Here is a 72,089-nt window from a genome sequence, read left to right as displayed (position 1 = left end):
TCCTCGACGCTGCCCTCAAAGGGCAACTTGCAAACCGCACAAAAATCATAAGTGACATCTTCTTATACTCATCATACAAATAAAAATCCACAGAAGGTGGTGATCTCCTAGCATGGAAATTGGCGACCTCCTAACATGGAAATGAAAATTTTGCACAAAAATATTAGTGAGTAGGAGATACTGTTCGAGCTGGTCATGGAGGAAGTCGGTGAGGCCCGCATTCTCAGCCAAATAATAAAAGTCTTCATAAATCCCGGCTGCTCTCAAGAACTCAGCACAAGGCCATTCGCACGGCCGAACCTCTGTAGTGCGAGGGAGATTATATTTGGGTTTCTTATTCTCTTCACTTTGCTTATCCTTTGAGCTTCGGCTCGAAGAGCCCCTCAACAATCTCTTCATCATTTCCTCTGAAAAAATTCTGATATTTTTAGTAACTCAAAATAAAAGTGAACCAAACTCAACAAGATTGATAGCAACTACTCCCACAAGTGCCTAAAAGCCATATAATGCATTAAAACTACTTTTGACCACATAAATTTAACATGCAAGCTGAAGAACAGGGTCACCTAAGCAGCAAAAAATTGCAATAAATAAAGCACTAAAACAAAAACTAATTGGACCATTGGAGGAGTCACATACAGAAGAACAATCCCCCAAAGCAGTTTTGTGAATGGAGTTTTGAGCAAGGAGATCGAAAATGGTAGCAAGATGAGCTAGAACTCAGGTTTGAGCTGGTGGAGGATTTTTTTTCTGGAGGAAGACGAAGTGAGTGGGTGCAAGAATAAGTGGAGGGGGCCCACGTGGGGTCCACGAGGCAGGGGGCGCCCCAGGGGGGTGGGCGCGCCCTCCACCCTCGTGGGCACATGGTGGGTCCCCGTGGTGTGTTCTCCGTGCCAATAATTCTTAAATATTATAGAAAAAATCATATTAAATTTTTAGGGCATTTGGAGAACTTTTATTTTCGGGGTATTTTTTATTGCAAGGATAATATAGAAAACAGACAGAAAAATACTATTTTTGCTTTATTTAATCTAAATAACAAAAAGTAAAAGGAGGGTACAGAGAGTTGTGCTTTCTAACTTCATCCATCTCATGCTCATCAAAAGGAATCCACTAACAAGGTTGATCAAGTCTTGTTAACAAACTCTTTCCGAATTGCATGAAACCGAAGAATTTTCGAATAACACTAGGTTACCTCAACGGGGATATGCACATCCCCAACAATAAGAATATCATATTTCTTCTTGACAGTAAGAAGAGGAAATTCAAAACCTCCAATAGTAATCGTGGAAGTTTTTCCAATAGAATTAATACTGTGGACTTGAGGTTGTTTCCTCGGAAAATGTACCATATGCTCATTACCATTAACATGAAAAGTGACATTGCCTTTGTGGCAATCAATAACAGCCCCTGCAGTATTCAAAAAGGATCTACCAAGAATAATAAACATACTATCGTCCTCGGGAATATCAAGAATAACAAAGTCCGTTAAAATAATAACGTTTGCAACCACAACAGGCACATCCTCACAAATACCGATAGGTATAGCAGTTGATTTATCAGCCATTTGCAAAGATATTTCAGTACGTGTCAACTTATTCAAATCAAGTCTACGATATAAAGAAACAAGCATAACACTAACGCCGGCTCCAAGATCACATAAAGCAGTTTTAACATAGTTTCTTTTAATGGAGCATGGTATAGTTGGTACTCCTGGATCTCCAAGTTTCTTTGGTATTCCACCTTTAGAAGTATAATTGGCAAGCATGGTGGAAATTTGAGCTTCCGGTATCTTTCTTTTATTTGTAACAATATCTTTCATATACTTAGCATAAGGATTCATTTTAAGCATATTAGTCAAACGCATACGCAAAAAGGTAGGTCTAATCATTTCAGCAAAGCGCTCAAAATCCTCATCATCCTTTTTCTTGAATGGTTTAGGAGGAAAAGGCATGGGTTTCTGAACCCATGGTTCTCTTTCTTTACCGTGCTTCCTAGCAACAAAGTCTCTCTTATCATAACACTTTGATTGTGGGTTATCAAGATTACAACAGGTTCAATTTCTACATCATTGTTATTGCTAGGTAGAGTATCAACATGAACATCATCATTAACATTATCACTAGGTTCATGTTCATTACTAGATTGTGTTTCAGCATCAGAAATAGAAATATCATTGGGATTCTCAGGTGTGTCAACAACAGGTTCACTAGAAGCATGCAAAGTTCTATCATTTTTCTTTTTCTTCCTCTTAGAATAACTAGGTGCATCAACATTAGTTCTCTGAGAATCTTGCTCAATTCTCTTAAGGTGGCCCTCAGGATACAAAGATTCCTGAGTCATTTTACCCCCTCTAGTCACAACTCTAACAACATTATCATTTTTCTTATTATCTAATTCATTGAGCAAATCATTCTGAGCTTTAAGTACTTGTTCTACTTGAGTGGTAACCATAGAAGCATGTTTACTAATAAGTTTAAGTTCACCTTTAACTCTAGGCATATAATCACTCAAGTGTTCAATCATATAAGCATTACGTTTCAATTGTCTACCAACATAAGCATTGAAGTCTTCTTGTTTAACCATAAAATTATCAAACTTATCCAAGCATTGGCTAGCAAACTTAGTAGATGGGATTTCACCCTTATCAAATCTATAGAGAGAATTTACCTTTACTACCTATGTCGGGTTATCAAGACCATGTATTTCTTCAATAGGTGGTAAATTATTAACATCTTCAGCTTTAATACCCTTTTCTTTCATAGATTTCTTCGCCTCTTGCATATCTTCGGGACTGAGAAATAGAATACCCCTTTTCTTCAGAATTGGCTTAGGAGTTGGTTCAGGAAGTGTACAATCATTTTCATTACTCAACATATTATTCAATAGCAATTCAGCTTGATCAACAGTTCTTTCCCTGAAAACACAACCAGCACAACTATCCAGGTGGTCTCTGGAAGTATCGGTTAGTCCATTATAAAAGATATCAAGTATTTCATTTTTCTTGACAGGATGATCAAGCAAAGCATCAAGTAATCGTAGAAGCCTCCCCCAAGCTTGTGGGAGACTCTCTTCTTCAATTTGCACAAAATTATATATTTCCCTTAAGGCAGCTTGTTTCTTATGAGCAGGGAAATATTTAGCAGAGAAGTAATAAATCATATCCTGTGGACTACGCACACAACCAAGATCAAGAGAATTAAACCATGTTTTAGCATCACCCTTTAATAAGAACGGAAACAACTTAAGGATAAAGTAATAGCGAGTTTTCTCATCATTAGTGAACAGGGTGGCTATATCATTTAATTTAGTAAGATGTCCCACAACAGTTTCAGATTCATAGCCATAAACAGGATCAGATTCAGCCAAAGTAATTAACGCAGGATCGACAGAGAAATCATAATCCTTATCAGAAATACAGATAGGTGAAGTAGCAAAAGCAAGGTCATGTTTCACTCTAGCATTCAAGGATTTTTCTTTCAGCTTAGCTACCAATTTCTTAAGATCATATCTATCATTGCAAGCTAAAAAGTCTCTAGCAGTTTCTTCATCCATAACATAACCCTCAGGCACAACAGGCAATTCATATCTAGGGGGAGAATCTTCATCATCACTTTCATCAATATTATCAGTTTCAATAATTTCATTCTCTCTAACCCTAGAAAGTTGTTCATTAAGAAATTCACCTAGTGGCACAGTATCATCAAGCATAGAAGTAGTTTCATCATAAGTATCATGCAAAGCAGAAGTGGCATCATCAATAACATGCGACATATCAGAATAAATAGCAGGAGTAGGTGTCGCAAGTTTACTCAAAACAGAAGGTGAATCAAGTGCAGAGCTAGATGGCAGTTCCTTACCTCCCCTCATAGTTGAGGGGAAAATCTTGGTTCTTTCATGTTTCAAGTTCTTCATAGTGATCAACAGATATAAATCCCAAGTGACTCAAAGAATAGAGCTATGCTCCCCGGCAACGGCGCAAGAAAATAGTCTTGATAACCCACAAGTATAGGGGATCACAACAGTTTTCGAGGGCAGAGTGTTCAACCCAAATTTATTGATTCGACACATGGGGAGCCAAAAAATATTCTCAAGTATTAAGAGTTGAGTTGTCAATTCAACCGCACCTGAAAGACTTAATATTTGTAGCAAAGTATTTAGTAGCAAAGTAATATGGAAGTAACTGTAGCAGTGGCAACGGTAAAGTAACTAAGCAGAGATCAATATGTGAAAAGCTCGTAGGCAATGGATCAGTGATGGATAGTTATGTCGGATGCGGTTCCTCATCAACAGTTATAACATAGGGTGACATAGAACTAGCTCCAGATCGTCAATGTAATGTAGGCATGTATTCTGAATATAGTCATACGTGCTTATGGAAAAGAACTTGCATGACATCTTTTGTCCTACCCTCCCATGGCAGTGGGGTCTTATTGGAAACTAAGGGATATTAAGGCCTCCTTTTAATAGAGTACCGGACCAAAGCATTAACACTTAGTGAATACATGAACTCCTCAAAGTACGGTCATCACCGGTAAGTATCCCGATTATTGTCACTTCAGGGTTAACGGATCATAACACATAATAGGTGACTATTGACTTGCAAGATAGGATTAAGTACTCACATATATTCATGAAAATATAATAGGTTTAGATCTGAAATCATGGCACTCGGGCCCTAGTGACAAGTATTAAGCATAGCAAAGTCATAGCAACATCAATCTCAGAACATAATGGATACTAGGGATCAAACCCTAACAAAACTAACTCGATTACATGATAAATCTCATCCAACCCATCATCGTCCAGCCAGCCTACGATGGAATTACTCACGCATGGCGGTGAGCATCATGAAATTGGTGATGGAGGAAGGTTGATGATGACGATGGCGACGAATTCCCCTCTCCAGAGCCTCGAACGGACTCCAGATCAGCCCTCCTGAGAGAGATTAGGGCTTGGCGGCGGCTCCGTATCGTAAAACGTGATGAATCCTTCTCACTGATTCTTTTCTCCCCGAACGTGAATATATAGAGTTGGAGTTGAGGTCGATGGAGCATCAGGGGGTCCACGAGGCAGGGGGGCGTGCCCCCCACCCTCGTGGACAGGGTGTGGGCCCCCTGACGTAGATTCTTTCACTAGTATTTTATATATATTCCAAAAATATTCTTCATGAAGTTTCAGGTCATTATGAGAACTTTTATTTCTGCACAAAAATAACACCATGGCAATTCTGCTGAAAACAGCGTCAGTCCAGGTTAGTTCCATTCAAATCATGTAAGTTAGAGTCCAAAACAAGGTCAAAAGTGTTTGGAAAAGTAGATACGATGGAGACGTATCAACTCCTTCCCAAGCAAGCTGTCTACAGAGGTTGGTGGCAACCGAAGGTGGGTCTGGCATGAGCCCCCTATTCGAATAAGCTTGTCCTCTCCCCTAATCTGGAGGATGCGCTTCCATCAACGATCTCTTATTCAGGCTGCCATGGTGGTGGATGAAGGTAGACGGTGATGCAGGTTGCTGAAGATTGCAGATTGTCTTCGAGCTCATTTGCAAAGGCTTCTTCGGTAAGCGACGTGACCGACATGTTGCCAGTCTTCATCATCCTATAGTTTTTTTCTGCCCGAAGGGCGGCCATCCCTTTTCCTCCTGGCACGCGTGCCAAAAGGGAGGAAGACCCAACTTTTTCTTAGATGTTATGGCTAGCGGACGATGTGGCCATGGTGACTTCGCCACCCCAATTGGTTCATCTCGGGTGCCGGCGACATTCAATCTAAGGGGAAGTTGCAGAGGACCTGATCGTGTTTCTATTTTCAGTTTGAGGTCCTCCTTGCATAAGTCAGGGGGCTTAGTTGTGTCTGATATCTTACTCTTGGGTCCCTATGTAAAATGTACTACCCCATCGGTTTATTAATGCAGTATTAGGCCTTTTCTGTTCAAAAAAAAGATTATCCTTTCATCATATAAGATGAGAGTATCTATTTACCATTCAACCCAGCAACACATTATTATTGCTACTACTTTGTATTGATTTTTGACTCAGTTATCACAGAATGATTACAAACGTTCTTCGGTATTTTCTCGCTTGTAAAAAGTAAAAGTATATACAAAGTAAGGAGACAAGAAAAAATATATCTAGACAATGGAAAAAACAACTTACTTCTGCTATTAACTCTATCATGCAACATTAACCAGGCATCCCATGGCATAGATTCACCCCGACACTATTTGAAACTAAACAACCTGCAACTGTAAAGCCTTAGACGGGTCATACAATATCTAGCCAATTGCCAGTGTAGACGTATGGAGGCCGAGCTCTATGGAGGTCGGTATTTAAAAGAAAATCATAAACCGTATTTAGAAGTTTCAAAAAGATTAAACAAATTTCATGGAAACTTATATGTGCTCAGTATATAATGTGTGAAATTTCATTTGAAAATATTGTCATTTGTAGTCTGTACAGGAAAAAGGAAATTCCGGTGCGACAACCAAAAAAATCAACAGGTTTAAAATATAAATTTGCCTTTTTATGTGCACCACCTGTTGAAGTATAATGGTGTAAATTTTTGCACATGCGTTATATACATGTGTATGTGTATTGACAAAATAATCAAGTTTTTTCACGCTTTGTAAAATGGTATTTTAATACCGAGCTATATGGTGCTAGGTTTCCATTGGCATTTTTTGGCCAATTGCCCCTCTAATTGTGGGATAAGGATTTGGGGCACGCCGCAGTACGGAAAAAAAATTATATAAGACCAGGTCTCATAGTTAGCACGTGAGATCCGCCCTGATGGATGATACGTGTCATTCACAAATCCCAAAGCATCTAATCTCCCCCCCCCCCCTGATTTCAAGTGGGGGGTGGGGTAGATGCTTTGTGATTTGTGAATGCCACGTATCATCCATCAGGATGGGTCTCGCGTGAGACCTGGTCTCATAGAATTCTTTTCCCCGCAGTACCCATGTTCCTAGTGCCCGCTTTTTATTTTGGCTTTCGATTTTCAAAGTTTATTATCTTTTAAATAAAAATAAATAAATTAAGTTATGTTTTCATATTCGTGTTTCTCGTGGCCAGCGCTTTCAAATAAAATTCATTTTTAATTCATTTTGACAACTTTGAAAAAATATGTTAAGTTTCAATGTTGAACTTAGTACGAATGACCGATAAAAAATAATTATTTTGTGTCTATGACCGCCAGAAACAATTACTTAAAATTATATTTCTGAAACTGGTTGAAACCTAGCAGTTTTAGATGAAAAACCGTATGTGTCAACGTTGAAACTTAAAATTTATTATGCTCTCGTGCGGGATTGAACTACTGCGCGAATTGTGAGGCAAAACGAGCAGGTGACAGGACTGGTGCGAATTTCTGCTAGTTATGAAGAAGAAGAAAAGGATGTAACTTAAGCTTACGCATGTTAGAAAAGTGCACACATGGGTTGGAAATTCGTTGGTGCTCCCGGGAGCGCGCGCCTCTGCGCATGAAAAACAATTCAAAATGTGAAAAAAAATCAAACAAATATTTCGCGCATACATCTTGACATTATATGTGTGCACATCAAGTATTGAAGAAAACCGACATTCTTTGCGGCTTGTGTAAAAATGACAAAAGATGTCTTGTGAAAAGCATTTTTTAACATCGAATTTTGTCTTTTTCACACGCGACACATAAATTGTCGGTTTTTCGCGAAACGACTTTGTGAGCATGTACAATATCAAGATGTATGCGCCAAGTTTTTGTTTGAATTTTTTTGACATTTTAAAATATGTTTAAAACACATTTTAAAAACCAGGAGCACGCACTCCCATGTGTCAAGACGCCACTCTCTGACATGGGTAAGCTATTACAGTGCTCAATCTATCCATCTACTCGTGGAATGGAGAGTATATGCTTGACTTGATGATGTGAGCAACCTCGTGGAGCTCCCGGTAGCTACGTGCTAACATACTAACGTTACGGGTAAAATCAGAAGGGAGAGTGGGAGAATCCAAGGTTCTTTACGGTGGAATCAACTCATGAGGATTCAAGTCCTTAAACATCACAATGATGATTCTATTTTTCTAGATTTATTTTAGATTTTTCGGTGATGTTCGTTTAGTGGAAGCAGTTGTTTCCGTTGACTAGACAATTGCCCGTGCGTTGCAACGGAAGTATAAACATTCTAGTAGATTAGTCCCTGACTGCACGACTATTATTGTACTATATTATTGTTTTTGAGAATCCATGTATATTATTATATTGATACGCTAAAATCTTACCAAATGTTTGTATGCAATCGCCATGATTTCTCTGCCATTTTATTGTTAAGCACTTATTTGGTAAGAATTTAATGACTTGCCAACAAAATATGTGTTTATTTTGGTAAGTTAATAAACATGAGACAATTAAATGGATGGGAGAACAATCAAATATGGGAGGAAAAAATCAAAGAGGATAAGGAAAGAGTGCGACGTATATATGGAAGGTTGGATGAAAAAGAGGTGAAATGGGAACCTTACGTTGTTTTTAAGTAGTAGAGACTATGGAGGCACGTGTTGTGATTTCGTCAATCTCAAGATTATATGCCAACTCAGTTTCTCAGAAATGCTCGTAGAGATAGAATATGTATACGCGTGTTTATAGCAGTGAATATATATACATATATATGAGTGTCTGCATATGTAATGTGTTATAAAGATCATCGTGAAATCGAATGGTATTGGAAAATAGAAATATGACAATTAGAGTGAATTCCGCGTATTTAACCCCCCCCCCCCCCTCTTTTGATATTCTTGGCAATAATTTACGTACCCTATTTAATATATTTTTATAGACTCTCTTATATAATGAACGTCAGCTCTAAAGTGGTGACAATTACGAAGGTTTGGTTGGCAGTTTACGATGTGCAAGGATGACAATTTCTTCGGAAACACATGTCAACTTTTGGAAAGTAGAAAAAAATTGCTACAAAAATTAGAGGATTCTGCCATCTCCCCACATAATCTTGCCATAAAAAGTTCGTTTAGCACCCCCCCCCCCCTTCCCAGCTGACTTTTGCCAGATAACATTTTTGTATTTTATTCATTTTATCCTAATTAACAAAACTTGTGGCCCATTTTATTATTTTTTAGCATGTTTTATCAACTGAGTTCCATTTGTCAGGGGATACAGACGAGATATGCCATGTCGAAGGATTTTATCCATGGTCGGTTTCTCCAGCCGATCATTCGCTCGCCTGACTACTTCAATTCCATGTCTGGTCGGACACGTCGCGCGCCGCTCCTGCAATACATGGTTGAGAGATACCACCCCCTCTTCGGCACTACATGGATGAACAAGGCCCCATCTCCTTCCACTTCAACGAAACTTGTGTCACACTTTACCTTTTTCTATTTTTCTCTACAACAAGATAAGTCATGTGGAGATTGAATCTGATGGCTCGTTTACGGTGGAGGCAATTCAGCAAATAGACATTGCGGGTCTTTGTCGTGCAGTCCAAGTGCCTCGTGAAGGAGAAAGTGGCGGCCACAGCCAAAACCGGCCACCTAGCCAAGGAGCAGGCCTGCACCGCCTCATGTCTGGTCGGGCTCCCCTCCTGGTTTGAATCCTCCACCACCTCGAGTGACTTCGATCACCCTTTGAACACCGACGCATACACCGACTTCAACGCGTACTACTGCCGCTTTGGAGACGATAAAGGGAAGGGCAAGGGTAAGAAGTGGTGAATCTTATCTTTACATACTTGTATCTAATCATAAATCATATCAATGCTACCGTCGTCATGAGGTATCTAGATTTTTAAACTTGCTATCTCCGATCATATGAGTACTACGTGTTTAATTTATCTACATGGTGTTGTGTTGTGTTGATCTACGCTACATAGAATGAAATTAATTTAGAGATTTAGATATGATGTTGACGGCTACGAACGCAGCCAAATGAGACACAAGCCGGTGTTGTCCGTGGACGCATCTGAACGCATCGTGAACATACAAGGGGCCGAATTGGCTACGTCGGATTGGAGATGCTCTAATCATGCACATGTTTAGAAAATTGCACACGGAGATGAGCTATTAGAGTACTCAATCAATCGATCTCTCATAAACAATTCACCAATGCGAGTCTATCTATCTAGCTACTCGTGGAATGGGGGGACTAGTATGCTTGACGTGATGATGTGAGCAAACTCGTGGGGCTTCTAGTAGCTATATGCTGGTTTCAAATCGGTGTGGCTATATTTCAGTCGACTAAGATTTAATCAAGTCTCGATCGAGTGAGATTTATCAACACCGTCCCATATTATTGTTTGCGGAAAATTAGGAGAGAGGGGAAAATCCAACCAGCAACGATCGTCGTGAAGTACTACACCCGATGACTGGCACAGGCACGGCACGGTGAGCACACGGAACAGCGAGAGAAACGGTGGTTCTCTTGGTCCTGTATGTACGAATGCAGACGGACAGAGGGATGATTGGGACGCCGCACTTGCTAATTGGAGGAGCCGAGGTTGGCCCTAGCGCGAAAAGAGTAACGACATGATTAGCCTAACATGGCGGCCAGAATCCATCCGCTGTCATGCACGCGGGGCCCCTGAGAGAATCGTGGTCCTGGCGCTTCCAGTGCATGGCAGCTGTGGCTATGTACGTACGGAGTACAATCGTAGAGCGCTCGTGTTTGGCCAGGGATAAAACTGGATAAGATACACAGACGAGCGAAGAATGCCACCCGCCCGCCCGTGATGTAGAGGTGATTCGTTTCGTGAAGAGAAAATACCAAAGATAGGGAAATGTCAATTATAGTTGCCGCTGTCATAACTTTATATGACATGACAACTTGTAAAGGTAGTATTCCGTAAATGGGGCCTACAAAACGCTCGAGCGGAGATACTTCTGTTTGTTCTGTCCTGCCTCCGAACAATACGCCTACACTATAACAAAAATGCTCCTACACTTAGTTCCAAATGACCAGAGTGATTATTACTCCATTTTCTTTCTTTTTCGATAAAATTTCTATTGTATTCATCTTCAATCATGACAATACAACGAATATATAAAAAAAGAATATCAAAAATAATAAAATTACATCCGGATCCGTACACCACCTAACAACGACTACAAGCACTGAAGCGAGCTAAACGAATGTAAACGAACTACGACCATATCCAAGCAAATTCACCAAGAACAGATGAGCCAGAGACACACCTCCGCACGCCCATCGATGATGGTAGACACACCATCAGAACGGGGGGCTAGGCAGGGATAACATTATTCCATCTTCAGAAAGCCACCGCCATCTCTTCTTCCTAAGCAGGATATAAATATCTCAAAATAGAGCCCTCCCACCGACAAGGCACAGGATCTACCGCGCCGCCATGGTCCTATAGTCACCGGAGACTAGGCGGATCGGCGGCCCTCCTACACTAGATCCAAATGACCGGAGTCCATAACAAGCATTATTACTAACTCCACTTTCTTGCAAAGAGCGTGGTTCCTTCGTGTGCTATGCCTGTGCTGCCTGCCTGCCTGCCGTCCTTGCGCCATGACCATATGAACAGGGAGACACGTAAACTCCTCACGGGCATGGATTCACACCGCAGTGCGGCGGCGGTGCGCTTCTGTACCCGTGCATGCATATATGGCTCGATTCCAAACGGCGGCAGCTAATAGCTCCAAGCAGGCGTGGGCACGCGCATTGCGGTCATCGTACGTCGCGCCTCCCATGCACAGGCCTCACGGGTCACACGACACAGTGCGCGGCCGTGTACGTACGCATGTGCGCGGTGCACGGGAGCGCTTGATTCTGGGGGAGTTTTGGATCCAAACCTGGTTATGAGGATAGGGTGCATGGACCAAAATATCACATCGCTCTCGACTCATCAATCATCTTCCTGATTTTCGACTTGCACACCCATGTTCGTTTCTTGGGGTTGCCTGCCAAGTTGGATATTATGCGCGTCCGTCTCCAGCCAGCCCCTGTGCAGCCAGTCAAACGCATGTCTGTGTCCGACTGTACCGTCTCTACTTCTGTACGTAGACATGGCATGGGCACGGAAATGATAACCCGTCTGCGGTAGACATCGCCACAAACGAGTTTCCATGAAATATGAATTGACGTTTGTAAACGTAACCATGAAAATATGTAAACTACCCACTCCGTTCCGAAATATAAGTCTTTTTAAACATTTCAAATGAACTACAACATACGGAGATATATAGACATATTTTAAAGTGTAGATTTACTCATTTTGTTCCGTATGTAGTTATCTATTGAAATATCTAAAAAGACTTATATTTTGGAACGGAGAGAGTAGTACCATGACACACCACTGATCATTTTCAGTTATGAATGATCATCGGTAGATAATGTCAAATCGCAAAGTGATGCTTCTCATGTACTTCCTCCGTTCCAAAATAAGTGACTCGACTTTGTACTAGCTTTAGTATATAGTTAATATATATTTGAGTCATTTATTTTGAGACGGAGGGAGTACTACGGAGATAACCTCATTGGCTTCTCCTTCGCCTGTGATTCTCCAGAATCCTACGGTAATCTTCTGGAAACCCTACAAGTCAAATGAGCTCTAATAGAAATTAAAACTGTAATCAAGTGACTAGAACGCGAATTACAAACATCCAGCCGACATGGATACCTATCAAGCAAGCCACGATTATTGGAGCTATGATCATCTCCCACAATGATGACACGACAAATTGGGATCGACAGCTGCCGCAGAAAGAGACGGTGCAGGGCGGAGAATCGGCCAGCGGTGGGCTGCACTGCACCGATCATCATTCAGTTCCGCCTATACACGTAACTAGCCTAGCCAGCACCAGTACGTAGCAGCTGGATCACCTGGTAGCCAAAGGCGATGGGAAGACAGACACTGTCACTGGGACGTAGACACGCGTTTACTGGCGGGTAAGACGTCGAGGTCGCGGCCAACGCCTTCGGCGGGTGCAGCAGTGTACGGTGTTCGTTGGTCCGTTGGTCGTTATGCTGTTAAGCCACCGCCTTAATCACTCCATTGTACTAGCTGCTGTCGCGTCCTTAATTTGGACACAAAGCCACATCCTCTGCGAATGCCAGCACCAAGTAGTGAGACGCACAAATTTTCTCTTTCTTGTGTTAGCATGCTTTTCTACATAAGATATTTTTTAAACACATTACAGACGCAGACACTCATATATACGCGCGTACACTCCTCATAAACACACATGCACACCCTATTTTTTATGAGCGTCTCTGAGAGATTGAGCCGGCATATCATTTTAAGATTGACGAAGTCATCACAGACGCCTTGTAGTCGACAGGAACGTCTTCTTCCACTGAACGCGCATCACCGAAAATCTTGAAATAAATTCAAAATAATGCGAGCACCAGGACTTGAGGTGTTAATAATCACTCGGGATATCTTGTTGTTCAAATATATTTTTTGTGAAAAGAACCCAGGATTATGTTCGATATTTAGATGTAGTACAAAGCACCCCCAAAGTTAATTTTTTTACAACAGTGGTCTAAAAATATTTCCTCACATACACAAACAGTTCTTTAGGAGACTGTCTATAAACATATTGTCTATATTCTCTCCTATATTTCAAGATTATCTTATAACTACTAATTCAACTAGTACTATAATTCAGATTGTTTACTTACAATGGTTATAGTTCTAACGGCTTCTTTACAAACAATAGTTCTATATATACCACCCACTAAAGCCGATCATACCCCGGACTGACATGGTTTCAGTCCAGGTTTGACAAAGCCCTAAGTGAAACCGCAAGCTCGAGCCCGGCCGGGCCTGAAACACATGAACAAATGACAACTTTTCATTTAATTTATTTATTTTGGACGTGTTTAATATATTTTTATACCTATTTTTGATTTAAGCAATGATTTAAACCTCATTCAGGCTTTGTTTGGGATTTTGGGCCAGGCTTTAGGCAAAAAAGTTGGGATTTTGGGCCTGGCTTTGAGGGACAACTCAAATTGCATGTGTTAAAAACCTAGCCCAAAGTTTGAGAATCCCAAATTTTTTGCTAGGCAACTATAGGGACAACTCAAATTGCATGTGCTAAACGCTATGCTAAAAATAACAAATAATAATATTGCAACTTTTTAGCACATGCAATTTTACACACATAGTTCTGAATTCGTCACTGACTCTCAAAGTCCATTGTCACACTGATGTGAAATTTGTTATTTTTGTATCTCAAGCAATGTTTTCAATTTTGATACGAATTTTTGTGCCGATCGTAGTTTGGTGTTGTGTTAGTGTGCTAGATGTTTTCCCAGATTTTTTTTTCAAACATTTTAAAATATGCTAATGCATCCTGTCTACCGGTGGCATCACAAGAGTGGATGCACCCCTGTGGTGTACTGGTGTATCAGCACAGAAAATCACTTTCATTTGCTCCGTGCATTAGGTTTAGCTACCCGTGCAGCTAAATCAGGTTCATTTACACCGTGCATTGCTACCGTACAGCAAGTGCAAACTGCACAGCCTACATCACCACCCTGCAGGCAACAATTTTAGGTGTGTAGGTAGTACAGTACGTGATTCCAATTAATCCAACACCGCATGCAGTAGCTAGCTAACGTGTTGGCACGAGTACGATACACATGATCGATCATGTGGCCGGAGGATGGACAACTTTTGGTTGAACCATTTCCATTAAGAACGACGACTAAACACACTGGCGTTTGGAGGTGGCTACGAATCCGATTGGTGCCGCCATAGCCTGAGAGCCGTATGAATTAATTTGTCCGGTGGACCGATCGCAGGGCAGCCGCTTTCTGTTACGTGTTAGCATGTTCATCATCTACTGGTACGTACGTACTGAAACCCCATAAACTTAATGGCGATGCGTGGTTTATAAGATTCTCCTCCCTGGCCGTTGCTTGCTTGCTTCAGACTCACTGCAGACCTGCAGCAGTAGGACATGTAGGTCTGCAAGTTTGCTCGGCTCGAAGAAAAAGTCGGGGGCATCGTTGACGGTAATTTGCTTCTCCGAGGAGTGCAGGTACTCATCTCGCCCATAAGAGCATCTGCAACCGGACCCATATCCGTTTCAAATGTTCGGACGGGCTGTCCGATCAGTATCCATACGAAGAAAATATCACACAATCAGGCTCTTGTATCTGGCTCAAATGCTCGGACTGACCAACACTTCTCATACTTGGCCTATATCTAGGGCTAACATAGGACGCCAAGACACGGATTAACCGTTGCGTCCCATGTCAATTCGCTCATATCCGCGCCCCCACCCCCTCCTTGCCCGACCAGTCTTCTCCTCTTCTCTGTTGTTAGCGCTCGATCAGTATCCATACGAAGAAAATGTCACACAATCAGGCTCTTATATCTGGCTCAAACGCTCGAACTGACCAACACTTTTCATACTTGGCCTATATCTAGGGCTAACATGGGACGCCAAGACACAGACTGACCGCTGCGTCCCACGCCAATTCGCTCATATCCGCGCCCCCACCCCCTCCTTGCCCGACCAGTCTTCTCCTCTTCTCTGTTGTTAGCCCCCGTCTGCATAGCCGTCATCGGTGTTTCGCCATCGCCGCTGGCTCCACCTCATCCCCATCCCAAGGCTTCGCCACCGGAGGTCGCAGTCCACACCGCAGCCGACCATTGTTCCCCACCACCGGACGCCGCCCCGGTACAACAACTCCTACATATATACATCTCGCGCTATATATGTTTGATGAAATGTCGGAGCCTGATTTTTTTTATTATTCTGGTTATTATTTGTAGGTCACCAAAGGATTCATCGTGGAATGATGGCTATGAAAACTCTCACCTTGACGGATTCATATTCAATGAATTCATCGCCTCCTCAGATTCGGACGATGAGGATGCCGAAATCATGATGATGATGAGCAACCAAGAGGAGTTAGAGAAGGAAGGAGGGCACGTTCTGAACTTCAAGGGTTCCTTAAAGGGCCGAAGAGTTATTCCTCGTGATAGGATTGCCGGTGCAGGGCTTTTGTACTTGGACTGCTTCACGGCGGACCCAATTTCCCCTGAAAGTTTCTTTCGAAGTTGCTACCAAATGAGCAGAAATTTGTTCTTGCGTATAGTGGCTGTTGTAGAGGAGACTGATGACAACTTCAAGGCGAGGAAGGATTGTTGTGGACAAGTTTATTTCTCTCATCCGCAGAAATGCACTGCTCCTCTCAGGATGCTTGCTTATGGGAAGGCCGCAGGTCAATTGATATAGAAATCAGGATGGCAGAGAGCACGGTCCTAACGACCACGATGCAATTTGCACGCACTGTGGTCAAGGTGTTCGGAGCAGAGTACCTGAGAGAGCCAACTGTGGAGGACACAGAAAAATTGTTGGCAATTGGAGAAGCAAGAGGATTTCCAGATATGTTAGGTTCAGTTGATTGCATGCACTGCAGTAAAACAACTACCCAAAAGGTTTGCGTAGGCAGTACCAAGGTCACGTCAAAGAAGCCACCATCATACTTGAATTAGTGGCGTCGAAGGGCTTCTGAATTTGGCATGTTTTCTTTGGCACACCTAGTTCATGCAATGACATCAATGTGCTCCAACAGTCTCCTTTATTCAAGAGGCTTTGTGATGGAGAAGTGATACGTCTCCAATGTATCTATAATTTTTTATTGTTTCATGCTGTTTTATTATCAATCTTGGATGTTTTATAATTACTTTATAGTCATTTTATATCATTTTTGATACTAACCTATTGACATAGTGCCCGGTGCTAGTTCCTGTTTTTCCATGTTTTTTATATCACAGAAAACCAATATCAAACGAAGTCTAAATGGCTCGAAACTTTACGATGATTTTTTATGGGCCAAAAGGGAGCAGATGGGCCCTGGTTGCACCTGGAGGTGCCCTAAGTGTTGGGGAACGTAGTAATTTAAAAAAAATCCTACGCACACGCAAGATCATGGTGATGCATAGCAACGAGAGGGGAGAGTGTGTCCACGTACCCTCGTAGACCGAAAGCGGAAGCGTTAGCACAATGCGGTTGATGTAGTCGTACGTCTTCACGATCCGACCGATCCAAGTACCGAACACATGGCACCTCCGAGTTCAGCACACATTCAACTCGATGACGTCCCACGAACTCCGATCCAGCAGAGCTTCGAGGGAGAGTTCCGTCAGCACGACGGCTTGATGGTGGTGATGATGATGCTACCGACGCAGGGCTTCGCCTAAGCACTGCTACGATATGACCGGGGTGGATTGTGGTGGAGGGGGCACCGCACACGGCTAAAAGATCAATGATCAATTGTTGTGTCTATGGGGTGGCCCCTGGCCACGTATATAAAGGAGTGGAGGAGGGGGAGAGGGTCGGCCCCTATGGCGCGCCCTGGAGGAGTCCTACTCCGAGGAGTAGGAGTCAAGGAAAGGGAAGAGGGAAGAGAAGGAAGGAGGGGGCGCAGCCCCCCCTAGTCCAATTCGGACTAGGCATTGGGGGGCGTGCAACCTCTCCTCTCTCTTTCCTCTAAAGTCCAATAAGGCCCATATACTCCCCGGCGAATTCCCGTAACTCTCTGGTTCTCCGAAAAATACCCGAATCACTCGGAACCTTTCCGATGTCCGAATATAGTCGTCCAATATATTGATCTTTATGTCTCGACCATTTCGAGACTCCTCGTCATGTCCCCGATCTCATCCGGGACTCCGAACTACCTTCGGTACATCAAAACACATAAATTCATAATATAACCGTCATCGAACTTTAAGTGTGCGGACCCTACGGGTCCGAGAACAATGTAGACATGACCGAGACACGTTTCCGGTCAATAACCAATAGCGGAACCTGGATGCTCATATTAGCTCCCACATATTCTACGAAGATCTTTATCGGTCAAACCGCATAACAACATACGTTGTTCCCTTTGTCATCGGTATGTTACTTGCCCAAGATTCGATCATCGGTATCTCAATACCTAGTTCAATCTCGTTACCGGCAAGTCTCTTTACTCGTTCTGTAATACATCATCCCGCAACTAACTCATTAGTTGCAATGCTTGCAAGGCTTATAGTGATGTGCATTACCGAGTGGGCCCAGAGATACCTCTCCGACAATTGGAGTGACAAATCCTAATCTCGAAATACGCCAACCCAACAAGTACCTTCGGAGACACCTGTAGAGCACCTTTATAATCACCCAGTTACGTTGTGACGTTTGGTGGCACACAAAGTGTTCCTTCGGTAAACGGGAGTTGCATAATCTCATAGTCATAGGAACATGTATAAGTCATGAAGAAAGCAATAGCAACAAACTAAACGATCAGGTGCTAAGCTAACAGAATGGGTCAAGTCAATCACATCATTCTCCTAATGATGTGATCCCGTTAATCAAATGACAACTCATGTCTATGGTTAGGAAACATGACCATCTTTGATCAACGAGCTAGTCAAGTAGAGGCATACTAGTGACACTCTGTTTGTCTATGTATTCACACATGTATTATGTTTCCGGTTAATACAATTCTAGAATGAATAATAAATATTTATCATGATATAAGGAAATAAATAATAACTTTATTATTGCCCTGTAGGGCATATTTCCTTCAGTCTCCCACTTGCACTAGAGTCAATAATCTAGTTCACATCGCCATGTGATTTAATACCAATAGTTCACATCACCATGTGGTTAACACCCATAGTTCACATTGGCATGTGACCAACACCCAAAGGGTTTACTAGAGTCAATAATCTAGTTCACATCGCTATGTGATTAACACCCAAAGAGTACTAAGGTGTGATCATGTTTTGCTTGTGAGAGAAGTTTAGTCAACGGGTCTGCCACATTCAGATCCGTAAGTATTTTGCAAATTTCTATGTCAACAATGCTCTGCACGGAGCTACTCTAGCTAATTGCTCCCACTTTCAATATGTATCCAGATTGAGATTTAGAGTCATATGGATCAGTGTCAAAATTTGCATCGACGTAACCCTTTACGACGAACCTTTTTTTTGTCACCTCCATAATCGAGAAACATATCCTTATTCCACTAAGGATAATTTTGACCGCTGTCCAGTGATCTACTCCTAGATCACTATTGTACTCCCTTGCCAAAATCAGTGTAGGGTATACAATAGATCTGGTACACAGCATGACATATTTTATAGAACCTATGGCCAAGGCATAGGGAATGACTTTCATTCTCTTTCTATCTTCTGCCGTGGTCAGGCTTTAAGTCTTACTTAGTTTCACACCTTGTAACACAGGCAAGAACTCTTTCTTTGACTGTTCCATTTTGAACTACTTCAAAATCTTGTCAAGGTATGCACTCATTGAAAAACTTATCAAGCGCCTTGATCTATCTCTATAGATCTTGATGCTCAATATGTAAGCAGCTTCACCGAGGTCTTTCTTTGAAAAACTCCTTTCAAACACTCCTTTATGCTTTGCAGAATAATTCTACATTATCTCCAATCAACAATATGGCATTCACATATACTTATCAGAAATGTTGTAGTGCTCCCACTCACTTTCTTGTAAATACAGGCTTCACTGCAAGTCTGTATAAAACTATATGCTTTGATAAACTTATCAAAGCGTATATTCAAACTCCGAGATGCTTGCACCAGTCCATAAATGGATCGCTGGAGCTTGCATATTTTGTTAGCACCTTTAGGATTGACAAAACTTTCTTGTTGCATCATATACAACCCTTCTTTAATAAATCCATTAAGGAATGTAGTTTTGTTTATCCATTTGCCAGATTTCATAAAATGTGGCAATTGCTAATATGATTCAGACAAACTTAAGCGTAGATACGAGTGAGAAACTCTCATCGTAGTCAACACCTTGAACTTGTCAAAAACCTTCTGCGACAATTCTAGCTTTGTAGATAGTAACACTACTATCAGCGTCCGTCTTCCTCTTGAAGATCCATTTAATCTCAATGGCTCGCCGGTCTTTGCGCAAGTCAATCAAAGTCCATACTTTGTTCTTATACATGGATCTCATCTCAGATTTCATGGCCTCAAGCCATTTCGCGGAATCTGGGCTCATCATCGCTTCCTCATAGTTCGCAGGGTCATCATGGTCAAGTAACATGACCTCCAGAACAGGATTACCGTACCACTCTGGTGCGGATCTCACTCTGGTTTACCTACGAGGTTCGGTAGTAACTTGATCTGAAGTTACATGATCATCATCATTAGCTTCCTCACTAATTGGTGTAGTAGTCACAGGAACAGATTTCTGTGATGAACTACTTTTCAATAAGGGAGCAGGTTCAGTTACCTCATCAAGTTCTACTTTCCTCCCACTCACTTCTTTTGAGAGAAACTCCTTCTCTAGAAAGGATCCATTCTCAGCAATGAATATCTTGCCTTCGGATCTGTGATAGAAGGTGTACCCAACATTTTATTTTGGGTATCCTATGAAGACGCACTTCTCCGATTTGGGTTTGAGCTTATCAGGTTGAATTTTTTTCACATAAGCATTGCAACCTCAAACTTTAAGAAACGACATCTTAGGGTTTCTTGCCAAACCATAGTTCATACGGTGTCGTCTCAACGGATTTAGATGGTGCCCTATTTAATGTGAATGTAGTTGTCTCTAATGCATAACCCCAAAATGTTAGTGGTAAATCGGTAAGAGACATCATAGATCGCACCATATCTAATAAAGTACGGTTACGATGTTCGGACACACCATTACAGTATGGTGTTCCAGGTGAGTAGTGAAACTATTTCACATAGTTTTAACTGAATGCCAAACTCGTAACTCAAATATTTTACTTCTGCGATCATATCGTAGAAACTTTTATTTTTGTTACGATGATTCTCCACTTCACTCTGAAATTCTTTGAACTTTTCAAATGTTTTCAGACTTTCGTTTCATCAAGTAGATATACTCATATATGCTCAAATCATCTGTGAAGATCAGAAAATAATGATACCTGCCGCGAGCCTCAATATTCATCAGACCACATACATCGGTATGTATGATTTCCAACAAATCTATTGCTCGCTCCATTGTTCTGAAGAACGGAGTCTTAGTCATCTTGCCCATGAGACATGGTTCGCAAGCATCAACTGATTCATAATCAAGTGATTCCAAAAGCCCATCAGCATGGATTTTCTTCATGCGCTTACACCAATATGACCTAAACGGCAGTGCCACAAATAAGTTGCACTATCATTATTAACTTTGCATCTTTTGGCTTCAATATTATGAAAATGTGTATCACCACGATCGAGATCCAACAAACCGTTTTCATTGGGTGTATGACCATAGAAGGTTTTATTCATGTAAACAGAACAACAATTATTCTCTAACTTACATGAATAACCGTATTGCAATAAACATGATCCAATCATATTCATGCTCAACGCAAACACTAAATAACATTTATTTTTGGTTTAACACTAATCCCGAAAGTATAGGGAGTGTGCGATGATGATCATATCAATCTTGGAACCATTTCCAATACACATCGTTACTTCACCCTTAACTAGTCTTTGTTCATTCAGCAACCCCCGTTTCGAGTTACTATTCTTAGCAACTGAATTAGTATCAAATACTGAGGGGTTGCTATAAACACTAGTAAAGTACACATCAATAACATGTATATCAAATATACATATGTTCACTTTGCCATCCTTATTATCCGCCAATTACTTGGGGTAGTTCCGTTTCGAGTGACCAGTCCGTTTGCAGTAGAAGCACTCAGTTTCAGGCTTAGGTCCAGACTTGAGTTTTTTCACTTGAGCAGCAACTTGCTTGCCGTTATTCTTGAAGTACCCCTTTCTTCCCTTTGTCCCTTTACTTGAAACTAGTGGTTTTGTTTACCATCAATACTTGATGCTTTTCTTGATTTCTATCTTCGTCGATTTCAGCATCACGAAGAGCTTGGGAATCGTTTTCGTTATCCCTTGCATATTATAATTCATCACGAAGTTCTACTAACTTGGTGATGGTGACTAGAGAATTCTGTCAATCACTATTTTATCTGGAAGATTAACTCCCACTTGATTCAAGTTTTTGTAGTACCCAGACAATCTGAGCACATGCTCACTGCTTGAGCTATTCTCCTCCATCTTTTAGCTATAGAACTTGTTGGAGACTTCATATCTCTCAACTTGGGTATTTGCTTGAAATATTAACTTCAACTCCTGGAACATCTCATATGGTCCATGACGTTCAAAATGCCTTTGAAGTCCCGATTCTAAGCCGTTTAAGCATGGTGTACTAAACTATCAAGTAGTCATCATATTGAGCTAGCCAAACGTTCATGACATCTGCATCTGCTCCTGCAATAGGTTTGTCACCTAGCGGTGCATCAAGGACATAATTCTTCTGTGCAGCAATGAGGATAAACCTCAGATCACGGATCCAATCCGCATCATTGCTACTAACATCTTTCAACTTAGTTTTCTCTAGGAACATATCAAAAAAAATCGATGAGCTAAACGCGAGCTATTGATCTGCAACATAGATATGCTAATACTACCAGGACTAAGTCCATGATAAATTTAAGTTCAATTAATCATATTACTTAAGAACTCCCACTTAGATAGACATCCCTCTAATCCTCTAAGTGATCACGTGATCCATATCAACTAAACTATGTCCGATCATCACGTGAGATGGAGTAGTTTCAATGGTGAACATCACTATGTTGATCATATCTACTATATGATTCACGCTCGACCTTTCGGTCTCAGTGTTCCGAGGCCATATATGTTATATGCTAAGCTCATCAAGTTTAGCCCGAGTATTCCGCGTGTACAACTGTTTTGCACCAGTTGTATTTGAACGTAGAGCCTATCACACCCGATCATCACGTGGTGTCTCAACATGAAGAACTTTCGCAATGGTGCATACTCAGGGAGAACACTTGTACCTTGATAATTAGTGAGAGATCATCTTATAAAGCTATCATTGAACTAAGCAAAATAAGATGTATAAAAGATAAACATCACATGCAATCAAAATATGTGACATGATATGGCCATCATCATCTTGTGCCTTTGATCTCTATCTCCAAAGCACCGTCATGATTTCCATCGTCACCGGCATGACACCATGATCTCCATCATCTTGATCTATATCAATGTGTCTTCACATGGTCGTCTCGCCAACTATTGCTCTTGCAACTATTGCTATCGCATAGCGATAAAGTAAAGCAATTATTTGGCGCTTGCATCTTATGCAATAAAGAGACAACCATAAGGCTTCTGCCAGTTGCCGATAACTTCAACAAAACATGATCATCTTATACAACAACTTATATCTCATCACGTCTTGACCATATCACATCACAACATGCCCTGCAAAAACAAGTTAGACGTCCTCTCCTTTGTTGTTGCAAGTTTTACGTGGCTGCTACGGGCTGAGCAAGAACCGTTCTTACCTACGCATAAAAACCACAACGATAGTTTGTCAAGTTAGTGTTGTTTTAACCTTCTCAAGGACCGGACATAGCCACACTCGGTTCAACTAAAATTGGAGAAACTGACACCCGCTAGTCACCTGTGTGCATAGCTCGGCGGTAAAACCAGTCTCGCGTAAGCGTACGCGTAATGTCGGTTCAGGCCGCTTCATCCAACAATACCGCCGAACCAAAGTGTGACATGCTGATAAGCAGTATGACTTATATCGCCCACAACTCACTTGTGTTCTACTCGTGCATATTACATCAACGCATAAAACCTGGCTCGGATGCCACTGTTGGGGAACGTAGTAATTTAAAAAAAATCCTACGCACACGCAAGATCATGGTGATGCATATCAACGAGAGGGGAGAGTGTGTCCACGTATCCTCGTAGACTGAAAGTGGAAGCGTTAGCACAACGCGGTTGATGTAGTCGTACGTCTTCACGATCCGACCGATCTAAGTACCGAACGCACGAAACCTCCGAGTTGAGTACACGTTCAGCTCGATGACGTCCCACGAACTCCGATCCAGCAGAGCTCCGAGGGAGAGTTCTGTCAGCACGATGGCTTGATGACGGTGATGATGATACTACCGACGCAGGGCTTCGCCTAAGCACTGCTACGATATGACCGAGGTGGATTGTGGTGGAGGGGGCACCGCACATGGCTAAAAGATCAATGATCAATTGTTGTGTCTATGGGGTGCCCCCTGGCCACGTATATAAAGGAGTGGAGGAGGGGGAGAGGGCCGGCCCCTATGGCGCGCCCTGGAGGAGTCCTACTCCCACCGGGAGTAGGATTACTCCCCTTCCAAGTAGTAGGAGTAGGAGTCAAGGAAAGGGAAGAGGGAAGAGAAGGAAGGAGGGGGCGCAGCCCCTCCCCCTAGTCCAATTCAGACTAAGCATTGGGGGGCGCGCAGCCTCTCCTCTCTCTTTCCTCTAAAGCCCAATAAGGCCCATATACTCCCCGGCGAATTCCCGTAACTCTCCGATACTCCGAAAAATACCCGAATCACTCGAAACCTTTCCGATGTCCGAATATAGTCGTCCAATATATCAATCTTTACGTCTCGACCATTTTGAGACTCCTCGTCATGTCCCCGATCTCATCCGGGACTCCAAACTACCTTCGGTACAGCAAAACACATAAACTCATAATATAACCGTCATCGAACTTTAAGCGTGCGGACCCTACGGGTTCGAGAACAATGTAGACATGACCGAGACACGTTTCCGGTCAATAACCAATAGCGGAACCTGGATGCTCATATTGGCTCCCACATATTCTACGAAGATCTTTATCGGTCAAACCGCATAACAACATACATTGTTCCCTTTGTCATCGGTATGTTACTTGCCCGAGATTCGATCGTCTGTATCTCAATACCTAGTTCAATCTCGTTACCGGCAAGTCTCTTTACTCGTTCCGAAATACATCATCCCGCAACTAACTCATTAGTTGCAATGCTTGCAAGGCTTTTAGTGATGTGCATTACCTAGTGGGCACAGAGATACCTCTCCGACAATCGGAGTGACAAATCCTAATCTTGAAATACGCCAACCCAACAAGTACCTTCGGAGACACCTGTAGATCACCTTTATAATCACCCGGTTACGTTGTGACGTTTGGTGGCACACAAAGTGTTCCTCCGGTAAATGGGAGTTGCATAATCTCACAGTCATAGGAACATGTATAAGTCATGAAGAAAGCAATAGCAACAAACTAAACGATCAAGTGCTAAGCTAACGGAATGGGTCAAGTCAATCACATCATTCTCCTAATGATGTGATCCCGTTAATCAAATGACAACTCATGTCTATGGTTAGGAAACATAACCATCTTTGATCAACGAGCTAGTCAAGTAGAGGCATACTAGTGACACTCTGTTTGTCTATGTATTCACACATGTATTATGTTTCCGGTTAATACAATTCTAGCATGAATAATAAACATTTATCATGACATAAGGAAATAAACAATAACTTTGTTATTGCCCCTAGGGCATATTTCCTTCAGTGAGGGGGGGGGGGGCACAACCCACCAGGGCGCGCCAGGAGGCCCTGGCGCGCCCCGATGGGTTGTGCCCACCTCGGGTGCCCCCCGGACCGCCTCTTTGCTCTATAAATTCCCAAATATTCCCAAAACCCTAGAGGAGTCGACGAAATATTCATACAGCCGCCGCAGAGTCCAGAATCACCAGATCCAATCTAAACACCATCATGGAGGGGTTCACCACTTGCATTGGTGCCTCTGTGATGATGCGTGAGTAGTTATTTGTAGACCTTCGGGTCCGTAGTTTTTTTTGACTGGGAACTGTGGGGTAAAACCCCCACAACAGAACAAAATTTTATTAAGAATGAAAAACAATTACAACAGTATGATTACAAGAAGTAACCAGAATACAAGAAAGGAAGAAAAGTTTACAAAAACAAACTTAAGGGGGGAGGAAAGAGATCAATTTCAGCAAGTCATCCTTGTAAGCAGATTTGATTCTGTGTTGTATTAGACTAATATCATGCCTAAAAGCACTTCTTCATTTATTGAAACTTGCCCTCTCACTTCTGAACACTTTGGCATTTCTGATGATCCAGATATTCCAGCAGGCAATGAACACCATTCAGTGAAGAAAGGCTTATCAAAACTTCTCCTTGCCTGAGTAACCAAATCAAGCATGGAGGTCCCCGCAGACCAATCAATCTGCAGATAATTCCAGATCCTAATACTGAAATTATTATGGAGGGTCCGTAGTTAGTAGCTAGATGGCTTCATCTCTCTCTTGATTCTCAATACAATGGTCTCTTGGAGATCCATATGATGTAACTCTTTTGCGGTGTGTTTGTTGGTATCGATGAATTTCGAGTTTATGATCAGATCTATGTTTTTATATCCATGAAAGTATTTGAGTTTCTTTGATCTCTTTTATGCATGATGTCTTATAGCCTCGTATTTCTTCTTCGATATTTGGGTTTTGTCTGGCCAACTCGATCTATTTATCTTACAATGGGAAGAGGTGCCTGATAGTGGGTTCGATCTTACAGTGCTTGATCCCAGTGATAGAAAGGGAACCGACATGTATGTATCATTGCCACTAAGGATAAAAAGACAATATCTATATCTACCGCCATATAGATAAACGGATCTTGTCTACATCATGTCATCGTTCTTATTGCATTACTCCATTTTTCCATGAACTTAATACACTAGATGCATGCTGGATAGCGGTCGATGTGTGGAGTAATAGTAGTAGATGCAGGCAGGAGTCGGTCTACTAATCTTGGACTGATGCCTATGTAATGATCATTGCCTGGATATCTTCATAATTATTAGAAGTTCTATAAATTGCCCAACAGTAATTTGTTTACACGCCGTTTGCTATTTTTCTCGAGAGAAGCCACTAGTGAAACCTACGCCCCCGGGTCTCTTCTTCATATTATTTGCCTTTGCGATCTACTTTTTCCTTGCTTTTATTTTCAGATCTATTAAAACAAAAATACAAAAATATTTTGTTGCACTTTATTTTATTTGCGATCTATTATTTCTATCTATTACAACTTTCTCCCGCCACACATCAATTTCTGGTGCCGTTACCCGAAAGGGATTGACAGCCCCTTTAACATGTCGGATTGCGAGGTGTTGTTATTTGTGTGCAGGGGTTGTTTACATTGTGTTGCTTGGTTCTCCTACGGGTTCGATACCTTGGTTTCATAACTGAGGGAAATACTCTACCGTCGCTATGCTACATCATCCCTCCCTCTCCTGGGAAATACCGACGTAGTTCCAGCTGCCATCAAGGAGAATTTCTGGCGCCGTTACCGGGGAGGATCAAGTCAAGATAGTCTCCCGTCAACGTGCCTTCTGGCGCTGTTGCCGGGGAGGATCTTCATCATAACCAGGTTCCTAATCACAAATCTCATCTCCTTGCAATTTACATTAGTTGCCATTTTCCTCTCGTTTGCCTCTCCACCACTTCACAAAAATTTGCCATTTTATTCGCCTCTCCTTTTCCGTTCGCTGTTTTCTTGTCGGATCTGTTTTTGTGTGCTTTCATGTTTGCGTAGTCATGATGCCTCAAAGAAAATATTATGATGTTCCACCCAAATATTTTTCTTGAAATTGAGAAAAGTACCAAGGAATATATGACTACACAATTTGAGCATAATAAGTATTTTACTGAAGAACTTAAGGAGCACTCTGTTGTGCTAGATGCTATCACAAAACAACTTAATGATATTAGTAGAGAAGTTTGCAATCTCCAATCTAAGTATGCTTTTGCTGAAAGTTTGTTGGAAAAAATATCCGATGCACAAGCTACCTTAGTAAATCAAATGGCTGCCAAACCAATCTCGTTAGAACACAAAAGTGATGAAGATCTTAAAATGATTGGTGTTCTTATATTGATTCCTTGTTTAGTAAAGTTAAGAATGATGAAAAAGGGACTGGAGAAGAGTCAACTTTAGGTAGAAGTCGTCCCAATATTTCGGAGGGTGAAAATCTTGTTGAGAAAATTGATGAAAGTGGGTTTGGAGAGGTCAAAACTTTAGCTAGTGATGCACCCACTATTTTGGATTACAAAGACTTTCATTATGATAGTTGCTATTTGATTGATTGTATTTCTTTGTTGCAATCCATGATAAATTCACCCCATGCTTATGAACAAAATAAAGCTTTTACTAAACATATTGTTGATGCTATGATGAAAGCTCTTGAAGAAAAATTGGAATTAGAAGTTTCAATTCCTAGAAAATTGTATGATGAGTGGGAACCTACTATCAAAGTCAAGATTAAAAATTGTGAATGTTTTGCTTTGTGTGACTTGGGTGCTAGTGTTTTCACAATTCCAAAATCTTTATGTGATGTGCTTGGTCTTACCAATCTTGAAGAATGTTTCTCGAATTTGCACTTGGCGGATTCCACTATTAAAAAGCCTATGGGAAGGATTAATGATGTTCTTATTCTTGCAAATAGAAATTATGTGCCCATATATTTTATTGTTCTTGATATTGATTGCAATCTGTCTTGTCCAATTATTCTTGGTAGACCATTGTTACGCACTATCAGTGCCGTGATTGATATGAAAGAAGGCAATATTAAGTTCCAATTTCCTTTGAGGAATGGTATGGAACACTTTCCTACAAATAGAATTAAGCCACCCTATGAATCAATCATGAGGGCATCTTATGGATCTCGAACCAAAGATGAAAAAACTTAGATCCTTGCTATATGCCTAGCTAAGGGCGTAAAACTATAGCGCTTGTTGGAAAGCAACCCAATGAATAAATTTATTTTTGCTTTATGTTCTTGAGTGTTAGCACAATTATGCTACTGTTATGATTGTGTTTTTATGTTTTAATTAGTGTTTGTGCCAAGTAAAGCCTTTAGGATCTTCTTGGGTGATAGTTGTTTGATCTTGCTAAAAAAATAGAAAGTGTGTGCTCACGAAATGAATTTTCATTTTTTACCAGAGAGCGATAAAATACCCATTCCGCTTGAAGTAGATCAATATACAAATTTCTCAGGCCATCCTAATTTTTCATAGTTTTTGGAGTTTCAGAAGTATTCGAAATAGTCAGATTTCTACAAACTATTTTGTTTTGACATATTCTGTTTTCTTTGTGTTGTGTGCTTATTTTGATGGCTCTATGGTTTTTTTGATGAGTTTTTGCCATAGAAAAGTTGGAATACAGTAGATATAATACAAAAACAAAATATGAATTGGTTTGATACATCATTTATAGTAGTTGTTTATTATTCTTATACTAAGGGATCTCAAGAAGGCTTTGTTGAGTTTTGTGTGATTGAAGTTTTCAAGTTTTGGGTTATCTTACGATGGATGAAGGAAGGATGTAAGAGCCTGAGCTTGGGGATGCCCCGGCATCCCAAGCTATTATCCAAGAATGAGCAACCAACTAAGCTTGGGGATACCCTCGAGTGGCATCCCCGCTTTCTTCCAACAACTATCGGTATTTTACTCGAGACTATATTTTTATTCGTCACATGATATGTGTTTTGCTTGGAGCATCTTGTATGATATGTGTATTTGCTTGTTTTATTTTGTGTTTTAAGTTATCAATCCTTGCTGGACACACCTATTTGAGAGAGCCAAAATTATGTCATGACTTGTTAGAATTGCTCTCTATGCTTCACTTAAATCTTTTATGAGCTAGGACTTGCTCTAGTGCTTCACTTATATCTTTTTGAGCACGGTGTGCTTTGTTATTTTTGAAGAAATGCTCTCTTACTTCACTTAGATTTATTTGAGCTTATGAAAAGCAACACATGAAAATTAGTCCCAAAGTGATAGATATCCAAGAAGGATAAAGTAAAGAAAATTTCATGAATATCATTGGACAAAATAAACTTGATTCTTAGTAATAGTTTTGAGATATGATGATGTGATATGTGAGTTATGTTGATGAGTAATTGTGTTCTAGTAAGAATATGGGTGTTAAGGTTTGTGATTCCCTATGCATGCACGAAAGTTAATAATCATGCAATGAAAATTATATCCTACCTGTGGTGCATTATTCGGTGTTAATTATGCTTAATGCTTGCTTATGAGATTATTCGTTTCTTGGTTGGTCGCTTCTAGCCTTCATTTTGCACTAAGTATGACCTCTACTTGTGCATCCAAAATCCTTTAAACCAGTTTTGCCAAATGAGTCCACTATATCTACCTATATGCGGTATTCTTTTGCCGTTCTAAGCAAATTTGCATGTGCCATCTCTAATTTTCAAAATAAACTTATGTTTTGTGTGTTTGTTTTGCTCATGGAGCGGTGAGGGGTGGCTAATATTTTCCATGCTAGATGTGTTATTCTCAAGATGAGTGTTTATTCACTTGTCATTGCACGAGAGTAAGGCAAAGGTATTAGGGATGCCCAGTCCCGAAATGCAAAAAAAAAAATGAATTTACTTTATGTTGTCAAATAATAAATTCCTTGGAAGGTGTTGGTATGGAGGGCACCCGTGGATACGGTTAGCCATGGAAAGTGAAAGTTATGGTGGAAAAAAGAATAAACTTTATTTTCTGTTTGGGAACCGCCTATGATATATCTATGCATGGAAAGTATTCGGAACTCTAAGTCATTTTCGTTGGTGGGATGGATACACCTCCCAAAATGTTTTATCTCAAATTTTTCGCTTTGAGCTATAGCACCTCTACAAATCCCTACTCCCCTCTACGAACGGACTTTCTTTTACTTTATGCAATTTTTATTTTGAAATTTGAGTCTCCATCTTCTCTTATAAAAAGCACCAATTAGGAGGCAATATGATCGTGCTCAAGTATTGGGTGTAGTTAATATTCGAGTGTGTTTCACGAATGGATCAATGTTTGAGCATGATGGGCTAGGGATAACTTATTTTCACATTGATATTTTAAAAGACATGGTTGCTTGTTGATATGCTTGAGTATCTAAATTATTATGTCAAAACTAGACTATTTCTTTGAATCATATAAAAGTCCAAATGTCCATGCTATAAAGAAAAGAATATGATATGACTTGATGAACAACACTCCACATCAAAAATTCTGTTTTTATCATTTACCTACTCGAGGACGAGTAGGAGTTAATCTTGGGGATGCTGATACGTCTCCAACGTATCTATAATTTTTAATTGTTCCATGCTGTTTTATTATCAATCTTGGATGTTTTATAGTCATTTTATATCATTTTTTGGTACTAACCTATTGACATAGTGCTCAGTGCCAGTTCCTGTTTTTTACATCGCAGGAAATCAATATCAAACAGAGACCAAATGGCACGAAACTTTACGATGATTTTTTATGGGCCAAAAGGAAGCAGATGGGCCCTGGTTGCACTCGGGGGTGCCCCAAGGGGGGCACAACCCACCAGGGCGCGCCAGGAGGCCCTAGCGTGCCCCGATGGTTTGTGCCCACCTCGGGTGCCCCCCGGACCGCCTCTTTGCTCTATAAATACCCAAATATTCCCAAAACCCTAGGGGAGTCAACGGATTATTCATCCAGCCGCCGTAGAGTCTAGAATCAGTAGATCCAATCTAAACACCATCACAGAGGGGTTCACCACTTCCATTGGTGCCACTGTGATGATGCGTGAGTAATTCTTTGTAGACCTTCGGGTCCGTAGTTAGTAGCTAGATGGCTTCATCTCTCTCTCTCTTGATTCTCAGTACAATGGTCTCTTGGAGATCCATATGATGTAACTCTTTTGCGGTGTGTTTGTTGGGATCGATGAACTTCGAGTTTATGATCAGATCTATGTTTTTATATCCATGAAAGTATTTGAGTTTCCTTGATCTCTTTTATGCATGATCTCTTATAGCCTCGTATTTCTTCTCCGATATTTGGGCTTTGTCTGGCCAACTCGATCTATTTATCTTGCAATGGGAAGAGGTGCCCGGTAGTGGGTTCGATCTTACGGTGCTTGGTCCCAGTGACAGAAAGGGAACCGACACGTATGTATCGTTGCCACTAAGGATCAAAAGACGAGATCTATATCTACCACCATATAGATAAACGGATCTTGTCTACATCATGTCATCGTTCTTATTGCATTACTCCATTTTTTCATGAACTTAATACACTAGATGCATGCTGGATAGCAGTCGATGTGTGGAGTAATAGTAGTAGATGCAGGCAGGAGTCGGTCTACTAATCTTTGACGTGATGCCTATGTAATGATCATTGCCTAGATATCGTCATAATTATTTGAAGTTCTATCAATTGACCAACATTAATTTGTTTACCCACTGTTTGCTATATTTGTCGAGAGAAGCCACTAGTGAAACCTATGGCCCCTGGGTCTTATTTCTCATATATTTGCCTTTGCGATCTACTTTTTCCTTGCTTTTATTTTCAGATCTATTAAACCAAAAATACAAAAATAGTTTACTGCACTTTATTTTATTTGTGATCTATTATTCCAATCTATTACAACTTTCTCCCGTCACACACCAATTTCTGGCGCCGTTACCCGAAAGGGATTGACAACCCCTTCAACACGTCGGGTTGCGAGGTGTTGTTATTTGTGTGCAGGGGCTGTTTACATTGTGTTGCTTGGTTCTTCTACTGGTTCGATACCTTGGTTTCATAACTGAGGGAAATACTCTACCGTCGTTGTGCTACATCATCCCTCCCTCTCTGGGGAAATACCGACGTAGTTCCAGCTGCCATCAAGAAGCTCCACCGTGCAACTACACTGTCAATGAACACAACTAAACCATGTGGTACTACCTTGCTGATGATATCTATCCTCAGTGGAAGCGTTGAAGATCATATCTGCCCCCAAGGCAACAAACCAAGCTGCTTGACAACAATGCAAGAGGCGGCTAGGAAGGATGTGGAGAGGGCATTTGGAGTGCTCCAAGCTCATTGCGGGGCATTTTTCATGGAGCAGCAATGAAGCGAAGACACTTTCTCAGCTCATGACACATTATGTAATCTTGCACGGCATGATTGTTGATGATGAGGGTGAAAGGGCAGCATGCACACATGATTTTGAGAAGCTCGAAACTCATGTCCGCCTCCCGAAACAAGAGGCTGAGAGCATTTCCAACCTTCTGGAGATGCATCGACAACTACGAGATCAACAAGTGCATATGGAACTTCTGAATGATCTTATGGAGCATATGTGGGTCCACGCTAAAAATCAGGAAACTTTGCTTTTTTTTAATTATCAATTATATACTATGAACAATATTTATGTTTAAACTATGTCTGGATTACATATTCTTAAGTATGAGCAATTTGTACTTTTTTGCATTGAACTATATTTGGCCAAGATCATCGACGTGCATGTGTTTGCATGTACTTGACGTTCCTAAAGTAGGGATTGTGGTTGCAAAATGCATTATTTGAGGGTCGTCTGGTCACTGTCCGCGGGCGCGTCCACGGATATATAGGGACCTGAATTAGGCAATTCTGGTTGTAGATGCTCTAAGCATGATCATCTCTACCAGATTCTTATCCTATTTTTTGAGATTCAAAAAATCTCCTAATTATACTTAATCCCCTAAAAGTATTGTTTTGCTAATTCATCCAACCATTTTCAAATTTTACCACAACATATTGGTTCAATACTTAAGAATTCAAGCACACACAATTCAAAAACAAAGTAAATTTAATATTCTCAAACGTAACATCAAATTCAGACATACCAGATAGTCCAAATGAACTAAGAATCCAAATAAACATGAGAAAAAAATAAAGACCAAGTTCTATGGAGGCACCAATGGTGCTCAATTAGGTCTTCTTGAAGTCGGTTGTGAGCTTGACAATTCTCGATCTTTAGTTGTGCTTCGAGGAAGGCTTAAATCATATTTGGGTTATGTTTCAGCTCCATTGGGTGACCATTGAAGAGATACCGAAAGTCTTGCGGGTCCTCTTTCTCATCCTTGAGATCATGTTGTACAAGATAACACATCTTGTCATGATCTTCCATAGGTCTTTGGGAAGTAGATTTCTTGTTGTCTTTAGGACAATAGAATATCTTCACAAATGTGGCCCATGGAGAATAGATGTCGTCGGCAAGGTAGTATCATTGTTGTAATCATTTTCATAGATGACATAGTTGGAAGCTAGATTGTCACCGATGCCTTGCAAAAATAGGAGATTGAGAGAAGACATTGGGATCATTATGAGAGGCAGGCATCCCAAAGTATGTGGGCCAAATCTAGAGATTATGTGATGCAACTGCATATAGAATGATGGTTGGATCATGACAATGCCCTCTGTACTGACCTTGCCCAGCCACAGGGCAATTGTTCATTGTGCTATGCATACAATCAAGTTATCCAAGCATCCCAGGATAACTTCTCTCTTCATTTTCCACCATGAGCCTCTTGTTATCTTCATCATTGGGAGCCCTCAAGTACTCCGGTCCATAGATTTCAATCACATCATCATAGGGTCATTGATACGTCTCCAACGTATCTATAATTTTTGATTGCTCCATGCTATATTATCTACTATTTTGGACTATATTGGGCTTTATTTTCCACTTTTATATTATTTTTGGGGCTAACCTATTAACCGGAGGCCCAGCCCAGAATTGCTGTTTTTTGCCTATTTCAGTGTTTCGGAGAAACAGATCAAACGGAGTCCAAACGGAATAAAACCTTCGGGAACGTGATTTTCTCACCGAACGTGATCCAGAAGACTTGGACCCTATGCCAAGGAACAAAAGAGGCGGTCATGAGGGTGGGGGGCGCCCCCCCTAGGGCGCCCCCTGCCTCGTGGGCCCCTCGGTGCTCCACCGACATACTCCTTCCTCCTATATATACACACGTACCCCCAAACGATCAGAATAGGAGCCAAAAACCTAATTCCACCGCCGCAACTTTCTGTATCCACGAGATCCCATCTTGGAGCCTGTTCCGGAGCTCCGCCGGTAGAGGGCCGTCATCACGAAGGGCTTCTACATCATCATAGCCCCTCCGATGAAGTGTGAGTAGTTTACCTCAGACCTTCGGGTCCATAGTTAGTAGCTAGATGGCTTCTTCTCTCTCTTTGAATCTCAATACAAAGTTCTCCCCCTCTCTTGTGGAGATCTATTCGATGTAATCTTCTTTTTGCGGTGTGTTTGTTGAGACCGATGAATTGTGGGATTATGATCAAGTCTATCTATGAATAATATTTGAATCTTCTCTGAATTCTTTTATGTATGATTGGTTATCTTTGCAAGTCTCTTCGAATTATCCGTTTGGTTTGGCCAACTAGATTGGTAGTTCTTGCCATGGGAGAAGTGCTTAGCTTTGGGTTCGATCTTGCGGTGTCCTTTCCCAGTGACAGAAGGGGCAGCAAGGCACGTATTGCATCGTTGCCATCGAGGATAACAAGATGGGGTTTATTTCATATTGCATGAATTTATCTCTCTACATCATGTCATCTTGCTTAAGGCGTTACTCTGTTTTTAACTTAATACTCTAGATGCATGCTGGATAGCGGTCGATCAGTGGGTAATAGTAGTAGATGAAGAATCGTTTCGATCTACTTGTCACGGACGTGATGCCTATATACATGATCATGCCTAGATATTCTCATAACGATGCTCAATTCTGTCAATTGCTCAACAGTAATTTGTTCACCCACCGTAGAATACTTATGCTCTTGAGAGAAGCCACTAGTGAAACCTATGGCCCCCGGGTCTATTCTCATCATATCAATCTCCATCACTCTAATCTTGCTTTGCTTTTTTACTTTGCTTTTACTTTTTACTTTGCATCTTTATACCAAAAATATTATATCTATCAGATCTCACTCTCGTAAGTGACCGTGAAGGGATTGACAACCCCTAATCGCGTTGGTTGCGAGTAGCTATCGTTTTGTGCAGGTACGAGGGACTTGAGCGTGGCCTCCTACTGGATTGATACCTTGGTTCTCAAAAACTGAGGGAAATACTTACGCTACTCTGCTGCATCATCCCTTCCTCTTCGGGGAAAACCAACGCAAGCTCAAGACGTAGCAGTCATCACACACACTCCAGGATGAGATCTTCCCCATTGCGAATATAGTAATCAATGGCATCAGGCGACATCTATAAGCAAAGACTCACATGGCTGCAGCAATTTTCAACAATGGACTTGCAGTTGCTGCCCCCATTGCATTCCTTCTCGGTTGAAACCAAGGATCATGTTTCTCCACAACTTTTGCAATGGTGTTGAAAAGATCTTGGTGCATCCAGAATCTGCGCCAAAAATAGGAAGCATATACTGCATTCGGTGCAAAGTAATCCCTCACTCGACAATCATGACCCATGATTCTAGCTCGAAGAAACGTCCTTTGACCAAATCAAGAACCGAGCCTCGACCATCAGGAATCCTCCTGAATAGACACCACGACAGCCGCCAACTAAAAGTCATCACCTTCCTCCTCCTCGAACAATAAGTCCTCAAAGATCATCTCCTATAACCTCTTCATCTACACAATTCGAGACATTTCTTTGATGATATTAGAAAAAAGATGATACGTCTCCAACGTATCTATAATTTTTGATTGTTCCATGATATTATATTATCTATTTTGGATGTTAATGGGCTTTATTTTACACTTTTATATTATTTTTGGGACTAACCTATTAACCCAAGGCCCAGTGCAAATTGTTGTTTTTTTTGCCTATTTCAGTGTTTCGCAAAAAAGGAATATCAAACGGAATGAAACCTTCGGGAACGTGATTTTTGGAACAAACGTGATCCAGAGGAGTTGGAGTGGATGTCAAGAAAAGAACGAGCAGTCCATGAGGCAGGGGGATGCGCCTACCCCTGGGCGCGCCCTCCCCCTCGTGGGCCCCTCGTGGCTCAACCGATCTACTTCTTCCTTCTATATATACTCATATACCCTGAAAACATCGAGGAGCACCACGAAACCCTATTTCCACCGCCGCAACCTTCTGTACCCAAGAGATCCCATCTTGGGGCCTTTTCTGGAGCTCCGCCAGAGGGGGCAACGATCATGGAGGGCCTCTACATCAACTCCATGGCCCCTCCGATGATGTGTGACACTACAAGAAACCTGTTAATCCATGACGGATTCATGCTGACGTTCCTAGAATCTGTCACGAATTATGACGGAAAACCATGACCCGTCACGACTACCGTCACCGATTTGTAAGCCGTGTTTGGGCCCGAAAACAGCGGGCCCTTGATGACGGACGTCGGGCTACCGTCACAGAATCCGTCGCGGATTGACCAAGCGGGCTTAGTCGGGCCTAGCGTTTTTTTAATATACACCATCCGAACCGTCACGGATTGTGCTCCTGCTGATGTGGCGTACATGCCCATTCGTTGGTCCACATGTCGGTCAGACCAGCTCAAGAAAATAAAACTGTGAGTATACGTGTGGGTGCCATTGGACACGATAATGTATTTTGCGTTATGTTGCTTCCCGTAAAAAAGAAGTGGAGACTTTCTTTTCCCTGATTCTCAATCCTCCAGATCCCGTCGACCATCGCCGCCGCCGCCAGTGCCATCGACGACTGCCCGGGCGAGGGTGGTTAGATCCGGTGGGGTGGTCCATCTCAGCCTCTTGCCTCGCCGCCGGGCGCCCTTGCTGCGCCGACAAGCCAGCGTCCGCCCGCCATTGCCACGCCAACAATCCAGCCGCCGCACGAACGAGCCAGTCGCTGCCCGCACTTGCTCATCGGACAAGCCCCCGTTCTTTCCCTACATCAACGTCAGCCAGGAGCGAGCGGTATGTCTCCGGCAGAAATCATCTCTCTCTCCTTCAGAATTTGTTGACTAAATATTCTGATTTGCAATTTCCCCCTTCAGAATTTGGGGTGAACTTTTTCCCTTTAGGTTTCAGCCTATTTAGATCTATAGGTATGATGCAGAGCAAATGCTTCTGGGATTCATCTCCCTGTTGAGTGAACTTTTGCCCTTTAGGTTTCAGTCTATCTAGATCTAGAGGTATGATACATGATCTATTGGTCCTGCTAGCTTCAGCTTTTCAGAAAGATATAAACTGATAAATCAACAGCAGCTTGAGTAGATAATTTGGATTTCATAATCTGCCATGACCGAAAATCAGCACGGTGGCCCATTGAATTCTTTGCCACAACAATGAAGTTACACAATCTGTAAATAACTTTATGCACTTTATATCAGCAGCATTTTTTACATGAGCTGTGATTCCTACTACAGTTTCAACCTTCATCTAGCAAAGCTGATGAATTAACAGCTTGAGCTCTAGGACATGTATTCCTCTGTTTTGGGGTGGTCCAAAGGACATGTATTCCTATGTTTTAAAATTTTATAACTAAATCAACCCTACACTAAGAGACAAGATGAGTTTATAGTAAGTAAACTATGAGAGGATCATGCCTATAAATTTCCTTGCATCCAACTATCCAAGATCATTACCCTTGTACAAACATTTTGTGCAAACATGTGTGTAAAAAATGTGTACTACGGATTTGTAGACCTCTTTAATGTGGAATAATCAATGAAATATTGTCAAATGGTGAAATGTTCCTTTGTTAGAGCAAAAGAAAAATCTTTTGATGAACTGTGTTCACTATAGTGTGAAGCAGTATAATTATAATTCCGAACATATTTTAGTTTGCTATACTGTACATTTTAATTTGATGGTCCAGGTAAACCTTTGATTGAGTTGGTTCTTTTTCTGCAGTGCAGATGGATAGACGTTGGATTCATGGTACATTGTTTTCCCGTGAGTACATCGAAGGTGTCAAAGAATTTATGAAATTCATTCAAGAGAAATTCAGTGAGGATGATAAAATACTCTGCCCATGTAGAAAATGCCTTAATCATAACTACTAGCATCAGACCGTTGCGAACACGCACATACTGACATATGGCATGGAAAGTACATATACTCGCTGGATATATCATGGAGAAGACTTTGATGTAGATGTTATTGAACATCCTGTTGATGTGCATGACACTGAGGATGGTGACAATGGCGCTGACCGGTTTGAAGAGATGTTTGAAGACCTACGCACAGCAGTAGAACAAGCTCAGAGTGAAACTGAAAATCAAGATGCTAACAATGGTGGAAACCCTTCTGAGAATGAGTCTTTTTTGAAGAATGTGATGAAGGAGGCAAAATGACAGCTTTATCATGGTTGTACCAAGTTTTCAAGGTTCTCCTTTGTGGTAAAGCTTCTTCACTTGAAGTCATACCATAGGATCCCGAATAGTGCATTTACTGAAATTTTAAAGCTATTAGCCGAAGCATTCCCTGAACCCAATACACTCCCAAAATCGTATAAGGAAGCAAAGAATCTTCTAAAGGAATTAGGCCTTGGGTATGAGTCTATACATGTGTGCTTGAATAATTGCATTATGTTCAGAAAGCAATATGCCAATCATGACAACTGCCCAGTTTGTGGACTATCAAGGTGGAAAGACCCTGCTAGAAAGAAGATTCCACAGAAAGTGTTGAGGCATTTTCCATTGGTGCCTAGGCTAAAGAGGATGTTTCTTTCCAAAAAAGGTGCAGAAGAAGCACAATGGCATGAGCTAAAGAGGCAACCCAATGAGAAGGAACTGAGTCATCCAAAAGACGGTGATGCATGGAAAGATTTTGATGAAAAGGCCTGGAAAGGATCACTCGACGCCGACAGGGCAAACTATCGCTTGTCATTCCAGAAGGGAGGATAAGGCCAGAGGCACCTCTTCTTGCTGCAAAGTTTGCAACTGAATGCAACGTCACAGTCAGACACCATATGCCTGTGTTTAAGCGCTGGAAGGATTACAAGGACCCAGATGGACATGTCCGAGATGGGCTCTTCAGGAACTTTGTAGGCAAAGTTGGTGTAAGTACATAGTCCAGGCCTTTCTCCCTCTAATGGCTATCAACCTGTCAATTTTGTGCTATTGTGTTAATTATGTGCAATCATGATACTTACACATGTTTTTTCATCGGACTAGAACAAGTTTCAGATGGACGTAGATGTTGTGCCAGTTAGGAAGGCTTGTACTGAAATGCTGAAACGTGCGACTCGCCAACAACGATATAGGCTCAAGAAAGAGTTTTTTGACCCTCACCCACTCCATTTGGTGACGAGAACTTCTCCTGTCCCCTCGATGACTGATGAGCAGTGGAATGAGCTGGTGGAAAGCTGGAAGGATCCCAAAAAGATGGTATGTTTCTTCCTCCAGACCAATCTCTCGCCTTCTATATGCTAATCTAGAAAGTGTGCCTTACATGTAGTCGGTCTATTGATGTAGGGGATATGTGAAATTAACAAAAATAATCGAGCTCAAGTTAAGTTTCACCAAACTACTGGCGCGCGCAGCTATCCTGTGCATTGTGATAATCTGGTAAGTCAAACATGTGGCTCTAGATGTGTATTGTCATGAGAAATATTCATGACCATAGGTTCATGTAAACTATTGCGTCCATGTAGTAACTGTGTATGATGCTCCCTTGCCTTCATATTTTTTGTTTCCAGGGCGACAAATACAAAGATAAAGAACCCACTGCATTGGATTTGTTCAAGGAGTGTCACTACAGCAAGAAAAAGAAAAGCTACACTGATGTCGTGCAAGTTGCAATTGTAAGTCAGCTTTAAAAGACTACCAATCATCAATTTTTACCTTTCTGCATGGATAGAACTAATATTGTTTGAGTCACTTTACCTGATTGAAAACTGATAATCAAATGTCGGCGTATCTTAATTGAAAATGTTAACATGTTCACTTAACTATCTTGTAATAGTCTATCCTGTATGATTGTACCTTTTTTCAGACAACTGATATGATTTGAAGTGATTGAAAAGCATCAGTTTTTGTTTTATGTGTGGCTAGATGAAATGACTTTCATAAAATCACATAATCACTTTGACATGTGCTTGATCAGCCACCTAAAATTATAGAGTTTTGTATTAATCTAATAATTGGCGTTGGCCAGATTCTTGGGCATTGCTTGGATTGCAGCCAATAATTTGGCGTGCCCATGCTCCATTCCGTTGTGTATTTCAATTTCTCGCCAATGAGCTGGCCAAGTTCAGGCGGCCAAAACGGTCGCCAATATTTTGGCTCGCCCTCGCGTTCGCACGGCCAGCTTGGGTAGAATCCAAACATGCCCTGTATATTGCAATTTTGGCCATCCTCAATGTCTTATCTTTTAGTATATATATTGTCTTATCTTTTAGTATATATATTTTAGAGATTTACTTCCAGAAATAATTTGACTTAAACATTACTCACTTGTAGTTAATTCAGGAAATAGTCCACTTTGTTGTAGATGATAGTATATATGAATAACCTGAGTCACCTCCACACAGAAAAAAGATTAGTCTAACTGTTATCACAAATGTCTAGTTGTAAAGGATACATGATAGCTTTCCTTACAAAGACCGTATATGTAAGCTTGTTGCTGCCGTCTTCTCTACTTGTGCTTAAGCCGTCTTATAACCATGATTGTTGCTTGCATTGCTAGACTGAGATGGAAAACAAGGCCTCTCAACCTACAGAAGATGGTCAGGAATCAAACTCTGCAACCGAGGCTGTAGCTGAAGTGCTTGCTAAGCACACTAAGAAGCCAAGGTTTCTTCAGCATGTGGGGATCCAGCATGTCCATGCGAGATCCAGTGCAGAAGTGCCAACGGAGAAGAGGGACAATGTCGAGCTTCGGGCACGTGTTGACACGTTGACCAAGATGTTGAAGGAGTTCAAAGAAGCAAGGATCAGGCAAGACGAGGAGCACGGGAATAGAGATGAGGAGAGCAGGAAGAAGCAAGCTGCGATGGATGCAAAACTAGACTTTTTGCTAAGTCAGTTGCAACCAAGATCGGCTCAAGGGTAAGTTGTTTGAGTCCAAGATCAGTGTCTTTCTCTACTTGATGCATGGAAGCCATGTGAATGTAATATACCGCTGGAACCAACCTTCTTATTTTGTAATGCTTTTGTTGTGCAAACTGCACACTATTGGAAGCAAACTTGTTGCATTTTGCTGCTCCATGTTCAGTGCATGTGGAGATGTAAGCCCAATGTTACTTGTGCTTTTTGATGTAGTGTCTTTTTTCTATCTTTGTGATTTTGTGCCTTTATCTTCTGATGTTAGTGGATCTTGATATGTAAGCTCAATGTTAGCACACATTGTGCGTAAAAACAAAAATGGGACGAGCCGGGTTGAATAAACACTAACAGGTCAGACGAAGTGGGCTTGGAAACGGACTTTGTGGTTAAACAAAAAACATGAGTGGCCTGTAATTTTGATGGGCTGATGTGAATATTGAACAAGTAGAAATGGGTCAGCCCAAAACAAACGGGCCAACCAGGCTACAGTAAAATGGGCTAATAGGCCTAGCCATACAAAAATAAATGGACCAGACCATATTGGGCCGAATGCTACATGGGCTTGCACGACGCCACGTCATACCCACGCTGGCGCCACGTCAGACACACATTGGCGCCACATGGGACTCATCTTACTACACGTCATGTAAATCCGTGACGGAACAGTCCGTGACAGAGGATCAGGCCTTGGGCAGGCCGAACGGGCCTAGGGGCAGATCGATGACGGAGAAAGACCGTCATGGATCATGACGGAAACCAAAATCCGTCAAGGATGGACGGGTTGGCAAATTATGACGCGATAAACATGACGGATTGTAGGATCGTCACGCGGAGCCATGCTTGACGGTTTTTGTCACGTCTGTGACGGACAATGACTGTCATAGATTAACAACTTTCTTGTAGTGTGAGTAGTTTACTTTAGACCTTCAGGTCCATAGTTATTAGCTAGATGGCTTCTTCTCTCTCTTTGAATCTCAATACAAAGTTCTCCTCGATCTTCTTGGAGATCTATTCGATGTAACTCTTTTTGTGGTCTGTGTGTGTATCGAGATCCGATGAATTGTGGGTTTATGATCAAGTCTATCTACGAACAATATTTGATTCTTCTCTTAAATCTTTTATGTATGATTGGTTGTCTTTGCAAGTCTCTTCGAATTATCAGTTTGGTTTGGCCTACTAGATTGATCTTACTTGCAATGGGAGAAGTGCTTAGCTTTGGGTTCAATCTTGCGGTGCTTGATTGATGTCTACTACACAACCTTCTTCTTGTAGACGTTGTTGGGCCTCCAAGTGCAGAGGTTTGTAGGATAGTAGCAAATTTCCCTCAAGTGGATGACCTAAGGTTTATCAATCCTTGGGAGACGTAGGATGAAGATGGTCTCTCTCAAGCAACCCTGCAACCAAATCACGAAGAGTCTCTTGTGTCCCCAACACACCCAATACAATGGTAAAGTGTATAGGTACACTAGTTCGGCGAAGAGATGGTGATGCAAGTGCAATATGAATGGTAGATATAGGTTTTTGTAATATGAAAATATAAAAACAGCAAGGTAACTAATGATAAAAGTGAGCATAAACGGTATTGCAATGCTAGGAAACAAGGCCTAGGGTTCATACTTTCACTAGTGCAAGTTCCCTCCACAATAATAACATAATTGGATCATATAACTATCCCTCGCCATGCAACAAAGAGTCACTGCAAAGTCACTAATAGTGGGAGAACAAACGAAGAGATTATGGTAGGGTACGAAACCACCTCAAAGCTATCCTTTCTGATCGATCTATTCAAGAGTCCGTAGTAAAATAACACGAAGCTATTCTTTCTGTTCAATATATCCTAGAGTTCGTACTAGAATAACACCTTAAGACACAAATCAACCAAAACCCTAATGTCACCTAGATACTCCAATGTCACATCAAGTATCCGTGGGTAAGATTATACGATATGCATCACACAATCTCAGATTCATCTATTCAACCAACACAAAGAATCTCAAAGAGTGCCCCAAAGTTTCTACCGGAGAGTCAAGACAAAAACGTGTGCCAACCCCTATGCATAGGTTCACGAGGTCACGGAACTCGCAAGTTGATCACCAAAACATACATCAAGTGGATCACGTGATATCACATTGTCACCACAGATAAGCACATGCAAGACATACATCAAGTGTTCTCAAATCCTTAAAGACTCAATCCGATAAGATAATTTCAAAGGGAAAACTCAATTCATCACAAGAGAGTAGAGGGGGAGAAACATCATAAGATCCAACTATAATAGCAAAGCTCGCGATACATCAAGATCATGCCACCTCAAGAACATGAGAGAGAGAGAGAGATCAAACACATAACTACTGGTACATACCCTCAGCCCCGAGGGTGAACTACTCCCTCCTCGTCATGGAGAGCGCCGGGATGATGAAGATGGCCACCGGAGAGGTATTCCCCCCCCCTCCGGCAGGGTGCCGGAACGGGTCTAGATTGGTTTTCGGTGGCTACGGAGGCTTATGGCGGTGGAACTCCTGATCTATTCTGCTCTTTGATGTTTTTAGGGTATATAGACATATATAGGCGAAAGAAGTCGGTTAGGGGAGCCACGAGGGGCCCACGAGGGTGGGGGCGCACCTCCCTGCCTCGTGGCTTCCTCGAAGCTTCCCTGACGTCTACTCCAAGTCTCCTGGGTTGCTTCCGTTCAAAAAATAACTCTCTCGAAGGTTTCATTCCGTTTGGACTCCATTTGATATTCGTTTTCTTCGAAACACTACAATAGGCAATAAAACAACATTTTGGGATGGGCCTTCGGTTAATAGGTTAGTCTCAAAAATAATATAAAAGTGTATAATAAAGTCCATAAACATCCAGAACGGGTAATATAATAGCATGGAGCAATCAAAAATTATAGATACATTAGAGACGTATCAAGCATCCTCAAGCTTAATTCCTGCTCGTCCTCGAGTAGGTAAATGATAAAAAAAGAATTTTTGATGTGGAATGCTTTCTAACATATTTCTCAATGTAATTTTTCTTTATTGTGGCATGAATGTTCAGATTCGAAAGATTCAATATATAAGTTTAATATTGACATAGAAATAATAATACTTCAAGCATACTAACTAAGGAATTATGTCTTCTCAATATAACATGGCCAAAGAAAGTTATCCCTACAAAATCATATAGTCTGGCTATGCTCCATCTTCACCACACAAACTATTTAAATCATGCACACCTCCGATGACAAGCCAAGCAATTGTTTCATACTTTTAATGTTCTCAAACTTTTTCAATCTTCACGCAATACATGAGCATGAGCCATGGACATAGCACTATAGGTGGAATAGAATGGTGGTTGTGGAGAAGACAAAAATGAAAAAATAGTCTCACATCAACTAGGCGTATTAACGGGCTATAGAGATGCCCATCAATAGATATCAATGTGAGTGAGTAGGGATTGCCATGCAACAGATGCACTAGAGCTATAAGTGTATGAAAGCTCAACGAAATAAACTAAGTGGGTGTGCATCCAACTTGCTTGCTCACGAAGACCTAGGGAATTTTGAGGAAGCCCATCATTGGAATATACAAGCCAAGTTCTATAATGAAAGATTCCCACTAGTATATGAAAGTGACAACATAGGAGACTCTCTATCATGAAGATCATGGTGCTACTTTGAAGCACAAGTGTGGTAAAAGGATAGTAGCATTGCCCCTTCTCTCTTTTTCTCTCATTTTTTTATTTGGGCCATTTCTCTCTTTTTATGGCCTCTTTTTTTCTTTTTTTCGTCCGGAGTCTTATCCCGACTTGTGAGGGAATCATAGTCTCCATCATCCTTTCCTCACATGGGACAATGCTCTAATAATGATGACCATCACACTTTTATTTACTTACAACTCAAGAGTTACAACTCGATACTTAGAACAAAATATGACTCTATATGAATGCCTCCGGCGGTGTGCCGGGATGTACAATGATTCATGAGTGACATGTATGAAAGAATTATGAACGGTGGCTTTGCCACAAATACGATATCAACTTCATGATCATGCAAAGCAATATGACAATGATGAAGCATGTCATAATAAACAGAATGGTGGAAAGTTGCATGGCAATATATCTCGAAATGGCTATGAAAATGCCATAATAGGTAGGCATGGTGGCTGTTTTAAGGAAGGTAAATGATGGGTTTATAGTACCGGCGAAAGTTGTGTGGTACTAGAGAGGCTAACAATGGTGAAAGGGTGAGAGTGCGTATAATCCATGGACTCAACATTAGTCATAAAGAACTCACATACTTATTGCAAAAATTTATTAGTTATCGAAATAAAGTACTGCACGCATGCTCCTAGGGGGATAGATTGGTAGGAAAAGACTATCGTTCGTCCCTGACCACCACTCATAAGGAAGACAATCAATAAATAAATCATGCTCCAACTTCATTACATAACGGTTCACCATACGTGCATGCTACGGGAATCACAAACTTTAACACAAGTATTTCTCAAATTCACAACTACTCAACTAGCATGACTCTAATATCACCATCTTCATATCTCAAAACAATCATCAAGTATCAAACTTCTCATAGTATTCAATGCACTCTATATGAAAGTTTTTATTATATTCCTCTTGGATGCCCATCATATTAGAACAAGTTTCATAACCAAAGCAAATTACCATGCTGTTTAGAACTCTCAAAATAATATAAGTGACGCATGAGAGTTCAACAATTTCTTCAAAATAAAACCACCGCCGTGCTCTAAAAGAATATAAGTGAAGCACTAGAGCAAACGATAAACTACTCCACAAGATCTAAGTGAAGATCAATGAATAGTCGAATAATTATGCAACTATGTGAAGACTCTCTAACATTTAATAATTTCAGATATTGGTATTTTGTTCAAGCAGCAAGCAAAACAAAAATAAAATAAAATGACGCTCCAAACAACACACATATCATATGGTGAATAAAAATATAACTCCGAGTAAAGTTACCGATGAACGAAGACGAAAGAGGGGATGCCTTTCGGGGCATCCCCAAGCTTAGACTCTTGGTTGTCCTTGAATATTACCTTGGGGGTGCCTTGGGCACCCCCAAGCTTAGGCTCTTGCCACTCCTTATTCCATAGTCCATCGAATCTTTATCCAAAATTTGAAAACTTCACAACACAAAACTTAACAGAAAACACGTAAGCTCCGTTAGTATAAAAAAATAAATCACCATTTTTGTAATGTTGTGAAATCATTATTTATTTATATTGGTGTAATATATACTGTATTCCAACTTCTCTATGGTTCATACCCTCCGATACTACTCATAGATTCATCAAAATAAGCAAACAACACAATAAAAACAGAAGCTTTCAAAAACAAAACAGTCTATAGTAATCTGGATCAAACGTATACTTCTAGAACTCATAAAATTCTAAAATAAATTGGTGGACCTGAAAAATTTGTCTATTAATCATCTTCAAAAAGAATTAACCTAATCGCACTCTCCAATAAAAAATGGCAGCTAATCTCGTGAGCGCTAAAGTTTCTGTTTTTTACAGCAAGATCGCAAAGACTTCACCCAAGTCTTCCCAAAGGTTCTATTTGGCACAAACACTAATTAAAAAATAAAACAACATCTAAACAGAGGCTAGATAAATTACTTATTACTAAACAGGAACAAAAAGCAAGGAACAAAAATAAAAATTGGGTTGCCTCCCAACAAGCACTATCGTTTAACGCCCCTAGCTAGGATGATAATTTCAATGATGCTCACATAAAAGATAAGAATTGAAATATAAAGAGAGCATCATGAAGAATATGACTAGCACATTTAAGTCTAACCCACTTCCTATGCATAGGGATTTTGTGAGCAAACAATTTATGGAAACAATAATCAACTAGCATAGGAAGGCAAAACAAGCATAACTTTGAAACTTTAAGCACATAGAGAGGAAACTTGACATTATTGCAACTCCTACAAGCATATATTCCTCCCTCATAATAATTTTCAGTAGCATCATGAATGAATTCAACAATATAATTATCACATAAAGCATTATTTTCATGATCTACAAGCATATAAATTTTATTACTCTTCACATAAGCAAAATTCTTCTAATTCGGAATCGTGGGGGTATCATAAGAAACTCGAATACTATAAATTGTTTCCATATTAAAAGAGTAATGTTCAGAAAAAGGGATAGTCATAATCATGACAATTTTTATAGATGTAATCATCATTACTTTTTATAGCATAAGTATCATCACAATAATCATCATAAGTAACAACTTTGTTCTCATCATAATCAATTGAAACCTCTTCCAAGATAGTGGAATCATTACTAAATAAAGTCATGACCTCTCCAAATCCACTTTCATAATTATCACAATAAGATTCAACATCCTCCAAAATAGTGGGATCATTACTTTCGAAAATTGACACTCTTCCAAACCCATTTTCATCAATATAATCATCGTAAATAGAAGGCATTCTATCATCATAACAAATTTGCATATCAAAACTTGGGAGGCTAGAAATATCATCTTCATCAAACATAGCATCCCCAAGCTTATGGCTTTGCATATCATTAGCATCATGGATATCCAAGGAATTCATACTAACAACATTGCAATCATGCTCATCATGCAAAGACTTAGTGCCAAACATTCTAATGCATTCTTCTTCTAACACTTTGGCACAATTATCGGAACTCTTATTTTCATGAAAGATATTAAAAAGATGAAGCATATGAGGTACCCTCAATTTCATTTTTTGTAGTTTTCTTTTAGACTAAACTAGTGATAAAATAAGAAACAAAAATATTTGATTGCAAGATCTAAAGATATACCTTCAAGCGCTAACCTCCCCAACAACGGCGCCAGAAAAGAGCTTGATGTCTACTACACAACCTTCTTCTTATAGACGTTGTTGGGCCTCCAAGTGCAGATGTTTGTAGGACAGTAGCAAATTTCCCTCAAATGGATGACCTAAGGTTTATCAATCCGTAGGAGGCATAGGATGAAGATGGTCTCTCTCAAGCAACCCTGCAACCAAATAACAAAGAGTCTCTTGTGTCCCTAACACACCCAATACAATGATAAATTGTATAGGTGCACTAGTTCAACGAAGAGATGGTGATACAAGTGCAATATGGATGGTAGATATAGGTTTTTGTAATATGAAAATATATAAACAGCAAGGTAACTAATGATAAAAATGAGCGTAAACGGTATTGCAATGCTAGGAAACAAGGCCTAGGGTTCATACTTTCACTAGTGCAAATTCCCTCAACAATAATAATATAATTGGACATATAACTATCACTCAACATGCAACAAAGAGTCACTCCAAAGTCACTAATAGCGGAGAACAAACGAAGAGATTATGACAGGGTACGAAACCACCTCAAAGTTATCCTTTCTGATCGATCTATTCAAAAGTCCATAGTAAAATAATACGAAGCTATTCTTTCCGTTCAATCTATCCTAGAGTTCGTACTAGAATAACCTTAAGACACTAATCAACCAAAACCCTAATGTCACCTAGATACTCCAATGTCACCTCAAGTATCCGTGGGTATGATTATACGATATGCACCACACAATCTCAGATTCATCTATTCAACCAACACAAAGAATCTCAAAGAGTGCCCCAAAGTTTTTACCGGAGAGTCAAGACGAAAATGTGTGACAACCCTTATGCATAAGTTCACGAGCTCATGGAACTCGCAAGTTGATCACCAAAACATACATCAAATGGATCACGTGATATCACATTGTCACCATAGATAAGCACATGCAAAATATACATCAAGTGTTCTCAAATCCTTAAAGACTCAATCCGATAAAATAACTTCAAAGGGAGAACTCAATTCATCACAAGAAAATAAAGGGGGAGAAACATCATAGGATCCAACTATAATAGCAAAGCTCGTGATACATTAAGATCATGCCACCTCAAGAACACGAGAGAGAGATCAAACACATAGCTACTGGTACATACCCTCAGCCCCGAGGGTGAACTACTCCCTCCTCGTCATGGAGTGCGCCGGGATGATGAAGATGGCCACCGGAGAGGGATTCCCCCCCTCCAGCAGGGTGCCGGACCGGGTCTAGATTGGTTTTCGGTGGCTACGGAGGCTTCTAGCGACGGAACTTCCGATGTATTCTGCTCTTTGATGTTTTTAGGGTATATGGACATATATAGGCGAAATAAGTCGGTCAGAGGAGCCATGTGGGGCCCATGAGGGTGGGGGCGCGCCCAGGGGTAGGGCGGGCCTCCCTGCCTCGTGGCTTCCTCGAAGCTTCCCTGGCGTCTACTCCAAGTCTCCTGGGTTGCTTCCGTTCCAAAAATAACTCTTTCGAAGATCTCATTCCATTTGGACTCCATTTGATATTCCTTTTCTTCGAAACACTGAAATAGGCAATAAAACAACATTTTAGGCTAGGCCTCCAGTTAATAGGTTAGTCCCAAAAATAATATAAAAGTGTATGATAAAGCCCATAAACATCCAAAACAGGTAATATAATAGCATGGAACAATAAAAAAATTATAGATACGTTGGAGACGTATCATCGATCCCAGTGACAGAAAGGGAAACGACACGTATTGTATTGTTGCCATTAAGGATAAAAATATGAGGTTTATATCATATTGCTTGAGTTTATCCCTCTACATCATGTCATCTTACCTAATGCGTTACCCTGTTCTTATGAACTTAATACTCTAAATGCATGCTGGATAGCGGTCGGTGTGTGGAGTAATAGTAGTAGATGCAGGCAGGAGTCGGTCTACTTGTCATGGAAGTGATGCCTATATACATGATCTTGCCTAGATATTCTCATAATTATTCGCTTTTCTATCAATTGCTCGACAGTAATTTGTTCACCCATCGTAATACTTATGCTATCTTGAGAGAAGCCACTAGTGAAACCTATGGCCCCCGGGTCTATTTTCCATCATATAAGTTTTCAATCTATTTTATTTTACAATCTTTACTTTCAATATATATCATAAAAATACCAAAAATATTTATCTTATTATTATTATCTCTATCAGATCTCACTCTCGTAAGTGACCATGAAGGGCTTGACAACCCCTTTATCGCGTTGTTTGCGAGGTTTTTATTTGTTTGTGTAGGTACAAGGGACTTGCGTGTGGCCTCCTACTGGATTGATACCTTGGTTCTCAAAAACTGAGGAAAATACTTACGTTACTTTGCTGCATCACCCTTTCCTCTTCAAGGGAAAACCAACGCAGTGCTCAAGAGATAGCAAGAAGGATTTCTGGCACCGTTGCCGGGAAGATCTAAGCACAAGTCAAGACATACCAAGTACCCATCACAAACTCTTATCCCTCGCATTACATTATTTGCCATTTACCTCTCGTTTTCCTCTTCCCCTCTTCATCCTTGCCGTTTTATTCACCCTTCTTTTATTCGTCTTTTCATTTGCTTTGATGTCTTACTTGGCTCGTTTGCTCGTTTGGTTGGAATAGTTTATTATTTATTGCTAAACAGAGAACCTAAGATCTATGTATCCTCATCCGCTTGCTAATCTTTTTTAGAGATCCAATTATGATGAACCAATTGCTAGTGAGTTTTGTGCACTAAATTATCTTTATGAAGTTTTGCTTGAAATTTGTAAATCTGAAAATTGTGATGAAGTACTTTATGGAGTGATTCACGATGGATCTTTGAATAAAAAGCATGATTGCAATGATGATAGTATAAATTCTATTAATATCAATTGTGCTTATAATATGCAAAATCCTAAGCTTGGGGATGCTAGTTTTGCTATGTCTACTACTTGTTGCAATGATCATGATTGGGGTGATTCTTCTTATGATCTTGAAAATTTATTTAAGCCCCATGATGAATATGAGATTGATAATAATGTTTGTAATAATATTGAAAGTGGGTTTGGAAGAGTGTCGACTTTAGATCCCACATATTTGAAGATTGTTCAATCTTGTGAATCTTTTGATAAAAATGGGTTTGAAGAGGTCATGACTTTAGTTAATGGTAATCCCACTATTTTGGAAGAGTGTAAACTTCGCATGCATGTGGATCGTGTTGAAAATATTTTATGTGATAGCTATTTTGTTGAATTTGCTTATGATCCCACATGTAATTATTATGAGAGAGGAAAATATGATTGTAGAAATTTTCATGTTCCTAAATTACCTCTCGTTATGTTAAGATTGCTATCGTTTCTTTCCGCTTCCTTGCATATACTAGTTTTTGCTTGCTATGATAATTTGTTTGCCTATAAGATTCCTATGCTTAGGAAGTATACTAGACTTAGATGTGTTTGTCACGTGTGTCATGATGCTCTTTTTGTGCTTCAATTCTTATCTTATACGTGAGCATCATTGAAATCTCAATGCCTAGTTAAAAGGCTTTAAAGAAAAACGCTTGTTGGGAAACAACCCAATATTTTTCCTTACTGTTATTAAATAAATAATTCATCTAGCCTCTATTTAGATGTGGTTTTATGCTTTTAATTAGTGTTTGTGCCAAGTAGAACCTTTGGGAAGACTTGGGGAAAGTCTTTGCGATCTTGCTGTAAAAAACAGAAACTTTAGCGCTCACGAGATTTGCTGCCATTTTTTACAGGAGAGTGCTATTTAGTTAATTCTTTTTGCAGTTGATTAATAGATAAATTCCTCACGTCCAACAATTTATTTTAGAATTTTTGAAGTTCTATAAGTATTCGAAACCTACAGATTACTACAGACTGTTCTGTTTTTGACAGATTCTGTTTTTCGTGTGTTGTTTGCTTATTTTGATGAACCTATGGCTAGTAATAAAGTTTATGAACCATAGAAAAGTTGGAATACAGTAGGTTTAACACCAATATAAATAAAGAATGGGTTAATTACAGTAACTTGAAGTAGTGGTTTGTTTTCTTTTACTAACGGAGCTCACGAGATTTTCTTTAAATTTTGCGTTGTGAAGTTTTCAAGTTTTGGATAAAGATTTGATGGATTATGGAACAAGGAGAGGCAAGAGCCTAAGCTTGGAGATGCCCAAGGCACCCCAAGGTAAAATCCAAGGATAACCAAAAGCCTAAGCTTGGGGATGCCCCGGAAGGCATCCCCTCTTTCTCTTCGTCCATCAGTAACTTTACTTGAAGCTATATTTTTATTCACCACATGATATGTGTTTTGCTTGGAGCATCTTGTATGATTTGAGTCTTTGATTTTTAGTTTAATACAATCATCCTTGCTGCACACACCTTTTGGGAGACACACATGAATTAGAATTTATTAGAATACTCTATGTGCTTCACTTATACCTTTTGAGCAAGATAATTTTGCTCTAGTGCTTCGCTTATATCTTTTAGAGCACGGTGGTGATTTTATTTTATAGAAATTATTGATCTCTCATGCTTCAATTATATTATTTTGAGAGTTCCTTGGAACAGCATGGTGATATGCTTTGGTTATGAATTTAGTCCTAATATGATAGGCATCCAAGATCGGTATAATAAAAACTTTCATAAAAAATGCATTGAGTACTAGGAGAAGTTTGATACTTGACAATTGTTTTGAGATATAAAGGTGGTAATATTAGAGTGTGCTAGTTGATTAGTTATGAATTTAAGAAATACTTGCGTTAAAGTTTGCAAGTCCCGTAGCATGCATGTATGGTGACAGTTGTGTAACAGATTTGAAACATGAGGTGTTATTTGATTGTCTTCCTTATGAGTGGCGGTCGGGGACGAGCGATGGTCTTTTCCTATCAATCTATCCCCCTAGGAGCATGCACGTAATGTTTGGTTTTTGATGACTTGTAGGTTTTTGCAATAAGTATGTGAATTTTTTATGACTAATGTTGAATCCATGGATTATACGCACTCTCATCCTTTCATCATTGCTAACCTCTTCGGTACCGTGCATTGCCCTTTCTCACCTTGAGAGTTGGTGTAAACTTCGTCGGTGCATCCAAACCCCGTGATATGATACGTTCTGTCACACATAAACCTCCTTATATTTTCCTCAAAACAGCCACCATACCTACCTATTATGGCATTTTCATAGCCATTCCGAAATATATTGCCATGCAACTTTTCACCGTTCCATTTATTGTGACACATATCATCATTGTCATATTGCCTTGCATGATCATGTAGTTGACATCGTATTTGTGGCAAAGCCACCGTTCATAATTTTTTCATACATGTCACTCTTGATTCATTGCCCTTCCCGGTACACCGCTGGAGGCATTCATATAGAGTCATACTTTGTTCTAGTATTGAGTTGTAAATAAATAGAAGTGTGATGATCATCATTAATAGAGCATTGTCCCAAATAAAAAAAGAGAAAGGCCAAAAAAAGGAAGGCCCCCCAAAAAATAAAAAATAAAACAGGGCAATGCTACTATCTTTTTTTCCACACTTGTGCTTCAAAGTAGCACCATGATCTTTATGATAGAGAGTCTTTTGTTTTGTCACTTTCATATACTAATGGGAATTTTTCATTATAGAACTTGGCTTGAATATTTCAACAATGGGCTTCCTTAAATGCCCTAGGTCTTCGTGAGCAAGCAAGTTGGATGCATACCCACTTAGTTTCTTTTGTTGAGCTTTCATACATTTATACCTCTAGTGCATCTGTTGCATGGCAATCCCTACTCCTTGCACTGACATCAATTGATGGGCATCTCCCTAGTGTTAAGGCATATCTCTCTCGATGTAGTTTTGATGATTGATGACAACATGTTTGCGGACTAATCGTGTGCTTTGAGCATTTCAGAGATTCATCCTTTGGCACGAGACGATTTCTTTCCCCTCGGAGTGTTATTCAAGACGGTGTAGCTCTTTCGTTTCTTGTTTGGTGGACTAGTTTCGTAGGAGTCACCGTACTATTAAGAGGGGGTCCGATTTGGTAAGGCTTGGGTGAAATCAACACGTACACATCCTTTCCTCACCCTCTGTGCCATTCCGCTTCAATGGAGTGCTCTTTCCCCTTTCAGTGTGCTGCTTTGGGTCCAAGCGGTAGTACCGCTTGTGGGTCTCAGCCGCAGTATCGCTGTGGTACCGGGCCCCTACCGCGTCGACTCGAGGGGGTCGCCTCTCGTGTCGGGTTGTGCAGCAGTTGCAGCGGTAGTAGAAGCAGTAGTACCGCTCGAGAGCGGTAGTACCGGCCTACCACCGCGGCGGTACCGCACCGGTCTTAGTTCCTGCGCCGCACGGTAGTACCGCGAGGAGGAGCGGTAGTACTGCTGGGTCCATCGGTAGTACCGCTGCCCCCTGCGGTAGTACCGCCCTCTGCGGGGCTGTTTTGGGGGTAACGGTTGGATGGGTTCCCCTTGTATAAAAGGGGTCCTCTTCTTCTTCGTTGACTTACCTCTTCCCCCGAAAGCTCCATTAATGCTCCAAGCTCCATTTTCGCTCGATCTCTCTCCTTAGCCAATCAAACTTGTTGATTTGTTCGGGATTGGTTGAGAAGGCCTCGATCTACACTTCCACCAAGATAAATTTGATTCCCCCACTAATCCCTAGCGGATCTTGTTACTCTTGGGTGTTTGAGCACCCTAGACGGTTGAGGTCACCATGGAGCCATTGTCCATTGTGGTGAAGCTTCGTGGTGTTGTTGGGAGCGTCCGATTAAGTTGTGGAGATTGCCCCAACCTTGTTTGTAAAGGTCCGGTCGCCGCCTCCAAGGGCACCAATAGTGGAATCACGGCATCTCGCATTGTGTGAGGGCGTGAGGAAAATACGGTGGCCCTAGTGGCTTCTTGGGGAGCATTGTGCCTCCACACCGCTTCAACGGAGACGTACTTCCCCTCAAAAGGAAAGAACTTCGGTAACACATCCTCGTCTTCACCGGCTCCACTCTTGGTTATCTCGTACATTTACTTGTGCAAGCTTATTAGTGTTACTTCCCTTGCTTGCTTATGTGCTTGTTGTTGTTGCATCATATAGGTTGCTCACCTAGTTGCACATCTAGACAACCTACTTTAATGCAAAGTTTAATTTGGTAAAAAAAAGTTAAAAATTGTTAGTTGCCTATTCACCCCCCTCTAGTCAATCATATCGATCCTTTCAATTGGTATCAGAGCCTCGTCTCTTTACTAAGGACTTTCCGTCCGAAAAGTATGGTTGACACCGTAGACGGTGTGAAGGAGCACTCCGGTGTGAATCCGATCTCGTCTACGGGCGATGGGGGAACCTCGGTCTCTCGTGAAGAATTCAATGTAGCCTTGGAGACATTGAAAACCTCCATGACAGCCGAGGTTAAAAGCATGTTTACTAAATTCATTGAAGGGCTTAAACTATCCACCATACCGTTGAAAGTGGGTGATCTCACTGACAAGGTGACGGATGCTAACTCCGACAAAGGGAAAGCTAGTAGTGAAAAGGCTCCTTCTTCTAGTGGTAAAAATGGCACCGGTATCTTTGCCCATGTGGAACCACCACTTGTTTATGGTGGACTGATTCCTTCCAGTCATTTGAATCATGTCGGTCCTCCCCCTAAAATTGTGAAAATGAGGACTTTGATTCTTGGGTTTATCACTTTAAGAGCCATTTAAATCATGTGAATACTAATATTTGGAGAATCATTGAAGAAGGTTTCTATCCGCATGACCCAAGCAACTTCACCCCTCGAGAAGCCGCAGATAATCAATTCAATGAGAATGCTCTCTTCATCATCCAAGATGCAGTTTCACCCGAAGATCTACCTCATCTTCGACCCTTCGTCTTAGCCAAAGATGCATGACTTTGTGTTGTCTCTCTCTATCGGGAAAGCGCAAGCATTCAACGCTCCAACTATGAAGTAGTGCAAGATGAAGCCGATGAGTTTGCAATGAAAGAAGATGAAGAATCTCGTGAGCTTTATCGGAAAGTAACTAAACTCGCGGTCTCACTTCGAGGTCATGGGAGCAAGGACACGGATGACAATTGGATCAAGCGCAAATTCCTCAAGGCAATGATGTCGTACCACAAAACCATGTCCTCCTTCATTCGTCAAAGGCCGGACTTCAACACTTTGTCCTCAAGTAAAGTGTTGGATGAGTTTGTGGCTATGAACATCTTGGATAAGACCGCCGACAATGCGGTGCTTCGCTCTCAAAGGGCAAAGAAGCCCAACCTTACATTGAAGGCCAAGGTTTGTGTTGAAGAAGAAGAAGAAGAGGAAAGCAACCCCGAAGATACAAAGTATGCCTATCATGAACACATGTCACTTGCTTCAAGGCAATTTTGGAGCAAGAAAAACTCAAGGCCAAACTTCAACAAGAACAACTCAAGTGGTACGAAGAGCAAGCAACATGTGAGGACTTGCTATAATTGTGGCAATGTGAGCCATTTTATTACGGAGTGCCCGTATGAGAAGAGGGAAGACGATGGTGGAAAGATCATCCGGAAGGACAAAGCCAAGTCTTTTCCAAACAAGAGCAACTTCACCAAGAAGACCCCTCACAAGGCATTGGTGGTTCAAGAAGAGTACCATGAGGATGATGATGATGATGAAGATGGTGAGTCAGTTTCCATGGCCTCTGTTGCCATTGCAAAAGCTCCACGGGTGTCTCTCTTCGACTCACCCAATGAGAACATCACCGCCAAGTGCCTCATGGCTAAAGCCACCAATAAGGTAACCCCAACATCAAAACTACCATCATTAATAATTCTTCCTTGACGGATTGCATTGATGAATATGAGGGATCTAATGTGGAGGAAAATGAGTTTGAGTCCTTTATGGGTGAACTCAAGGGTAAATCCAAGAAGCATTTCGTTGCTCTTTTAGAACAACTTGGTGAAGCCAATGACATGATCGAGGCTCACGAAGATACTATCTCCAAGATGGAGGGGCATAGTCGCGACAATGCCGATGAGATTTCGGATCTTTCCAATGCTCTTGAGGAAGAGCGTGGTCTTCGTTTGGCTCTTGAGGAGTTACACAACGTTGATCACGCTAAGTTAAAGAAAGATCTTGATCATGCTCTCGTTGTTTCTCGTGTGCTAGCACTCATGGGCTTTGCCACTTTCTTTGCTATTGATACCGTGGCCCTCTTGTGGAGTAAGACTCTTAAAGTAGCCTTTGTTGGGCATGTCGAGAACGGTCTCTATGTGATTAATTTTTCGGAACGACCCACTAAGACCGCAACATGCCTAATGGCTAAAGTTGACGTGGGATGGTTTTGACATCGCCGTCTAGCCCACATCAATATGAGATCTTTGCAAGTCTTCTCAAGGGGGACCATGTCCGTGGACTAACAAATGTTAGTTTTGCTAAAGATCGTGCTTGCAGTGCTTGCATCGAAGGAAAGCTACATGAGAAGGCTCACCCTCCCACGACTATCATCTACTCAAAGAGGCCTTTGGAGCTCCTTCATTTGAATCTCTTTGGGCCTCCATCCTTTGATAGTCTTGAGGGTAGAAAGTATTGCTTGGTGATTGTGGATGACTATTCAAGATACACTTGGGTATTGAACATATAAATCACGCTAGGCAACCAATCCTCTCCGTCCTCGAGCCCCACGCCACTCTTCATCCCTCTCCACGCTGTCCCACCTCCCCTACTCCTCCTCACGGCCTCTCGCGCCGCTGCCTTCTCTCCTGGGCCTCCCCGACGCTCGAGGTGCAGCAAAGGGGACGCCACTATGTTCTCAATCCAGCTAGATCGGGATCGGGCGCAGGTCGCCGGCATCCGACGCCCCGCGCCGTGATTTGGGATCAGGCGCCGATCTCCATAAGGAGATTAGGAGCAGCTGCTGCAGGGAGGGTAGGCAGCAGAGGAGCACGTCCAGGTCGAGCCCCCACCCCGGCGGGTGCCTGCAGAGGAGGAGAGGCCGAGGATGGCTCCCAGTACATGGAGGAGACGCCCAACACAGGTGAGCTCTTTCTTCACGGTTTGCATATATTGGCATGGTAACCTGACCTCATCCCCTAATTCATGGCTTCCTATTTTTTTTATGCAGGTAGGGGAGGAGGCTGTCCCCGGAGAGGCAACATGGTGGTTGCACCGGTGCCTCTCCCATCTATGCATCTACCGAGGATGGATGGCACCATGTGGGTCAGGAGGCCGTCATCACCCTTGTAGGCATGATTCATCGCCTCTGTCGCCCCCACATGACACGACTCATTGGTCACTGTTGGGCTACTGCCGTAGTCCTGCTACTTGATGGAGTCTTCCTCCTTTGGCTACGTCTTCCTTCTCTGGCAACGCCTCTCTCGACCCCAGAGGTTCATGGTTTTACATTCAAAAATAAATATGCACCTAAGAGAAGCTAGAGGAGTATTGTTAATATCTGGAATCTAATTTAATTGTGGTTCTATACTGCTGTCATAACTAAGGATTGATTGGTATAGAAAATATATGTGACCCTCTGTCCTCAGGTCCTTCACCATCCACAAATAATCAGGTTCGACTACCTGCTTGGTCAGTTGTCTCTCTGTAGTAAACAAATTTTGCAATTGAACACGCTAATTTTACAACTAATAGTCCATCAACTTTAATCATGTGCATTTAGAAACTGCACAATACCCCACCGTTGGTCGAGGTCCCTTATAGGACAATACTTGATTTTTTTTCCTAAACAATCTGGGGCTACCACAAGCTAAGTACCATCGCAGGATATGTGAGGGACAAACAACAGCAAGGAGAGCATTGTTTGCCACAAGACGCACCAACAACCACACCATTGAGGTCTTGTTTGCTACTATGACTACTTTCACCTTAACAACGAATAGCAATCTAATTCAAGGTGTCGTTCAAAATGCAGGTAAGCAACTGAGGACATGAGAAGGGCCTTCACACCGATCTCAGAAAAACAAACCTTTTGAAGCCAATGAAGAAGCTACCAACCATCTTTTGTTCCCAAACAATCTTTTCTTCTCCCCACCTTAGCGTGTTCTATGTTTCATTGATGTTCCTGTAACAAAACAGAGTTGGTATCAGACATGTATTTCCTATATTTATGATGATCTTCCTTATGTATATAAAATTATATTCTATATAGGTCCTCAATCAAATGTTATATAGGAGAAATGCTATAAAGACAGGCATGTTTTCCCAAATAACTACTGCTCTTATGCAGGGTGTCCTAGCGCATGTCGTCTCGGTGGAATAGCAGGGGCGGCAGGGTCACCACAGCGGGGTGGACAACAAGAGAGGGTGAGGAGGTTGGCAGTGGGTGAGAAGGAGCAGCAAAGTCGGACGTGGCAGGAAGGAGCACTGAGGTCACAGTGGAGGATAGGCCAGCGATGGGTGCAAGGAGCTACGTCAGCAAAGCTACTCCGCCGCGATGGGGTGGAGCTACGAGGCGGGGGAGGCGTCCAATGACAGATATCAAAAAGCATGTCGTTGCAGCAGGGTAAGATAAACAAGAAGTGCATTGAAGGTAGAGAAAGAATTTCTAATGTTCTGGAGTACACCAGTTGATGAGAGCTTTTTGAAACTGTTGTAAGTTTATAGTTTGAAATGATTGAATTCGTATTGTTCTCTGTGAGATTATTGATTCATGTTACATGACCATGTTCTGATTAGCTATATTTGATGCTCTACCCTTTTGACTGATGGTAGTTTGAAGGATGAGGTTTGTGCTAATGCTTTAGCAACTCATAGTATGTTGTAGTTATTTGTTCAGGAATATCAGCAAGTTGAACGATGAATAGTTTTCTAATGAAGAAAAAATTCACGATATTGTTGCATTACTTATGAATGCAATTGATTTTCATAACCAGAGGAAGGCAAGTGCTACATCGTCAAATATTGATACTTCCTTTTCATGCCAGATCAGAGTCTTGATGCCTTGTTGAACTATATGTATACCATTTTCTAATATCTGACAGTTATATTGGTTGCACTAGCTTTTGGCATATAATTTGAAGGGTATTCTTCCCATATGATCAGTTCTGCGGTCTGCACTCATTTTTACTGCCATGAATGGTGTAAGTCTCCCTCTCTCTCACACACACATGCACTGTGTGCGCGTGTGTCATTCCCTCTCAGATTTGAAGGTAAGTTATTATTTCGTGTTATCAATCATGGGGATTTTATGATTTCTATTTATTTCCGTGGTGGAAAATTAAAATCTGACAAGGAGGTCGCTATCCATCTACTTCCATAATGTCGAACCTCCAACTGATTTTTCTTTTCCAATAGGATATGCATTTGATCCAGTCCATGTCTTGGCCTCTTTTTGATGTGTGTTTACCCATGTTCTTCTTGCAGGTATTGTTCAATCCGCCAGTAGCTAGCGGATGTCGTGTTGTGATTAAGGTTTGCCACCTTCCTCTACTAAATCGTTTGTTTTATGGGCCATTCTTAGAATACTATGTGCTTACTCTGTTTGGCTAAAACATGGTGAATCTGATGCTTACCAACATTATTTGTGTTGCACATTTACAACAATAACTGTCAGACAAGAGAATTGCTCACCAATCCTTAGGTTCAGAAGCATGTGTACAGATTTTTTGTTAGGCATCAACTTTTGTTTGCTTCAAATTAGAACTTGGGCCTTGCCTTCACCAAGTGTCTCTAATGCTTACCAATATTCAAAATATAGAGATCAACACTGAAGCATTAGGCATTGGTATGTCAACTAAATTGGTTCAGAATATAATTCTTACCCAACATTCTTGGACATAGTGGGCCGTATTATTGACCCAGTTGTCGACTTTTGACTAGGTGGATGTGTCGAGATAGAAATGTTTTGCATTTATGGTGGCAAAGCTGGTTAGCATCTAGATAAATGTCAAGAGAAAATGATAGTAAAAGGTCTTAAGGCTACACCTTGAGATATGCATCCATTGTGTTTCTTATACCAGTCCATTATATAATGTTTTATTAATTTCTTTGTATGGACTACAACTTTTGAATAGCATCTCCCAATTCATTACCTTCCGGTTTTTGAATATCTATTGACGCCAACAGTCTAGCATTCTTCAAAAACTTACAATGATCTGTAGTTCGTCTATAAATTAAATGGGGAATATTTATTATTATTTCAGAACTGTAAGACTTTTTTTCTTGGAATATATGGATTAACCTAAGACTGGATATAAGATTTTGTTTCTCTTCTTTAAGAAGTGCCATGTATTACTTGTTTTCTGAAATAATTCCTTTTGTTTTCGCTTTTCACTAGACATTCATTGCTATTTATGCTTCTTTAGCAATGGGATCAGTCGTTTTGTGCTGCCTTTTAGCTAGATGCTGATCACTATTGGTCTCTTCAGTAGTGAGATGGAGATCATAGATGCATCCTTGGTTTCCGTCCTCTTGATATCGTTGTTAAACTATTGTTCAATATTTTATCTTTGAGGGGTCTATTGTTACTTTGGCTTGGCTCTAATTATATGTGATACGATTTGTTTCTTTTGCTGGGCCCTAATTCTTACCTACCTTTTCCCTTGGGTTTATTCTCTGATATGAACATCTTATGTATTCACCTATTTGTGTAGAATTGTGATCTGTTAGCCAGGGTACTTTTGTAATTATTACAGTTTTACAAATAGGAGAAGGGGATAAGAGTTGTTGAAGAAAATACACTGTATTACCACTCTTAATTAATTAAGTGAGAATATAGAACTGAACAGTAACTCCTTAAGTACAATTTTGTTTGGGTAATTTGCATCGCTAGAAGGATGCGACTCAGATCATATACTTTTCATATTACATGGTTAGAGCCTTATGTATAAAATATTGTGCTTTCAACATCTATTCATGGCATTGTGTGCATTCTATCTGTGTGTACTTTTGATTATTATAGGACTAATATTTTCAGAAAATTATGTATATATGGTCATGTCAGGACAAAATATTTGTTGCTGGCCATGAACAACGGATGGGTGATGGGGACTGGTCTCATAAAACTGATAAATGTGAACCTGTTCGTTGTTTGGACATTACACCACCATAATTCAATAGTATGGTAAGATTCACAAGGCAATATAAATAGGCATATATGCTTAGTTTATGTATTTGCTGATTCAGGTGCCCGCCATCAATGAAGACAAAGAATACCAGGTAGCAAACGAACAGAAATGATCCTGACCTTTGAGGGCAAAATATATTCTACAAAGAATCTTTATCAGCAAAGGGCAAAGAAGATTGTCAATGTCAGCCACCAGTTATTTTGTTCAGTAGGTGTTCCCTTCCAATGAGGCTCCAGCCTGAGCAAGGGCATGGTAGCAGATATTGATCAGTTGGTTGATTTTGTGCGCCCATCCTGTAATTCAACGTAAAGCTTCAGAAAGTGTGTTCAATGTCCTCTCCATTTCAAACAAACCATCAGCTGGTTCTTTAATACGATTATTACTTTTATCATACTGTAGAATTCGTTTCTCGGTTATCTAAAACTTATAGCTATTAAAGAAAGCCCTTGGTTTGTATTTGGTACTTGTGCCATTTGGTGGAACTGTATGAGAAAATAGTGAGAGAATGTTGGTAGAAATTACGAGTGATGTAATTACATAGAGAGAAAGTACTCACATGTCACATCATATTCCCCCATGCTCCTCTTCAACTGCAACAACTGTTGAAGTTACTTTTAGTTCAAGCATTTTTTTATGATGTCAACAATGTCAGTTGATGCAGCAGGCGCCACCCTAAGAAATCGAGATCAGCTAATACGTTAGTTTGTGACGACATTCAAGTTCTTGAAACAAATAAGATGAGAATTTATTTAAACATGATAGGATATTACTTACTTTAAATTCTCTGATATAATGGTCGACATTGATGGCCTAAATATCTGCTCACGAGTGTTTCAACAAAATTGTTATGAGCTGCAAAGTAAATGGATAGAGCATTAAACCAGGCAAACTGCAAAAGCAAAATCTTCAGGCAGTAAATTTTATCAGGCAAGCAGTTGAAATAAGTAAGTCATAAGAGATTTCAAGCAAGATACAGACTTTCCCCAATGCTTCTCAACAACAACACCCATTGCTTTTCGTTTCTTGGCTGCCCTTTCCCATGGGTGCCATAGCATCATATAGGATGTCCATAAATCCTACACCTAACGGCCAAACCCAGTGAAACTGGAAGCCACCCTGACCCTAGCTAACTAGAATGTGTATCTATCATCATGAATCTCTGCGAGAAGCAATCCAGACGGCCACACACATGATTTGGAAGAAAGAAATTCAGTCAATAGCAGAACAAGTAGACCAAGAAACTCTACATCCTAGCACCACAAGGCACAGGAACATTCACAACAAGCACAGACAGCAGATACAACATGTATAAAAAGTAAAGGGAGAGGAACAAACCAGATCCACCAGAAGGAGTTAGGGAATATAGCCACCGAGCGAAGCCGAAGAAGCGCGGCCCTGAACCAAAGCATGTCGCTGAAGATGGCTGCCACAGCATAACTACGCTTCAAAGTGACACCACTGAGCCTGCTCCGTCGGCAGGTACACGAACCAGTCGTGGTCAGCACCGCACACAAGCAGCATGTGGCGATAGCAAGCGGCGGCCGGGCTCCTCCAATGGAAGTGACAAATGAAGATGCGCTCCTCATCTGACTGCAGCACCACTCACAGTGGCGTACCTCCTCCAATGACAGCAACGAATGGCGTGCCGTATCCACAATGCCCCCAAATTGCTTCCACTGACCTCTCCAAGCCGTCCCCAAATTGTCTGCCCCTCTGTACAGAGCTGCCATGCCGCGTCGCTGCACACACCATGTTGGTCCAGATGGAGAACGCTCCTTCCTCTGACCAACAAGGCAACAACCAGCCAGCAGCGGCGGCGGCGACCGCTCGGACGGACAAGACGCACACTCTCGCACCCACCGGCCCCGCCGCAGCAAACCCGGGGCCGGTGGCGGCGACCGCTTGGTTGGCTCGGACGGACAAGCCCGGTGCAAACCAAATCCCTTCCCAATAGACCCCTTCTCCTCTGTAGACAACATTGTTCAGGCAATGGGGCGACACGTGCTGGGCGCCTTCCTCCACGCCGCCACGCCGCCTTGACGAGGAGAAACATCGACCACCCACTTCACACTGACCGACATCCAGCGCCCATCACACCCACCGCTGAAAGAAAGGGCCAACAAAATGGGCCAACTCACTTGGGAGGTTCAAAAACAAAACTTGGGCCGCGCTTGGATCCTCGTTTTCAAGCGATTTACACGCGTAACATATAAACAAAAAAAACCAAAAAATAAAACGGCTGCATTTCATTCACCCGATTGGCTATTAGTCATTTTTGCATGTAGGACTATTTTTTCACTTTTATTTTCCGGTTACACCGGTAAACCAAGGGTATTCCACCGGTTTTGAACGAGTTTGTAGCGACCAGACCTCAAACGGTCCAATCTCTGTGCTCAGGTGTCATCTCTGGACCAGTAATGCTAACACCACACAGTACTTGAAGGATTTATAATAGAGTAGCAATCACACACTTACTACATCGAGTGTCTTAAAAGAAAACTTATTACAATAAATATGGCTTAAGGCCATCTAATAACGATAACAGCGGAAGGCTTGGAAGATAAGTGAGTCCATCAACTCCAACGGCATCACTGAGTATAGGACCACGACCTAAATACTCCTTAATCGTTGTCTGAAAAGTCTGCAACATTAACGTTGCAGCCCGAAACGGATCAGCACATGGAATATGCTGGCAAAATAACACATAGAGAGTAATGGAATAAAACAGCTATACTATATGCATATTTGGCTGGTGGAAAGCTCTATGATTACAGTTTTGCGTAAAGCCAATTTTTCCCTACTGCAAAGGAATAGATTTATTTAACTATCATGGTGGTTGTTAAACATTGAGAATGGTTGACAGCATTCTCAATCCCAATTAAGCATCATCATTAAACAAAACCCAACGAATTAAATTTTAGAGTAACATGGTGAGATTCAGATGATAATCCATGTACTAGATACTCAAGATATCTATAACCGGGGACACGACTAACCATGATTAGTTTATACACTCTGCAGAGGTTTGCGCATTTTTCCCCACAAGACTCGATCTCCTCCTTTGGATTTCTTGCACTACATGGTGTTTGAGAAACGGATGACCGAGACATAGTCTTTCAGAAGCGCTAGCACCTTACGAACGGGTAGACCGTACCAACCTACATCCCATACATCTACTAGTCTACCACTGTAAGAGTTCGCACAACTTAGTCAACTATGCTAGAGCCCATAATAGCTTGTGGCTGCACACGAAAGTTTCTAGCATGAATAATCTCATGATCCCTTTGAGTCTGGGTGGCGGTCCATAAAAAAACAGGCAATCGCTGGAATATTCAGGTGCCTCAATCCACCCACATGTGTATTTAAGTTGCCACCTTAGATAAACCATTAATTAACAATCTCACATCTGTCATGGATACACTCACCCAATCCACGTCTACTAGCATAGCATGGCATAATAAGCAAACATAGAAGTAACTCCCAAAGGTTTGTTAATAACATGTAATAGGTACTACCTCATCTACTTCCCAAACCCATAATTTAATTAGATCCTAATCATGCAATGTGTGAGGATTGATCTAATGCAATAAAACTGGGTAGAGGGAAAAACATGATCAAAGTGTTACTTGCCTTGCTGATGATCCGGGAAACTTAGCGATTCGAAGTAGCAAGCGGCGCACTCCGGGTACTCTATCGCAAACAAACAAGCATACAATAAGTACTCAGCTAATGCACAGGTAAAACTCAAATAACAGAACTAACCAGAAAGTTCAACTTAAGAACTCCGGTTGGCAAAAAGAATCAAATCGAACGAAGCAACGGAAGACAAACGACAAAAGAAACAGACTTCGTTTACTATTCTGGATCCAAGGCAATTTTTATAGTGGCAAAAATTTGTTTAAATTGGCTAAGCGGAAAGAGGGTTTCGAGACGAAACTCAAGGCGCTTGAATCGCCTGATTCCGATAAACGAGCGAAAAGTTAAATTAAAACAAAAATCGGATCAGAAATCGCGATCAGAAAATCACGGATTTAATCCGAGAAAAAGAAAAAACGACGAACAGTTTAACGAACGAACGTTCGTTAACTGTATCTAAACGAAGAACGCGTTTGTTAAAACGAACGAACGAGCGAACGCTCGCTAATTAACCTAAACAAAAAAAACCGATCTAAAGAAAAAAACGGAAACTAAAAAAAACGAATGAAAACCGAACGATTTTTCCGGGAAAACCGGCGGCGGGTCAACCTCGGCGGCTCGGGCGACGGGACGGGCGGCGACGGCTCCGGCGAGGAGACGGCGGCGGCGGGCGGCGTCGGGCGAGGCGGCGGGGTCCGGCGGGGCGGCGGGCGGCGGCAGCGGCGCGGGGTTCGAGGCGGGGCGGCTAGGGTTTCGGCCCGGGACGGGCCGGCGGCTTATAAAGGCTGAGGCCTCGAGGAGTCCGGGCCTAGCACGGCCCGTAGGTCGGTTCGTTTTTTTTAAATAGTTACGCTCAGAAAAACAAACAAAAGGACTACTAGACGGACTCCAAAAATCCCGAAATAAATTTTCCCCGACTTCTAAAATCAAGCCGTACAGGATGAACATTTATTTGAACACCTCGCAATGGTTTCCAATGAAAAAATGTCTCCAAGTCTTCAATGCATGCACTACGGCTGCTAACTCCAAATCATGTGTAGCATAATTCAACTCATGGGGCTTAAGCTGTCGTGAGGCATATGAACCAACTCTTCCTTCCTGCATAAGCACTGCTCCAAGTCCTCGACGTGAAGCGTCACAATACACCTCATAATCCTTGGTCTGATCCGGTAAAATCAACACTGGTGAGGTAACCAAACGTTTCTTCAACTCCTGAAAACTAGCCTCACATTCCTCAGTCCATATGAACTTGCTATCCTTTTTCAACAACTCCGTCATAGGTTTCGCAATCTTTGAGAAATTCTCAATGAACCTCCGTTAGTATCCTGCGAGTCCAAGAAAACTCCGGATCTCTCCAACTGTGGTTGGCGCTTCCCACTTGGTCACGGTATCAACTTTAGTGGGATCTACTGCTATACCTTCTCCGGATATAACGTGTCCGAGAAATCAAATTTCTTACAAACCAAACTCACATTTGCTAAACTTGGCATATAACTGATGTTCTCTGAGCTTACCAAGTACCAAACGCAAATGCTCCTTATGCTCCTCTTCATTCTTTGAGTAAACCAGGATATCATCAATGAACACTACGACGAACTTATCCAAGAACTCCATAAACACTTTGTTCATCATGTTCCTAAAATATGCAGGTGCGTTAGTCAGACCAAATGACATAACGGTATACTCGTACAGCCCATACCTGGTGGTAAAAGCTGTTTTAGGTATATTATATTCTCGAATCTTCAACTGGTGGTATCCTGATCGCAGATCGATCTTGGAAAATACCTTAGCTCCTTGAAATCAATCAAACAGATCATTGATTATCGGCAGTGGGTACTTGTTCTTGATGGTTACTTCATTCAATCCTCGATAATCAACAACCATCCTTAACGATCCATCCTTCTTTTCCACTAGAAGTACTAGCGATCCCCAAGGTGAAGAACTTGGGCGAATGTATCCTTTATCCAGTAACTCCTTAATTTGCTTTTTAGTTTCCACCAAATCCTTTGTAGGCATCCTATATGGTCTCTTTGATATTGGCCCTGTACCTGGCAAAAGCTCAATCAAAAACTCAATATCTCTATCCGGTGGCATGCCTGGCAACTCTTCTAGAAATATTTCGGGGAAATCCTTCACTACTGGTACTTCTTCCTGCATAACTCCTGTTAAACAATTTGCTTGAGTCCTCTTTGGCACATGTCGGGATACATACTTGATCCTTCTCCCTTCTGAGATGGCAAGCAAAATTGACTTACCGGCACATTCAATATTCCCTTCATACTTTGACAATCAATCCATGCCTAATATCACATCCAATTCTTGGGATTCGAACACTATTAGGTCTGATGGAAATATGTAGTCTTAATGGTAACCGATCACACCATAGACTAGCCATATATTTTGCTCCGGGCGAGGTTACTAATATGGGTGACCTAAGGGCTTGGGTTAGCAGTTTATACTTATCCACAAATCCCCTTGATATGTATGAATGCGATGCACCAGTATCGAAAAGAACAAGTGTAGTAAATGACTTAACCAAAAACTTACCGATTACTGCATCCGGCTGCTCTTCAACCTCTTTCACGTTAACGTGGTTCACCTGTCCCCTATTGAAAGGGTTCGGCTTCTTCCCAGAGCTTCCATTGCCATTTCCATTTTGGGATTCAGGACATTCATTGGCATAATGTCCGGTCTTCTGGCACTTAAAGCAAGTGACTTGGCTCAGGTCTCTCTTGGCTGGGGTCGATGGGTTGGGGCGGTTATGGCCGTTGCTTCCTCCATTCCCATTACCATTCTTGGTGCCATTGTGGTTGTGCGAGTTACCTCCTCCATGGGTATGCTGAAAATGTACTCCCGGTCTAGGGGTGAAACATGGCTTCTGCTGAGCTCCTGAATTGTGCTTTCCTTGTCCATACTTTCTCTTGCGATTCTCAATTTGTTGTTGCTTCCCTTCAATCATAAGAGCACGATCTACCAACCCCTGGTAGTTGTTGAAGGTTGCTACCATCAACTGCATGCTCAACTCATCATTCAGTCCTTCCAGAAACTTCTCCTACTTTGCTGCATCCGTAGCAACGTCATCTGGGGCATAACGTGCTAATTTACTAAAGTCCTCCACATACTGGCCAACTGTCCGTCCTCCTTGGCGCAAGTTGCGAAACTCACGCTTCTTCATGGCCATAGCTCCTGCTGAAACATGGGCAGTTCGAAAAGCTTGTTGAAACTGGTCCCATGTGACAGTGTCGATAGGGAAAGTGGCTATGAAATTCTCCCACCATGATGCTGCGGGTCCTTCAAGCTGATGTGCGGCAAACTTCACCTTTTCCACATCTGTGCATCCTGCCGTAGTCAACTCCCTAGCTGTCTTGCGGAGCCAATCATCTGCTACTATCGGCTCGGTGCTACTGGAAAACACCGGCGGATTCAGCCTAAGAAAACGGGCTAAGTGATCAACAGGTGGTGGTGGTGGGTTGTTGTTGTTGTTCCCCTGATTCTGATTCTGGACTAGCAACTGCATCAATGTGTTCTGCTGCTGGATCAACTGGGTGAGCTCCGGTGGGAAGGTAAATCCGGGGTCACATCTCAGAGGCATCTGAGGGTTTAGAAAAGATGAGATTTAAGAATAGAAGGGGTCTATAGAGAAACACTACCCATATGCACATGAGGCAAAACAAACAATTCACTTCATTCAAACAATCAAACAAGGGCATACAAATGATCTAACTATCGAAAAAGTGATCGAACTACTATATTTACATGGTGGACTACTACTACTGATGAGGTGGTCTACTAGAAATATTTTTTGGTTGGAGACTCCATGATATCTGCTCCAGCTTCATCAACATAGTCATCATCGCTATCATCTGGATCCGAGTCGGTGTCATCGATGATGATGTAATCTTCCGGGAAAATCTCCTTGGGTTCCTCGTCTTCTTCTACCGGTGTAGGGCCTCCCATAAATATTCCGATCTTATTGATCAGGTCGTCATTCTTCTCCACTAATACTTCAATTTCCTCTTCATAATCTTCACGTGTAGCCTTGAGTTCCTCCTCCAGTTCCTTGATTCTTGTCTTTGCCTTCTTCAGATCTATCATGTCGACGCACATCTGGTTCTCCTGACGTCGAATGTGCTGGTTTAACTCTTGGATAAAAGTTGCAACTGATCCATCCTTCCTGGTGTTGATCATCTCCCAGTGCTCATCTCGGCGCCCACAAATCTGGTAGATAGTATCCTTGAGATCATTGCGGTAGACTTCCCCAATGCGTCCCATGGCGATGTGAGCTGCCATGCTCTTTCCTAGACTCCAAGTTGATGCATCAAAAGAAAACTCTATGGGCTCAGTGACTGGCATGAACGTTCTTCCTGGAACTTGAACTTGAATCATCCAGCGCTTCTCTTCAGGTAAAGTGGCGTTGTAGGTTCCGGTGAAGCTTGATACTCCTATGTTCAGGTATCTAGTGACTTCCTTCAAGTGACGTCCAAAGGGTGTATCTTCATCCGGTTGAGTGAACTTGTTCCTTGCATCCGTCATCCTAAAAGAATAGAGAAGATGAGAAGTCAGAAAAGAGAAGAGAGTGAATAGTGATCTAGGTCTTTAGCTTAGTGGTCGTGTCCTACAGTCAGCGTGTGCTCTGATACCATCTTGTAGTGACCAGACCTCAAACGGTCCAATCTCTGTGCTCAGGTGTCATCCCTGGATCAGTAATGCTGACACCACACAGTACTTGAAGGATTTATAACAGAGTAGCAATCACACACTTATTACATCGAGTGTCTCAAAAGAGAACTTATTAAAATAAATATGGCTTAAGGCCATCTAATAACGATAACAGCGGAAGGCTTGAAAGATAAGTGAGTCCATCAACTCCAACGGCATCACTGAGTATAGGATCACGACCTAAAAACTCCTTAATCATCGTCTGAAAAGTCTGCAACATTAACGTTGCAGCCCGAAACGGGTCAGCACATGGAATATGCTGGCAAAGTAACACATAGAGAGTAATGGAATGAAATAGCTATACTATATGCATATTTGGCTGGTGGAAAGCTCTATGGTTACAGTTTTGCGTAAAGCCAATTTTTCCCTACTGCAAAGGAATAAATTTATTTAACTATCATGGTGGTTGTTAAACATTGAGAATGGTTGACAGCATTCTCAATCCCAATTAAGCATCATCATTAAACAAAACCCAACGAATTAAATTTTAGAGTAACATGGTGAGATTCAGATGATAATCCATGTACTAGATACTCAAGATATCCATAACCGGGGACACGACTAACCATGATTAGTTTATACACTCTGCAGAGGTTTGCGCATTTTTCCCCACAAGACTCGATCTCCTCCTTTGGATTTCTCGCACTACATGGTGTTTGAGAAACGGATGACCGAGACATAGTCTTTCAGAAGCGCTAGCACCTTACGAACGGGTAGACCGTACCAACCTACATCCCCTACATCTACTAGTCTACCACTGTAAGAGTTTGCACAACTTAGTCAACTATGCTAGAGCCCATAATAGCTTGTGGCTGCACACGGAAGTTTCTAGCATGAATAATCTCATGATCCCTTTGAGTCTGGGTGGCGGTCCATAAAGAAAAACAGGCAATCGCTGGAATATTCAGGTGCCTCAATCCACCCAGATGTGTATTTAAGTTGCCACCTTAGATAAACCATTAATTAACAATCTCACATCTGTCATGGATACACTCACCCAATCCACGTCTACTAGCATAGCATGGCATAATAAGCAAACATAGAAGTAACTCCCAAAGGTTTGTTAATAACATGTAATAGGTACTACCTCATCTACTTCCCAAACCCATAATTTAATTAGATCCTAATCATGCAATGTGTGAGGATTGATCTAATGCAATAAAACTGGGTAGAGGGAAAAACATGATCAAAGTGTTACTTGCCTTGCTGATGATCCGGGAAACCTAGCGATTCGAAGTAGCAAGCGGCGCACTCCGGGTAC

General features: G+C 41.4%; 1 protein-coding gene, 2 long non-coding RNA genes and 1 pseudogene across 4 annotated transcripts; 3 read left to right on the top strand and 1 right to left on the bottom strand.

The window, feature by feature from the left end:
- The first annotated feature begins 38,473 nt into the window (after positions 1 to 38,473).
- Positions 38,474 to 39,463, top strand: LOC147974776 (uncharacterized; annotated as a pseudogene).
- Positions 39,464 to 39,548: 85 nt separating this feature from the next.
- Positions 39,549 to 41,612, top strand: LOC125554596 (uncharacterized). Its single transcript, XM_048718108.2, has 5 exons — positions 39,549 to 39,618; positions 39,734 to 39,946; positions 40,034 to 40,126; positions 40,258 to 40,362; positions 41,247 to 41,612. The coding sequence occupies exons 2-5, from the start codon at positions 39,746 to 39,748 to the stop codon at positions 41,610 to 41,612; spliced, it is 765 nt and encodes a 254-aa protein (XP_048574065.2). The 5' UTR covers positions 39,549 to 39,618; positions 39,734 to 39,745.
- Positions 41,613 to 49,359: 7,747 nt separating this feature from the next.
- Positions 49,360 to 64,527, bottom strand: LOC125550647 (uncharacterized). Its single transcript, XR_007301733.2, has 6 exons — positions 63,809 to 64,527; positions 63,248 to 63,325; positions 63,030 to 63,145; positions 62,593 to 62,766; positions 59,374 to 59,469; positions 49,360 to 50,003 (listed from the first exon to the last, which is right to left on the bottom strand). It is a non-coding gene; the product is annotated as an uncharacterized LOC125550647 (long non-coding RNA).
- Positions 59,106 to 63,035, top strand: LOC125550646 (uncharacterized). 2 transcript variants are annotated; one of them, XR_007301732.2, is made up of 3 exons: positions 59,106 to 59,243; positions 59,320 to 60,818; positions 62,532 to 63,035. It is a non-coding gene; the product is annotated as an uncharacterized LOC125550646 (long non-coding RNA). The 2 variants fall into 2 exon arrangements; XR_007301731.2 differs by having other exon boundaries at positions 59,320 to 63,035.
- Positions 64,528 to 72,089: the final 7,562 nt, after the last annotated feature.

This window comes from Triticum urartu, chromosome 4A, assembly GCF_056163025.1.
Source record: "Triticum urartu cultivar PI428250 chromosome 4A, HENAU_Tu73, whole genome shotgun sequence".
Lineage (NCBI taxonomy): Eukaryota > Viridiplantae > Streptophyta > Magnoliopsida > Poales > Poaceae > Triticum > Triticum urartu.
The sequence above is the reverse complement of the archived record's forward strand: the minus strand, read 5'-3'. Positions and strand labels throughout refer to the sequence as shown.

What these genes read in the sequence shown, in the direction of transcription:
- LOC125554596 (XM_048718108.2), top strand. Translation starts at nt 39,746, where the DNA reads ATGGACGTAGATGTTGTGCCAGTTAGGAAGGCTTGTACTGAAATGCTG. An exon ending in CTGTGCATTGTGATAATCTG is followed by an intron (nt 40,127 to 40,257) that starts GTAAGTCAAACA and finishes TTTTGTTTCCAG; the next exon opens with GGCGACAAATACAAAGATAA. An exon ending in ATGTCGTGCAAGTTGCAATT is followed by an intron (nt 40,363 to 41,246) that starts GTAAGTCAGCTT and finishes TTGCATTGCTAG; the next exon opens with ACTGAGATGGAAAACAAGGC.